At 38.4% G+C, this 70,596-nt stretch overlaps 7 protein-coding genes, 1 long non-coding RNA gene and 1 pseudogene across 11 annotated transcripts in view; 6 read left to right on the top strand and 3 right to left on the bottom strand.

The window, feature by feature from the left end:
* The window catches only part of LOC126590900 ((-)-alpha-pinene synthase-like), a 2,632-nt gene extending 2,157 nt beyond the window's left edge, over positions 1 to 475 (top strand). The window contains exon 7 of the mRNA XM_050256418.1: positions 63 to 475. Within this exon, the coding sequence (XP_050112375.1) occupies positions 63 to 356 (294 nt within the window). The 3' untranslated portion in view covers positions 357 to 475. The remainder of the gene's footprint in view (positions 1 to 62) is intronic.
* Positions 476 to 11,701: 11,226 nt separating this feature from the next.
* On the top strand, positions 11,702 to 14,475 carry LOC126590740 (uncharacterized; annotated as a pseudogene).
* Positions 14,358 to 22,643, bottom strand: LOC126590739 (double-strand break repair protein MRE11-like). 4 transcript variants are annotated; one of them, XM_050256235.1, is made up of 23 exons: positions 22,478 to 22,643; positions 21,920 to 21,983; positions 21,702 to 21,837; positions 21,336 to 21,493; positions 20,983 to 21,073; positions 20,119 to 20,238; positions 19,936 to 20,004; positions 19,759 to 19,850; positions 19,525 to 19,627; positions 19,267 to 19,374; positions 19,100 to 19,162; positions 18,960 to 19,031; positions 18,765 to 18,839; positions 18,494 to 18,556; positions 18,341 to 18,401; positions 17,804 to 17,886; positions 17,289 to 17,402; positions 17,117 to 17,194; positions 16,633 to 16,704; positions 16,262 to 16,503; positions 15,418 to 15,541; positions 14,973 to 15,167; positions 14,358 to 14,844 (listed from the first exon to the last, which is right to left on the bottom strand). In XM_050256235.1, the coding sequence occupies exons 2-23, from the start codon at positions 21,934 to 21,936 to the stop codon at positions 14,812 to 14,814; spliced, it is 2,169 nt and encodes a 722-aa protein (XP_050112192.1). In that variant the 5' UTR covers positions 21,937 to 21,983; positions 22,478 to 22,643; the 3' UTR covers positions 14,358 to 14,811. The 4 variants fall into 4 exon arrangements, with proteins under 4 accessions (XP_050112192.1, XP_050112194.1, XP_050112193.1 ...); XM_050256237.1 differs by having other exon boundaries at positions 21,920 to 21,960; positions 22,478 to 22,633; XM_050256236.1 differs by having other exon boundaries at positions 21,920 to 22,030; positions 22,478 to 22,632.
* A 1,873-nt stretch (positions 22,644 to 24,516) lies between these two features.
* On the top strand, positions 24,517 to 27,107 carry LOC126590406 (uncharacterized). The gene is made up of 3 exons (XM_050255870.1): positions 24,517 to 24,547; positions 26,681 to 26,824; positions 26,869 to 27,107. Exons 1-3 carry the CDS (start codon positions 24,517 to 24,519, stop codon positions 27,105 to 27,107), a joined length of 414 nt encoding a protein of 137 aa, XP_050111827.1.
* A 5,808-nt stretch (positions 27,108 to 32,915) lies between these two features.
* Positions 32,916 to 37,059, bottom strand: LOC126590405 (uncharacterized). The gene is made up of 5 exons (XM_050255869.1): positions 36,845 to 37,059; positions 34,628 to 36,704; positions 34,366 to 34,489; positions 33,205 to 34,170; positions 32,916 to 33,091 (listed from the first exon to the last, which is right to left on the bottom strand). The coding sequence occupies exons 1-5, from the start codon at positions 37,057 to 37,059 to the stop codon at positions 32,916 to 32,918; spliced, it is 3,558 nt and encodes a 1,185-aa protein (XP_050111826.1).
* A 3,066-nt stretch (positions 37,060 to 40,125) lies between these two features.
* LOC126590907 (cyclic nucleotide-gated ion channel 4-like) lies at positions 40,126 to 47,239 on the top strand. Its single transcript, XM_050256424.1, has 7 exons — positions 40,126 to 40,784; positions 42,129 to 42,341; positions 44,926 to 45,239; positions 45,371 to 45,479; positions 45,661 to 45,897; positions 46,079 to 46,165; positions 46,526 to 47,239. Exons 1-7 carry the CDS (start codon positions 40,188 to 40,190, stop codon positions 47,042 to 47,044), a joined length of 2,076 nt encoding a protein of 691 aa, XP_050112381.1. The 5' UTR covers positions 40,126 to 40,187; the 3' UTR covers positions 47,045 to 47,239.
* Positions 47,240 to 48,066: 827 nt separating this feature from the next.
* LOC126591088 (uncharacterized) lies at positions 48,067 to 50,643 on the top strand. Its single transcript, XR_007612253.1, has 2 exons — positions 48,067 to 48,266; positions 50,181 to 50,643. It is a non-coding gene; the product is annotated as an uncharacterized LOC126591088 (long non-coding RNA).
* An 11,788-nt stretch (positions 50,644 to 62,431) lies between these two features.
* On the top strand, positions 62,432 to 65,413 carry LOC126589762 (uncharacterized). Its single transcript, XM_050255153.1, has 2 exons — positions 62,432 to 63,103; positions 64,888 to 65,413. The coding sequence occupies exons 1-2, from the start codon at positions 62,642 to 62,644 to the stop codon at positions 65,242 to 65,244; spliced, it is 819 nt and encodes a 272-aa protein (XP_050111110.1). The 5' UTR covers positions 62,432 to 62,641; the 3' UTR covers positions 65,245 to 65,413.
* Positions 65,414 to 65,635: 222 nt separating this feature from the next.
* Positions 65,636 to 67,984, bottom strand: LOC126589763 (vesicle-associated protein 4-1-like). The gene is made up of 7 exons (XM_050255154.1): positions 67,577 to 67,984; positions 67,333 to 67,403; positions 67,019 to 67,100; positions 66,685 to 66,803; positions 66,285 to 66,362; positions 66,074 to 66,196; positions 65,636 to 65,966 (listed from the first exon to the last, which is right to left on the bottom strand). The coding sequence occupies exons 1-7, from the start codon at positions 67,818 to 67,820 to the stop codon at positions 65,907 to 65,909; spliced, it is 777 nt and encodes a 258-aa protein (XP_050111111.1). The 5' UTR covers positions 67,821 to 67,984; the 3' UTR covers positions 65,636 to 65,906.
* Positions 67,985 to 70,596: the final 2,612 nt, after the last annotated feature.

Genomic DNA, 70,596 nt, shown 5'->3' with positions numbered 1-70,596 from the left:
GTGTGATTATTTCAATACAACAAGATCCTAAGACATAATAATTTTGGATTTAACTTTTGCAGTTTGAGAAAGAGAGAGGGCATGCTGCTTCTAGTGTTGATTGCTACATGAAGCAATATGGGGTGTCAAAGCAAGAGACAGTTGATGTTTTTAAGAAACAAATTATGGATTTGTGGAAGGATATAAATGCGGAGTTCTTTAGACCAACTTCTGTGTCAATGCATGTTCTTATGCGCGTTCTCAATTTAACAAGAGTAGTTGATCTTCTTTACAAAAAGGAAGATGGATTCACACATGTGGGGAAGGTGATGAAAGATAGTGTTGCTTCAATTTGTATCGATCCATTGCCACTATGATGTGGTTTCATTGTTGTTAGAATATCGATGTTTTATGATGTCTTGTTGAATAGGATGACTTTTGTACTTATCTTTGGGAGCCTTTTAGAGATAAGGGCTTAAATAAGGTGATTCTAAGAGTATAGCCTTATGGCTAGTTTGGTATTGCTGTGTTAAAAAAAAAAAAAAACTGTTTCTGTTGTGCTATGAGAATAAACAGTGCTGTAAAATAAAGTTGTTGAGTATTTGGTAAACTTTTATTATAAAAGTGCTTTTAACAAAAAAACAATATTTTTATACAAAACTGTTGTGAATATGTTAAATGACTAAAAATGATATGGTATTTAATGTGATTCGCTAAATTAGATGTGTTTTACTTTGGATTACCCTCCCCATCGAATTGCATGAACATAGTAGGTTGGTAACTTGTCAATATCCGAAAGCTATCAATTCGTTTGGTGTATGGCTTGGAATACTTCAGTCTATCTCATGAAGCACCTTCATACTGCGCTCTAATGGTGTTTGCAATCATGTTCTGAAGTTGTTGGATAGAAAAAGAGCACATTGACGTCGCTTTGGACTCTGGGTTTTGTTTCCCTTCAGCATTGTCGACACAACACACCTCCTCCTCGTCATGCTTATTCTTCTTTGGGTCAAGGTCTGCAACTCCAACCTGCTCATGAGCATAGTGATCTGCATGTCCTTCTCCTTGATAGTCCTGGTCAGCTTTGTTATCGCCTCGTTCATCTGTGCGAGTTGTTCTTCGATGGAGGTGGCACCCGTGGTCATAACTTGAGCAGCCAAAGGATGAGACTCTCTACAGATATCGAGGGTATCAGCGAAGTTTTTGTGCGACTGTCGCTACTTGATGATCTACGGTACAATCTTGCGCTTGAGTCCTTATCCAAAATTGGTGACAAGGAACGCTCATTTGAATTATTTGAAGTCGAAGAACGCCGCTCATTTGAATTATGCTTTGGTGCCCCCAAACGAGGCTAGGTTGATGACAGGCTTGCGCCTCTGATGTTCCCTTTGCTCTTTTAGTGTCACCAACTTGGAAGTTGCGTGTTGAAGCATGGGTACCGCCTTTGACTTGCTCCGAGTTATGACACCAACAGATTCTTTGCTTGTAGCGGAAATGCTGATGCTCATTCTCTTGGTTGCGAGAGTAGCTTGACCCTTCTTGGCAGCCATTGATTTCGAAGTGTGTTTGGATTTCTTGAATGAAGAAAGATATGAGAGGTAGAGATTGTCCCACCAAGTGTGCCAAATTTGTAAACACGAATTTCCTATAACAAATGAGACAAGAACACGTGTACAAAATTATATTTCTATTAATGTAAATGTTTAAGGTTAACAATCTCTGTTACAAATTTGAATCCCCTGATTTGGTCTTCGGAATATAAAGTGTGTGTCGGAGATTGTTGGACTAAGAGTCATAATGACTTGATCTCGTATGAATGGATGTTGTAAGGGTTTGCCTTGTGGCGATGGAACAATTGGCTTGTGTAGTGATGTTTGATGATTCTTCACGAGTTTGACGAAGAACACAAGGAGTTTTCTGGGTCTTCTTAAATGTTTGTGTGTTTGGGAATTTGGGGAACTTGAGAGCGTCAGCGTCTAGGTGTGAGAATGATTATTTGGACTCTTTTTTTTTTTTTGTGGTCTTGGAGCCTTGTAATGATTTTCTAGACTCTTTTTTTTTTTTTTGGAGTCTTGTATTTATAGACTCTCCAAGCTTTGTCTATGAAAGAACTAAGATTTGATTTGTGTCTTGGATTGAGATTTAATTCCATCAATTAATATTTGATTTAAATTAAATTAATTAATTTGTTAATTAATTTAATTTAAATTTAAAAACAATTAATTATTTTCCGCTAAATGTTGACACATGTCCGTCTTGAGGACTCATCTGGTTTTGATGAGTCACATGTCATGTGTACGATTTGTGAGTCACATGGTGCATGCCATATAAGCCCCGGCTTGTCAAAATTTAATGTGTCGGTGAACATTTATTTTCACCAAAATTTACATGTCTATAAGGGGTGGGAAGAATTCAAAACTATTACAATAAACTAGGGGAGGGAGAGTTTTGAAGCTCGGGATGCCTTGACATCCAAGCTTCTTTCGCCTTCAAATTATCCTATCGTCTATGCGATCCAAAGCGACCGGTACTTCCATCATTCTCTATTTGTTTTCCCTGATTTTATATGTCTATATTTCTGGGTAAGTATTACTATGATCTTGTTTAATGTTTTAATGAATGGTTTTATAGTTTTAATAAATGGTTTTAGATTTTTGGTAATATGATGTATTGTTACTTTTTTTTTTCTTTTTTTTTTTTTTTTTTGGTTTTTTGCTATAAAAAGATATTCATTAAAGAGAAGAAAATCTAGTACAACTAGTTCCGAAAGCATCAAACAATAGAGCATTCAAAGTTTTGACCGCAATACAGGCATCCTAAATATAAAGATTAATAGACTTGATGTCAAAGATAGCTTCCTTAAAGATACGACACCACCTAACTTCCTGAAAAGCGCTGGCACACCACTAAACATCATCAAGGATGCATCTCAAGTTCCAAGGCATCTCACACTTCCCTTGAACATCATCAATGATCAGCTTTGAGTCGCCCTCGACAATAATATGGGAGAAATTCTTCCTCTTCACCCAGTAGATAGCTTCCCGGAGTGCTAAGGCCTCAGCCACATTAATGGTATTATGGCCCAAATTTAAAGCTCCCACAATTAGAAGGTTCCTAAGCACATTCCTAACCACAAAACCTCCAGCTGCAACTGAGTTAATGACCTATCCATCAAAACTGATTTTAACAAAGGGAGGAGACGGCTTACACCATTTAATAATGTCATTCGAACTCATGGTTACTACTTGAACACTACAACTGACATTTTCCTTAAAGAACTCATTCGCAACCGACATTGCCCTAATGTAAGTTCGTTACAAATAGGATTCTCGCCTCTGAAAATAATACCATTTTTGTCATTCCAGATTTTCACCACATTGTTACTAGCTGGAGCATATCTCAGCAAATCAACATTAGCCAAATTCCACACTTGCCTAGCAAAATTACACTGCACCTTCTCTGTTATTTTTACAGAACGGATAACTCGTATCAATGTTATTAATAAACCTACTCAGTCGTGCTCTAGTTTGAAGCTTACCTTTAATAAGACACCACCCTAAGATTTTAACTTTAAGGGGAAGAGTTCCCTTCCAGAGAATGTTGAGAAGATTCTGCACAGGAGACAAGGCATGGTTATCCATTTGCAACCAAGTAGTCGTCTTAACTAAAAACTTACTATTAGCAAAGGGGCCCCAAATCAACTTGTCTTCAGTCTGTTGTAAAGGATTAGGGATACTGCAAATCTTAGTGAGAATATGGTTATCAACAAGATGCGCTAACTTCTCTTTGTCCCATCTACAATTATCAATAAATTCTTCCACTTTAAGATCCCATTCGGTTTAAGTACGATGATTTTCCAGAATGAGATGGTAGAAAGGGTGAGGGAAAACTTAATTATGGGTCCAGAACAAGATATTCTTACCATCAACTGCATACCATCTCAAACCACTCTTTAGCACATCTCTGGCACCCAGAATGCCTTTCCAATCCATCAAATGGTTTTGTTTGGGATTGGTGCTCAAGAACACCTCATTTCGTAAATATTTTCTTCTGACAATATTCAACCACCAGTTGTTACCATCGCATAAGACTTTCCACCCCAGCTTTGCAAGGCAAGCATTATTAAAATGATCAAGGTTATGAACACCTAACCCACCCGCACTTTTAGGTTTACATATGGCTTTATAGCTCACAGGGTTGCATTTCCTCTGCTTACCCCAAAAAAAATCCCTGCATTCCTTATTCAACCTGCTTGTCAGCTTATTAGGATATTTAAAACAAGACATGATATGATTGGGCATACCTATAAGATTTGAGTTAACAAGGGTGAGTCTTCCGGCCTTCGAGAGCGAGCTAGCTTTCCAGCCAGCTAATTTCTGCTTGACCATTCTGCCATTCATAGGGTCTTTCCAGAAAACTATATTATGGATTCCCAAATATTTTTCTATAGTAGTTTTGTGCTGAATTTGAAGAATATTAACAATCTCATTTCTTGTCTGACCAGCAGAATTATTAGAGAAATACAGGGAGGACTTATGAAAGTTAGTATTTTGACCTGAAGCATTCACAAAATTGTTTAGAACTTCAAGAACATTTCTAGCACCCCTAGGGGTAGCTTTAGCAAAAATAAAACGGTCATCAGCAAACACTAGGTTGAAAACTTTATATCCAAATGGTGATTTTAAAACACCAACATTAGACTTAGGTTTACAAGCCAGATCATTAAGGCTTCTAATGAGCGGTTCCATACATAAAATGAAAATATAGGGAGAAAGAGGGTCCCCCTGTCTGATACCCCTACTTGGGAAGAAATAACCGTGGGAATCACCCTTAATGTTGATTGAAAACAACATGGATGAGTTACATTCCATGACCAAGTTAACCCACCTAACACTAAAACCAAAATTTGTTAGTACGCACCTTATATAATCCCAATTCAGAAGATCGTAAGCTTTCTCTAGGTCCAGCTTCAACGCCATAACACCCGTTCTTCCTTTTTTCCTGTTAAAACCTGAAAATAACTCATGAGCAATTAAGATATTATCATGGATCGATCTACCCAGCTCAAAGGCACCTTGATTAGCCGAAATACAAAAATTAAGAAGTTGTTTTAGCCTTGTAATAATGATTTTCGTAATAATTTTGTAGCTCACATTGCAAAGACTAATAGGTTTATAGTTACTCACTGTCTGAGGACTATCAACTTTAGGGATTAGGGCAATATTAGTGTGAAGGCAATATTAGTGTGATTAGTGAGTCTGAGGCTAGAATTATTAGCAAAGAAATCCTGCACCATATTACAAATTGATGTCCTCACCGTCTCCCAACAATTTTGATAGAAGCTAGCATGAACACCATCTGGACCTGGAGCTTTCAACGCTCCAATATTATTAACAGTTTCCCAAACTTCCACCTCCGAAGGGATATAGATTAGACTGTTATTTTGGTCATCAAAAATGCACTGCCTAATCATCTTCGAAACCAAGGCCAACATCTAGGGAGAATGAGCCTCAGAACAAGTAAAACGGAGCCTAAAGTTCTGCACGAAAACTTGTTCAAGGCCCTCACCCTTACTGTACCAAAAGCCATTTGCATCCCTTACCTTGTTAATTTCATTCCGCTTCCTTCTCACCATCACATTCAACTGAAAAAATTTAGTATTTTTATCCCTGAGCTTAAGCCAATCCGTTCACGCCTTGTGATCCCACAATCTAACAAGAAACTTAAAAGACCCAAGACAACATCTAAAGAAATCCATAGAGGTCAGATTATCACCACACTTCCAAGCATCATGCACAAACTGCTTAAACTCAGGATGCAACACATGGTTTCATATTTAAACAAATTTTTTGCCACTTTTAGTTGCGGACCATTAGTTACTAACAAAAGAGGGATGTGATCCGACCCAAAAATGGGGTAATTATGTAAGTTATAGTTACCATGCAATTGAAGCCAGTCCGAGTTACAAACTACTCTATCAAGCTTTTCAAAAATTATGGTATCATATGAGTCTTTATTTGTCTACGTAAAAGGAACACTAGAAACATTTAACAATATTAGTTTACCCGCATTTAAAAAGTTTATAAAGTTGTTAATCTGCACATTGGTACTTTGGTTACCACCCCATTTTTCCTCTACATTAATGATGCTATTGAAATCACCTAAGATCATCCAAGGCTTATCTTTAGGATCAAGGCGCAACAACTCCTGCCACATGTTAACTGGAAGCGCTTTTTGTGGGAAAACATACACAAACGTAGCAAAGTACTCAACGTTCATTCTAATATCTTTAATTGCCACATGTATAAAACAAGAGCAAGCATCAATGACATTAATATTAATGGTTCCAGAGTTCCAGCAAATACAAAGGCCCCCAGACCTTCCATTGGGGTCATGTCAAAAAAAAAATGATCAAAATACTTCCTAAAAAACCTAACAGGGGCCTTAGCCATAGAGATTCCAAACTACATAAATAATTGAAATTACACTTAAACTCTGGTCTACCCATTCCCCTACAGTTCCAAACTATGCACTTCATTAATCCAGCTCGTTAAGGTAGGAACTTCGTCCCGTTCCTGCAGCATCCTCCTCACAGACACGTTTCCTTGGACTCAGCGTCCTTATAGTTGGTCTAGCACTCACAGAGGCACCCTCAACAGCATGACAAGCCGCAACCAGGCTTCTAAACTTGTCTTTATTATCACCCTCTTCACTTCTTATTTTTGACATCACAACATCCTGATTATGAGTAAATTCATGCATAGCATCAAAGAAGTCAATATGCAATCTACTCTAAGAGTTAACACGTATGTCATCACAAATCAAAGCAAAGTAAGTCATCCGTAAACATATCATCATACAAGATACCCCTAGCAAATTCAACTAAAATAGCATCCACTAAATTCATGTTTGCATTCAAAAACACATAATTAAGAATAATAGGCGAATTAAAGCGTGAAGATCTTACCCCTTGATCCTGATCCACACATTTCCCTGCTCTTCTCCAATCCTAACCCAGATCAGCCCTAGCCACCCACTTAGTCTTAAGGCAAGAAACCACCTACCTAAAAGACCTGTCATCTCTTAAACTCTCACCAACCCTTATTTTCTCAGCTCTCCTTCTCTATTTTGGAGTAATAGTAGCCCAACCATCCTCATCAGAACCATCATCGTCCACACGTTGTCCCATCTCCACAATCTCAATGGTCTCCTCTTCCACCATAGTAGCACTAAGGAAGCACAACATCACATACTTTTGCAGATTAGCTTTGATATCTGCATCCACCACAATATCTTCTAGGAACACCGAAGGTTCATCCTCATACACCTTGATAATCATGAAGCAGCCATCATCAGCCTACACCTCAGGGCAGACATAACCATCATACCTCATTTTCCCGCAATAAAGACAGACCTCAAAAAGTTTTTCGTAACTCACAAGAATGGGGCATTTCTCATCCTGGTTAACAATAAGCACCAGCATCAGTGGAAACCTCAGATCCACCTCCAGCAGAACCTTGACAAAAAGGCTATTCAAGCCCAAAGTCACTTCGTCCACCCTCAGCACACTCCCTAATGGCTGAGTAATATCCTTGATTATATTATCCCCCTTATATTAGACAGGAACCAGTCTAGCCCAGATAACAAGCTTGGCAATCACGTTCGAATCCTTAAAACCAGTGGTCTACCTTTCCAGATGGAAGATTTGACCCCTGACATACCAGGGTCAATTCCTCATGACAAACTTTAATCCTCCTCATCCGTAAACTCCACTGTGAACCATCTTCTACCAAAATGATCAAGGTAGAAGGTATTTTTTACTTCATTTATCGATAATAGGCCAAGCTTCCACTTAATCAATCTTACTTCCAGGGGCTACCCATACATCTTCCCCATCAATACTCTAGATTGCATGTGCTCAACATTAATCGATGAGCACAGGTTAGTATTCACCCTAGTCACACCTCTATCCATGGTTAAAGTACTCCTAGCCCTTTCAACCACCACAGGTTCCTACCCAGGTTGAGGAACCGGGAAGGGGTTCTCCCAGCTAGGCACATAGGAATTAGAACAAATCCTAGGCCTACAGGCCAAGCTTGAATTAGAGGCAGCCATGTGAGAGATAGACATCTTGAAGACAGATGATGAGAAGAAATTAGAAGGCAGGGAAGCAGGTGAGGGCCAAATGTACCACCAAAACCTGTATAAATAGCCAAACTTTTGGGGGAATCCAACCATCAAAAAACACACTAGCAGAATAAAAATCTCATTACCAAACTATCCAAACAAGGAATCTCAGAGGTAATAATTGTAAAACTCACACAGTTAATGGCCCTAGATCTATCCCCCAAATTAAAAGCTAATAAAAAACTATCATGTGTGCACAGAAACCGCCTAGATAAAATGACCAACACCAAATGGGAGCTCAACCGTCTCCAAACAGAGTAACAAAAGCAATTACCACACCAGAACCAGATCAGCAACGGCGTCATGTAATAATTAACGAGGCACGCCAAAACCCTAACCGTCACAAACATGAGCACTAAACCTAGGGTAGCCAAATCGTCCTAGCAACAAAGAACCATACAAGCAAGCAACATACTAGCCAAGAAACAAGCAAGCAACATACTAGCCAAGAAACAACTCCTCGGAAAACCACAAAACGTGTGAAAAATACGAAACCATCTTACACAACCTACGTGAAGAGGATGCAGAAACTTAAGAACTTTCCCAAGAAGCACTAGCCACTCATAAGAACTCCAATTAACATAGTTTCCCAAACGATCTAACACCTTAATCATCTCAACCCTAGTTAACCAAACCCTAATTATCCTTTCAAGATTCAACCTAACCCTCTCAATAAGCAAACAAGCAATAACCCCAACCGAATCAACCCAAATCTTCTCACAAACCTTGCTCGAATCAGTAGATTTCGATTCTCGCATGCGCCAACGGTGCAGCGCAGAGAAACCCTAGAGCCTTCCTCATGTGTCTATTGTTACTTATCGGCTGGTGGATTTTTTGAATTATAGTAAAAAAAGTAAGGGAGTAGGAAGGACTTCATTAAACTGATGGCAATTGGCATGTTTGCATCATTGTCATCCCGGCATATTCCGCGTTTTACTAACGGACAAGTTATGGAAAAGTAAGTGTCTCCTACGTCCAAATTAGTTTGACTGTTTGAGTTATTAGCTTGACTTGATCCACCCCCAAAAGATGAACCGCAGTTACTTGAATCGATAGAACTAGAATCAAGAACTAATGCTTTCTCTTTTGAAGCCTAATTGCATGCTATCATTGCAGTTCCAAAAGACATATTGGATTCCAGTGACTGATTAATAGTTGCTTCTTCAACAAGCAACTAAGATCGAAAATCTTTGATGGAGATATCATTTTCCCTTCCTCTGATAACACATCTAAATGTAGCAAGAATGATGATATCATCATCTTCGAAGATAACTCCAACTGCTGCAAGATGGTCTCTTGCATCTTTAATCTTCTGCAGGTACTCAGAAATTGAGTCAGACCCTTTCTTGATGTTCTGAAGCTCAATCTTTAATTTAAAGATACTTGTTTTAGTCACAGATGAAAACCTTTCCTTGAGATTCACCCATATTTCATTAGAACTTGTACTATCAATGATACAAGATATTGTTGTTCATGAAAAAGTTGCAATAATAAGTTGCATGATTGTGCATTTTCCAAACTTGGTTGGCATCTTTCTCCACTCCTTCGACAGTTGAATCATTGACAAATCTTGTTGGACATTTCGTGGTGCCATTCACGAATTCCAGAATTCCATAGCCTTCAAGAAGCAATTTAATCTAAAAGCTCCATGTTAAGTAATTGGTGTCATCCAATTTCATTGTAAAGGATGTTGATACAGTTGGAATAAGGTTGGTGATTGGTGACTGAACAATTTGTAGTTGCACTGTTGTAACCATCTGTGCAGAAAGGGAGAAATTTCTTCAATGATGCTTTTAATCGAACAGTTGATATTCGTGACAAAGAACTCCAATTTTCTTGTGAATTTGATATAGGATTTGCTCAATTTTATCTTAGAAGTTGTACAAAATAGAGGATTGAGAAGAGAAGATAATAGAGATTTCAAGGAGAATGCGGAAGCGCCAAATCGTTTCTTGGCGAGGATACCATGTGAGAACTAAGAAAAATGCAAAAGAAATGCAACAAAAATGCATAAGAAGTTTAGAGAGAGATAGAGAGAGAGAGAGAAAGATGAGCGCTTTGTGAATTGATCTTTCTTCAATACCAAGTAATTGTTTTTACAAAGGGCTTATATACTAAACCATTACAAAGCTTGCTAGTTATGCTAATACAATGTGTAACCTCCTAACTTCAACAAACTACAATTCTAACAGGCTTTTTGGCCAAAATGGTCCTTAAGATTTGCATAACACTCCCTGAGATTGTCTACCATCAATCGTTTTGGTGATTCCATGCAAAATGACAAATATGCCCTCAATTTAATAAACAATGGGCCAAAATGATTTAACAAAAATTAAGGGTATTTTGGTCATTCTCTTCTTATTTAATGGAGATTTTTCATGGAATGACCAAAATGATTGATAGTGGACAAACTCAATGACCAATTCTATTGATTTCAAATCTCAGAGACCAAAGTGAGGAGTTATGCAAATCTCAGAGACTATTTTGGCTAAAAAGTCTTTATAACAACCTACAATCCTAACAACCCTTATTTATCAACCCTCCTTATCCATTGACATGTGGCACAATCTTAACCATTGTTTCCTCTTCATTTAGATCACTAGCTTTGATATTTTTACATGATCAAATGAGATCAGATCTAATGGTAAAAAAAAAAAAAAAGACTTGACGGCCCAAAACTAAATCTAACATCTAAATAATTTAATAAAATTATTTAAATCAAATTTAACTTGAAACTTTATAAATACTATGATTTTTAATTACGTATCAAAAATTGAATATTTTTAGATTAGAATATTCATAAAAATAAATACATAAATTTTATTTTCAAGAAAGTTACCGAAAAAAAATTGGCTAAACCATTATTTAATAATCTCATGCTAAAATTTTAAACCATAAAGTTTGGAGGAGAAAAACAGTTTCTGGGTTATGGCTTAAATTTTTAAGCTTTATCTCCAAGGGTTGGAGCTATGTCCAACCATGGGATAAAGCTTAAAATATAAGCTTTAGAACCCCCCAAACCATCTCGAACTATTGGGCTAAAATAAGTCATGAGAATAAAATATATCTCAAGCTAGATTCCCTCCAAGATTTAAGTTTGTATTAAATTATTTTGGACCCACCAAACTGTCATATTTTAAACTTTTTTTTGTTTTTTACTTATCATCTAACGGCTATGATTAAATGAGATTAAATATAATGGTAAAAAAAAAATATATTGACGGCCCAAATTAAATCTAATATCTATGTATTTGTATGATTTTTAATTACTTATCGGAATTAAAATATTTTTATATTAAAATGCTCATAAAAATAGATTAGGATAATCTAAATAAATTTTATTTTCAAAAAAGTTACCCGAAAAAAAATTAGGCTAAAATCCTATAGGAGAAAAGCAATTTCTGAATTATGGTTTAAAAAATTTCTTAAATTTTTTAAATTTAAATATTTTTAGATACTATTGTTTGTTAAAATTACTTTTCCTGGATCAAATTTGAATCCCACCAACAATGGTTCAAATAGCTCGCCTTTGTCATTCACAATAATAAACAACATTCCACATCCTGGCCGTCCAAAGATAAAACGACGCCGCTGAGGGGGGCTCGTAGCCGTGAAAGCTGAAACTGCATACATGCTGTTCCTTCCTAAATAGCAAAACAGAAGCAAAAAATGGAGGATGGTCATGGATGAAAGGAAAGCCCATTCGCCTGAGGCTTTTGCAGGTTCTTTTCTGCGACGCAAAGAAGTTGAAGGAGACAAGAATATGGCTCTCAATAACAGCAACGATCACTGGGCATTTCTGGTATAAAATTCATCTTCTTGAACTAACTCTCTCTCTCTCTCTCACCCCTCGAATTAAGGTGTTTTTTTGGGTTGGGAATTTGGGGTTCTTGGCTTTGAAATCTTGGGTTTAGTTTGCTTTTTTTGTAATCTTGAGTTCTAATTGAAATTGGGTTTATTGGGTGTAGGAATCTTGTTTGGTTGACAAGAGTGTGGCAATTTTTGCGTATTTCGATGTTGCGATCGTTATTCGTGTTCGTGTTTACTTACCCTTGTATTTCTTTTTCTTAGCCTACATATTCTTGGCAACCAAACATATTCTAATCAAATCTGAAGGTGCATTTTGTTCTTGTGATTAGGATTAACTTGCAATCTCTTTTATTTCATGCAACTTCTCTGGACCTTTAATTTACTTGTTTACATCTCTCTTTGCGGATTGATACAGGAAGAAATCGAAGCGCCTCTGTGGGTGGATCTCACTCTAGAAGCCAACTCAACAAACCAACATATGTGGGTTCTAGTATACTCGAGACAAATATCATCACGTTCCCACACCTTTTTTTCCTTAATTTTCAGAAATGGTTTATAATTTAGAAAGTATATGTGATGTCAATTTCTAATTCTTCTTTTTTGGATTGTACACATTGCAGTGATGATGACTGGTTTTACAGAAGCCATCTGTAAGCATCCTTTGGCCCTTTGATTATGCGGCATTCTCCATTTTGTCTTTGTAAGTCATGCTGTCAAATAAGAATGCTGAGTTTTAGTAATATACTGGAATTATTAGGTTCCACCAATGCTCTTCACGCCAGTTGAAGGCTGCATTTTTGAATTCGGGTGAGGATAGTATGGGCTTAAACTTTGACTTAGTAGGACCATCTTCGCCACAACTTCTGTCTTCTGTCTCTAAGTCAAGAGGCAAAGACTTTGTAAGCAAGAAATGGAGACGGGAAAACCAAGATTTTACAGATAAGCGGCACCTAGACAAAGTTCTGAGCGGGACATCTTCCTGTGGGAACTCCACGGGCCACAAGATTGATATTAACATGAATCATACTGTTTGTGCAGGTTCAGTATCAGATTCTGAGAAGGAAACCTTTGGATTCTGTTCTAGTTAAAGAAACTAAACCAGTAACTACTGTGAAATCTAAGAAGAAACCAGTTGTTGGTGGATCTAACAGATTGGTGGCCCCAGGAAGAGAGAATTTGAAAGGGAGAATCGCTGGGAGTCAGAAATGCAATAACAAAGGCATTGCTCCTGTAACCATGGTTTGGAGTCCGAAGGGGACAAAACAGAGCATTTTGCAAAGGACCGACCGAACAGGACTGGCTGGAAAGGTACATAAGTTAATAGTCGATAATTAGTCCTTTGTAATCGTTTGTATTTGTCTAACAGGATTAGAAAAATGTTCATCTTTCACTCCTCATGTACCCTTCAGAGTAAAAACAACTGTTTTCCCTTTAAGTGTGGTTTGGGAGTGGAGGCTTTTTGGATATTTATCATTGTTTCCACAGCAGAACCAGGGCTAACCTTGTCGTACTTAAAATTTTTAGGTGTTTGCTCCTTTAGATGCTGTCATTAGTCCGATGGATGATCTTGTAAAAGAGTAGAAATTTAGGAGAGGTTGAACCGTTGGTGTATACAGTTTTTAGGTGTTTGATACTAAACACCTCTCTTGCCAATACCTCAGAGAATCCCACATAGGCTTTCAGGGTGATTCTCTTCCCAAGAAGTACCATGCCAAGTAAAAATCCATAGTTTCCTCCTCTTTCTGTACCATTCTTCGATTTCTTTTGAAATATGGACAATCCTCATCGTCGACAAAAAGAAATGACTAACCTCATTAGGCTTTTGTATGTGCTGCAATATAGACGGGAAGCTTCATGTCTGGAGCAGTGATCTTAGTTGATATTGCTAGGGTACTTGTTATCTGAACATATGCAATCTCTAATTAAATTTTGTGTTAATCCCAATCGATGTCCGATTTAGTATAGAGATTGGTGATGAACTGCAGACACTTTCAGTTAATAATCTGATAATGTTGAGCTTCTTTTGAGCAGGGGAAAGTCGGCGGTCCAAGCCATTTGTTAAGCCTGAAGGATGTTCCGAAGAGACCCCATTTCAGATGAGAGACCAGTGCAATCTAGCTGATTTGTATGTATATAGTGTAAACCTAACATCACTTCTAACACTGGAGAAAAAGTAGAGTGAAACAGAGTTTGGCCCTCGAATGATCCAAGATTCTTGCTGGCCCAGAGAGTCGTCCTGTATTTCTATGGAAGGTTTTCTTCTGATTGCCATGAGTTGAGGTGACATCTTTCGAGTGGCGCTATTCTAATAGTCGTTTCTTAGTATTACGTACATATCTTTTGGAAATCTTTTCATTTGACAAATTGAAAGAGAGAGGGAGTAGGATCTGTAATTCACATCATTTTTGAAAATATTAGAGGTTTCCGTAATGAAATGTTAGACGCGCAAATCGTTTACTTTGATGGTGTAATACAAGTTGATGTTTTCTTGACTTACAAGCCATCTCAGACAACGGGGTTGTTTCCAAGCTAAAACAAATCAGATGGATGTTGCGACCACAAGTTCCAGTTGATACCACGGTTGCTTTGTCTGGTGGCTGGAAACCATGGCCGTCACCATGTTCACAATCTCTCACATCATGTATCGCTCAAGACAGATACGTACAGTACCCGAAAAAGAACATTAACTCGATTTGGAACAAAATCAGCTGAAGCGGGCATCCACTCTTGGAAAGATCAAATTACATTTTGCGACCTTTCGGAAGGTACATAAGGTTGGAACCGTGACATGAAGTTGGACTGCCTTGTCAAAGCATGGGCGAACTTTACTGATTGTTACCTTCTAAGAGCACCGTAATTTCTCGTGACCTACAAAAAAGGAGAATAAAAGCTCAGTACTATTAGAAATCTCTCAAGAACAAAAGCAGGCAGTCCTATATTTCTTGGCTGATTTTTAAAGAATACAGGTAAAATGAAATAGAAGAAAGAATAACAACCCGAGGCAGAGGCTTATTTAATCTCTTTGTCACATCTTCATCATCGTCGTCGTCATCATCTTTGTTCATAAACATTCGGTTAACTGCAGAACTATCTGATTTCTTTCCACGCTTAGATGGTTGCGTAGAGCCTCTACCTCTCCCCCTTGGAGCAGCCCTCTTCCGTCCTCTACTTGGAACAATTTCATCATTTTCCTTCAATAATTGAAACCATATTATCTTATCAAATGAATAGCATAAACAACATTGATTCGGTTTATGGAACGTGTAAACGTGCAAAATATTTAATGGTTGGCACAAGGCAAAAGGAGATTGTGTGGGTGGAAAAAAATCATATGAAAGAGCTTCGCCAGTCAATTGACAGTAACTTAAGAACAGCCCGGATTTTCATTAGCTATTACTGATTTAATGCCAAAACTCAGTTGAAAAAGAAGGTAATCCATACCGAACTATTATCAACCTCATCAATTCCAAGTTTCCCCGCCTCTTCTTCACTGGAAGGAGAATCCACATCATCCCCATCATCAGCAATACTTCGTACAGCAGCAGTTGCAGCAACTGATGCAGATCTGCAGTAATTATATTAGCTAAGATACAAAACTGGGAACATGAATGTCTCAGCTTGTTAATGCAATATGAACCAAACGTGCAGCAGACTTCTAACTGCTTGCAATTAGCTACTTAGAATACATCCTCGTAAGTCATGATTTTGCAATGTCAGAACTTGTTTTCTTGTCTAACCAGAGTTGGTTTCTTAGTAAGAAGACTGCGTTAGTTGTGTTCTTGGGATTTTACATTAGTTCTTTTGCATCCTAATTGCTTCTTTAATTGTGTTTATTAGTTCACATCAGAGTCAACGACTATGACATATACAGAATGAAATTGAGCTGTCACATAGAACAGCAATAAGGACAAACAAGGAAGGAATCCCCAGTTAGCAACGCTATCTGTAGGGCGCAGAAAAAGGATACCATGTAGATATTTTTAACTGTAAACATTAGTAAATACAGAAAACAGAAAAATGAACTTGTAAGGGAAAAGATAAAGTCCTATAAAGGTTAAGGGTACTATTTGCATTTTGTGGTAGACTTTAATGTTGAATACCAGAGAGAATCATGGCACATATCATGCGGTGGGAGGATAAAGTTTTGCAGCTATATTTGTTCCTACATATTTCTCTCTTACACCTCTATAGCAACTAATTAAATTGCTGGTTATTAATTAAGTTTTAAATGAAGTGGGCCGCTTAATTGATTGAATATCTTCTCAAACTTAAGTCAAAGAAAAACCTCTGAGAAGACCGAAATCCAAGAGATGCATCGAGAGTCGTCTGCTTTAAGGTACTGGTACCCCTGCCCCTGCCCCTGCCCCTTCCTCTTGCAGTAGTTTTACCCTTACCAACTTCTGAGGTAGACGTTCTGCCCTTGCGGCCTCTGGCAGTGGATGTTGAGCCAGTCATCTGCGTTGCATCTTCATCGTCACTGAAGGAAACTGCACTTGCAGTTCCAGCAGCACTTGTACTTCTGAAATCCTACACGAAGAACAATAGCTTAAAAATGAAAATAGTAGGCACATGTATCAGCCAAAAGATTCTGAAATGGATGCAGCACAGAAAACTGATGCAAATTCTTGAAAAAAAGCAGATTAAAATCAGAATTACCTCCCAAGGAGGGGCAGTGGAAGAGAATGGAGAGTTACTCTTAGAGTTCGTAGGTCTTTCCTTGACACGTTCCTGCACATATAATATAAATGTTTGGTCAATGTATGGAAGCAAGCCCTCATTAATTGCCATTGTGATGCTTAAGGCCACAACAGGGTGAGATGCATGAGGGAAAAAGACTTCTATGTTTTTTCTTTTATGTCAAAACTGCCTACAATTATGATCAATGAATTGCAAACTTTGATTAACGTATATATGTTTTTCCCACATCTAAGAACTAAAACCAAACTCTATGAAATTAGTACAAGAGGTCTCAAGACTCAAAGTCGACTGCTACGCATTTTGGGCCTAAATGCCTCATTTCAAACCCCAACGACAGCCCTGAAGGCCCCATCAGGGCAAAATAATTGTCCATGAAACTGACTAGAATAGAGTAACACAATCACTGATGAAAGAAAAATATTTGAAATTTAATCATTCTTGCCTGCAAGCACTCCCCGACTTTAACGATTAAATCTTCCTCTTCAAATGTCACTGTATCTGGATCCTTAGCAATTTTCTTCTGTAGAAGTAGAAAAGAAAATTGTCAGTAGCATACTTCAAAAGAAAATACAATAGCTAGTTGAAACTTTAATTTAAACAGAGCAAGTACTCACTCGAGTTTCTTCAAGATTGTATTTCACGCAAGAATAGAAAGCCATTTTGTCATCCTTACTGACAAAATTGTGTAATGCAACGTCCAAATCATTGACAGGAAGGATCTCCATTTTCTGCATGATCAGATATCCCCATGAGGGTTTAACCTTAAAATAAAATTTACATGCTGTAAACCTGTAAGTAATTGTAATGTCATCTTCAATATTTTCCACATGACTTCCATTTTAGCAGTAATCCGAAAAATAAATCATATCCTGGAATGGAATCATAAACCCTTACTATGATGGCAAAGGACAAAAAGAACCAAGTTTCAATCACGTTAAGTTTTCCACTGATAATGTTTGCCAGAAGTCAGTTGGGGTGTGTGTTTCTGAGCAACTTGTGGAACTGTTTATCCGCAAGAAACTAACAAAACTATATTCTGTATAAAAACAAATCCAGAGTTCCACTGGATGAAAAGTACTATATGCATGATATACTGAGTAAAGGAAAGAAGGAATATAACGGCTGATACCAGATTATTTTCGGCAACCAAAGCCTCTATGTTTTGCTGATTTAGTTCTTCTGGGCGAAGCCGTTCAGAATCATCAATTTTAGCTACAATAAAAGATAAGAAATAAGTAACTGAAAATCTGTGAATATATAAATTCTAACATTTAATGGACTTCAGAAATAGCTCTGAGTGTAACGAAATCCCCAAGTAACAGAGTTGATTGTCGGAGTGATGTCAGAACTGAACTTCCCTAACATGGAGAGAATTTATTTAAAGTCACATCAAGTTTTATTACCATCACCTTTGTTTGAGATATAACACAACTGTAGCTAATGTATGTGAAAGTCTTTAGACTGATGCCAGCTCTAAGATTTAACTTGTGGGCAATCTGTTAATCTAATGAACCTACGAGGTTAATATAAAGAAAATCTCATAGGTGAGGTCATACTGCACCAAGCTTTTTGTTATTCAAAAATTAAGTGAAGTGTTGGAACTTATAAGATGGTATAAAAACAAACACTCAACCAATGCAAAATCCACTAGTGTGATAATAAGTACCTTCGCTCCGGCCCTTTGTAGAAGCTTTTGAAAATATAAGAATGTCTTGTGGGTTTGCAACCTTAAAGTCATAACAATAGCAATGATTTATTTCCAAAATGTGATACGAGAAAAATTAGCAGTAGAATACTGATCTAGGATTAGTGAATGTACCTTCCCCACATACTTCTGTCCAAATCTTTGAGGATTTATTGTCATAAATCCAGAATAGTCCACCTGCCAATTGTTCGAGTGAAGTTATACGGTCACACGGAAGGGGAGGTTAAGGTTACATTGGGTCAAAAAGAGAACATTCATATGTACACAAATACTTGTAGATCTGAAGGCAAGGCATGGGACAGGAAAAAGGCCTAGAGATGCGAGGATGCATATATGAGGATCACCATCATAATACCAACATCTGAAGTTAAATTGGAAATATTACCTTTATTCGAACTAATGGAAGTTGGAGCTGTGATCCAGTAACATTTTTCCTAGATTTCTCTATCTGAGCGTTGACCTATAGAAATTCAAATCTATACTATTAATATACAGCACATGCATCAGAGGGCATAATACAGGGAAAAAAGAAAGGCATGGGAAAGTACAACAGTCCAATATTACTTGCAATTACACTTACCACTTTGTCCAAGTGTTCAAGAATTGAATTAGGATCATTGGGATCAATTTCAGGTTCATCTTTTAATACAATCTGTAGCAGAAAAAATATATTATTAATCAAAAGTTTTAATGTAGACGAAAAGGTAAACATTAAATCACCTCTGTGTACTCAAAAGGCCTCACTGACGTCAAAGGAATCTTGGTTGGACGGTATTGATTCCCCTGCATAAAAGTATATCAGCATCCAACTCAGTTTGGGAGGAGAAAGGATCAAAAAATGCTGCTTTCAGGAGAAAAAAAAAATAGATCTAACATTGTTTTGCAACCTTAATTTCTAAAAGGAGCACATGCTTTGGCTTTGATTCTCCGTCAATCAGTGATGTTGCAACTGAAGAACCAGGTTGTGTAATGTGAAATCCCATCCCCGGAACTTCCTGTCAGAAACAAAATCATGTAAAGTCGTGTAAGGCACCCTCCCAACAAGACCAAAACTACGCACCTAGAGACAGACGTGCACATACACACTCAAGCTTGTATGCACATGTCCACGTTGCATATATTGATAAAGCAATATTCATTGGCACCTGAGGGTCCACGAGGCATTCGTGTTCATGCCCCCACACTACGAAGTCTAGGAAGCGTGGTAAAAAGTGCTCATTGATGGCATTTTTTGGGTTTGTCTTCACTCTGCACACAAAATTATATAACTTTGTAACTAGGAAAATTGACAACTTAAATCAAATGAAACTATGATATAAATCGGGATTCCTCCTTAATGATGATTAATCCAATCTCACCCACCCACCCACACACCAAACCTGTTCTGATGAAGCACTAGAATGTTGAACCAGTCTGACACTTCCAACCCTTCTTGAGATTCAGGTCTCATCCATTGTACAGCATGTGGTGTCTGACATATGAATAATATGCCCAACACATATGTGTTTAGAGGCCTGCAAGTAAACAGCATAAAGCAAATTCTCAACATCAAATACCTGAAACATTCTATTGAGCCGTTCATCTCTAATATTTCCGAGACCATAAAGAGCCACTGATGTTGCACCCTGCAATTCAGAAGGAGTTATGAGCCATGCAACACAAAGACAAAAATACTCTATTCACCAAAAGAAGTTATTAGATCCTCCCAATCCTACTATTAATTAAATCCATATACTAACCTTCCTCATGAGAATAGGATACACAGTGATCTGACCAACCCCAGAACCCCCAAGACCCATTTTCCCAAAATAGTTTACAAGGTTGCACGCTGAGAGAATATCGACAGCAGAAAGATTATCCTGTCAATAACCACAATGTTAAGAAGTACAAATACATGGTACTTAAAACAGCTGTAGCAAACACATTTCAAAATATCGATAAATACCATGCATGAGCGTACGAAAGAGGGGGTCCTTGCTCCTCCTTATGGCAATAACATAATTGCTATTTCAAAAATATCCCTATTCTTCCCAAAGATAACCATTAGCCTATTGTACCCCCCCCCCCCCTCCTCCATTTTTAAATACCCCCTCTCTCTTTTCCTCTCTTACAGTAATTGGATATAGAATAACAGAACTGGTAAGCTTATGGCCCATTTTTGGGGATCATCTTTTCATGGGTTCAAGGACTGGTCACATTAGATGCAGCTTACTCCAAAAGATAAACATATTTTTCTTGATATTTTAACAAGACCATTCAAATGATCAAATCCTTTACTAACTGTAAATCTATATACTTAGAAAACTCATAACTACAGCAAATGGTATGTCTGAATTTGCTGACAAGCCTAGTAAGTTATAAGTTTCTTTCTTGTAGGAATCGATAGAAAGCTGATGAGGATTGTAAGCTCAATCCCCCGGAAACTTGAACCCTTTAATTACAACCAACAAACTTGACCAGTGAGCTATATACGATAACGAATTTGTGTAAAAAAAATCTTAAAACATGGTGCTAAAAATGATTTCTGATGAGAAACATTGATAATGTTTTAAACAGAAATGAAAAGGCAAATACGCAAACAACTTCACCAATAGAATCCATACCACTCCAGCAGGGTCGTCATGATTTCCATGGATACTAAACACTGGCAATCCAACATTGAAGTGAGGATCTTCATAATTTACATGACCAAATCTGTTAGAACAAGAATTTTGTTATTAACAGAAGGGTGCCTATCATCCTTATCATAATATATCTCTAAATTTTTACAGAAAGTCAAGGTTCCTGATACAAACTTGGATGCAAAAACACATCGGAGTGACATATCATTGCAGGAAAAATTCCATATTTCTCCATTTGCTCAACTCATGGCATATGAACCAAAGGTCAACTTAGACATATCATTGCAGCAAAAATTCCAAGCAAACAACAAACGTGCAGTTCATTAATTACATACGTATTTGGAAAATTCACAGTCTGGTCGCTAACAACTTGGAACTGCACTGGCTGATCATTGAGGCAATGACGGCGGAGAATCTCAATGGCCTTAACTAGTGTTGACCTTGAAGGCTTATTCTCATGGAACAGATCACCACCCAGAAGCAAAAAATCCACCTGATAGAGGATAAATGCCAAAATGTGTTGGTTCACAGGAAGTATAAGGAAACAGTTTCAATCGAAAAGAGCTTTGCAATACTGTATTTCTCCAAATGTGGACACAAAAATTGAAAGGAATTAGAGAACGGGAATCAAACCACAATCGCAAAGTTGTGTTGCATGGAGTGAGACTACAAATACAGCTAGAATGAAAATTGGCTATTACATTTTTTTGTTGTGCTATTGAGCATATCTCATCAAATGCCTGGAATGAATCATGGCGCCGTACTTCATCCTTCTCCATATAACCCAGATGGCAATCCGTAGCAACAAGTATTCGAAGCGTATTACTAAAATCCTCCCTGAAAATTGTTTCATTGAAGGTAAAAATCGGAAAATACCATTTGCCCCGAAAATCTGAATACATATTGCTGAGAAACGTACCTTGACAAGTCACCCATACTGACAGTTGATACTTTTTAAGCCTACAACTTGTCGAAACCACAGACTGTTATGATCATAAAATCTCCCGATTTCGATTAGAATTTGATTTTACTAACGCCGGCATTTCCACCACATAACAATTCAAAATCCAAACAATTGAAAGCAAAAAAAGGATCAGAATTTACAGTTCAAGGAACGCATTTGCTACAAAGGTTGAAGTAAATGAAACCTCCCAGCATGCAACTTTCGATATCCCAAAAAAATCAAAAATCTCAAGTCGAATACAGAAAACTGAAATCCAAAACCCCTAAAACGCAGGGTTTTAGCAGCACAAGAACACAAAATCGAACAGAGTAAATACGGAAAAGAAAAAAAAAATCAGAGTGAAAGTTCCATTCTCTAGTTGCTGATGAATTTTGTGAATAAAAAGTTGGAACCAAAAATTAAAGTGCTACAGTAAGCGATTCAACGAATTCGGTAGTCAAATACCGTGTTCTTTTTTTTTTTCCTGTTTTTTTTCTCGGGAAACAAACAGTCGATATACCGAGTGGTGGTTACCTGTCTTATGGTGTTGTCAATACGACGGCGAGTGCTAATGCAGAAGCGGATTCGGCGAAGCTTTGCGACCGGAAAAGGGAACTGTGGCGGGGAATTTTGAAAGAGCGATGACAGTGGAAACGGAGAAGAAAGGTCCGTTGACACTGTTTTTCAGCGATTTACGTACCAAAGTACCCTTGGTGTTTTCAGCTATTCACAATTGTGGCCTAATTTTGGTTTTGTATATTGGGCTGGATCTCTGGTTTTGGATTGGGCCAAGTCTTTGGTGGCATGAAGAGGAATCTGATGGGCCACCACCAATGACACCACTCATCAAACCACTTCCACCACCACCACCCCTGTTTCTGGCCAACCACCATCACCGCCACTACCAACTCGTCACAACCATTATCACTCCAACCTCGCCTAGTGATGAGTCAATGACTGCTAGTATCAGCAGTCCCACCACCTTTGCCGTCACATTTTCATTGACATGTCCCGATCCAGATATTCCTCGAATACCAGGATAGGCACGTGCTGGCCGACATCTGAGGGTGACGAAAGCCATTTATTGAGTGCAAATGCTGAAAACAAGGGATAGATAAGACTTATAAATATAAAAAATAAAGAATGTGCATTTAAGGAACGTGTTCAGAACATACAACTAACTAGAACACTAAAAGAAATAATATAAAATTGAATGAATAAAAGAATGGGTCCCACACCAAGAGGACTCGAAGATGCCAATACAGAAGTAACTTGACGCAGAGATTGTATGCCTTAATTTTAAGTCCTGAAGGGGGCGCAAAACAAACATGAGTGGATTAAGTTTATATATATATATATATATATATATATATATATAGTAAAACAGTTATCAACGTAGGTTTTATGAAAACTCATATATCATGATAAACATAGGTTATCCTAAACCTAGCATGTTGTGCAATATCTCAAATCATAACTTGTATATACAATAATCACTAGTGAATTGTTCGATAACCTCCAGGCCCCATGTTGGCTCCCCGTCCATGTGCTAATAGCTAGAGGAAACACACTCCAGACCCTATGCTAACACCAAATCGTCGCTCGGAACAGACCGGAATCTATCACTACGTCCCGTAGCGGAAATGATCACTAGGTAAGTACAAAATCATTATACATATATATATATATATATATATATATATTGAAAAGCAATTTCATAGTATAAAGTCATCAATCATCTATACTATAAAGAGGTGTTCGAAACATGTTCTAAATATCATATTGGCATCCATCAAATATTCTATAAGAACACGGGTTATAGGAAAAATAGTAATAATTCAAACTAGCCTCAATAAGCATATTATCTCATAAAACATTTCATAAAATGTAATCATTAAATCATGTTTTTCATGTATGCATTTCTACTATCAAAACATATATTTTTAGAAGGGTTCCACTCACAGTACTTAGCCGCTGAAGATCCACACAAACTAGCGAACACAGAATCGTCACAAATAATTGCCTATAAGCACATAAAGGATCCAATTAATAAAATTATATAATAGCAATTAAATTTGGGGAAACGGACGTCAAAAACGGATCCAGAAACATTTGACTAAGTGCAACATAAATCTCTAGCCATATTGGTCAATAAGTCTAATCATAATGACAACAATCACAACCAACATCATTCCATAATCATATCAATCAATAACACATACCATACACCGAAATACAGGGCTAGAGCGACACAGTTCGTCTAAAGCCTACATCTCTGAAGTTGAAATCAAATCCAAGGAACCAACAAGTCAAATGATGCGATTTCGGACCACTCAATGAAATCTATCAACATCAAGTTCCGAACCACTCAATGGAACAAATACACCACAGGGGATTCCGGACCACTCACTGGAATCAAAACACCAAAAGGAATTCTGGACCACTTAACGGAATTCCAACCAGGATACGATTTTGGATCACTCAACAGAATCACGGAGTAGAATGGATTCCAAACATCTCAACAGAATCCAAGCTGATACGATTCCGGACCACTCAACGAATCTCGGAGTACAATGGCTATCAGACCACTTAATGAAATCCAAGGTAGGATACAATTCCGGACCACTCAACTGAATCGCGGAGCACGAAGGATTCCAAACCACTCAACATAATCCAAACGGAGTAGGGAACCAGACCTCTCAACAGAACCCTAGCGGAAACCCAGCTCCGGATCACTCAACGAAACTGAGTAGAAGTCCAAGAAATATAGCAACGCTCGAAGACGAAGAAGACATGAAATAATAACTCAAAATACAAAAGCTCAACGAAACAAGAAATATAATAATGATATGATGTGTGAACAAGTCTCGAAGCAACAAACCCCATGACAATGGGTTCATGGGCCACTTCTAACCCTCACATTTCATCACATCAGGCCAAACATACAAATCAACCAAACTCCACAACAAGTTCAATACACAAGTCAAATCATATAAAATAAACAAGCATAACACAATGTGATGCCATCAATACGTAAATCAAGGTGCACGTCAATCGAGGAAGACACATCATCACGCTAAGCCCAATAAGCTCTATAGAATCTCAACAACACTCTAAGATCAACAACATGCTAGAAGAACTCGGGCTAGTTGACTAAAAAGCCAACTGTCAATTAAGGTCACGAGTAGGGTCCATAACCCTAGAAATCAAAATCGGAAGATCCTCTTATCAGATTTTTGATCTGTAACTTCCCAAAGTCAACATTATGCTTCTAAAACAATATACTAAAACTTCATTATGATCCAACAGTTAGATCTTCACCAATAGCAAGTGGCTGTTAACGTTTGATTTTACAAACTTATAAATCCAATTCAGAAAGATCTGTACGTCGGATTCCCGACCCGTTAGTTCCTAATGTCATCAAATATTATGTATTATTGGGTATTAAAGTTTGGTAACGATCTAACGGTCGGATTATCAATTCATATAATGACCAATTGGCAATCTCTATCAAAACTATAGTCATACGACTAGATTTCAACAATCGGACCTCACATATGGAATCAGGATATCCAAATTACTCTAAGAATGGAAGGTAGGGTCTCAGCCCACGCGCCACTGCATGCGACTGCCGATCGCCCCAGCTAGCAAAAAATCCAACTAATTCCAAAAATCATCAAATTCCACATAAATGTAGATCTCAATGATTGGAGCAAGTTTCATACTTGAGTCGAAGTCCAATTCGGCAGGGAAATGCCTGAGTTTTTCCCACGAACTGCCGGAACCATAGTTTTGGGTGTGCTTTGATTCGACCTCTATATGCACTCCAACGCCTCCACCATTGCTTGGGATTTGTTCATGGCCTCTTAAATGAGTGTATTGGTGGTGGTGATTGACGGTAAGCATTTCAGAAAAAAGGTGGATTATCGCTGATGCCCGTCGCACCCATCAGTGCGGTACTTCTCGAAACTGAGGTCAAACCCAGTCGTGTTTGAATGAAATTTGAAGCAGGGATGGTGCTGAGGTATTTGGTGGTGGTGGTTTGCCGATTTTCGCCAGAGAAATCGATGAAAATCACGTCGAAACCATAAAACCCATCAGGTTGCAGTCGGGTCCCAAGGAGAAACGAGCGAGGATAGAGAATCCGATGCTTCTCACTATCTCTCTTCCCCTCATTTCCTTGTCTTCCCATTGGGCAGCCTTCTTCTTTTCTCCTCTTCCCCTCATTTCCTTCTCTTCCCCTATTGGTCTGGTTGGTCTCTCCCTTCCATTTTTTTTTCCAACCACTCCCATGGCTTCCTTTCACCAAGACAAGGCTCCCACAAATCTGAAGCCTTCCAGATTCATAGCAAAATGACTATTTTGCCCATACCTTCGTTCGTTTATAACTTTTTCGTTATAACTCCAAATTTCATTTTGTTTGAGCTCACACGTTCATATCGACACGTACCATCCAAACATGTAAAGAAATCTGGAAAATATGTAGGAATAAAATACGACCACGTAGAATTATGTTTAGTTCATTACGGGCATTTTCGTCCTTTTACTTATCGAAAAAATATACGCCGTAAATATGAAAGCATTGAAACTATGAATATGAATTCGAAATACAAGATATGTAATTTTAAATAGTGAAATATGAGAACCGGATTTCACAACTTCTATTGTTTTAAGAATAATCAGCTGTAAAATAAAGCATTTGAGCGTTTGATAATGTAAAAAGCAATGTAAAAGCAGTTGATAAATTTGAGTGTAAAAGTGTTATAATTGTATATAACAACAAAAATGGACATGGTAGTGGGGTTAGTGGAACTGGCAATGACAGCGGTGGTGAGGAAAGTGGTGGTGGTGGCAGCGACATTGGTGATGGCAACGATAAAGGTGGGGGTATGGTGGAGGTGCCAATAATGGTGTGTGGTGGTTAGGGTGTAGAGGTAACAATGTTGATACAAGTAGCAACGGTAGTAGTGGAAGTTCTGGTGGCAATGGTGGCGGCTATGGTTATGGTAGGTATAGCGGCAGTAGCGACAACAATGGTGGATGTGGTGGTGGCAACGATAGTGATGGCAATGAAGGTGGTGCCGGTTGCGATGGAGGTGGTGGCGTTATGGTTGTGATGATGTTGGTAGCAACAATGGTGGTGGTAATGGTAGTGGTGGTGTAAGGTTAGTATTTGTAGTGGTAGGTGGTGGCGTTCACTTTGTTCTACAACGGATAAAATGTGTGTAGAAAGTTAAACAATGTCATTTTTTTAAAACTAAAGAGGGTATTATAGAAATTGAATATACTCATTAAAGTGGTACAGTCGAATTGTCAATCATATACTACAACACATTCACATGCATGCTTATGCCCACCATCTCATATCCTGTACAACAATAATTGACTGTATAGGGAAAACGTTCTACACTCTATAGTTAAGAGATTGATTAACTATCTACCTAAATATATACACACACAAATTAATGGACCTCACTTTAAATAGATGTGTGCTATAGTACTCACCACTTTTTAAATGGGAACTTTAACGAAATGCTCCCGGTACTGTTTATTTTAACGAAAAACCATATTTTTATACTAAAATATCAATCATGATACTATTCACTTTACCATTTATTTTGTCCTTATCGTTAAAATTCAAAAAATTTAAACCCTTTTCAATAGTTTTTCATTTTAAATACATATAACGATATTCCTACTCCAAAAAAAGGAGTGTAACTTAATTCACATAATAAGTCAGTCATAATAAGGTATATAAAAAGAGAAATATTAATTTTATTCACTTTTCATGCATACATAGAGAGATTAATTGATACAATTGATACAATTCTTAAAGAAAAACAAAGAAATGGTATCTTTTGACGTGACAGATGTTGTCGTATGTTACTAATCTGCTCATGTTAGGTTACATGTATCTGCATAACAAATATTATATTCTGCTGATGTGAAATTTTCAATGCTTACTACAAGATTTTTCTTCTCTACAGCTTCATTTAAAGTATGCCACTTCCTTTTCTTTTTTCTAAAATAACAAATATAATAAAGTTTATACTAATAGTATAATATACAAATTTGAAAAATAAAAAAATAATGTTATATTTACTACATATTTATATGTTCTCTTATGCTCTCTCGAATAAAAGGTAAGCTACCAATATATACAGGTATCACCAGTAAAAGATACGATAAAAAAAGTAATGCAATAATAAAAAGCCAAAAAGTAATTATGGCCCAATTTATATTTTACTAGAGGACACAGAAAATAGCCTTTGTCCGCACTCGCAACCTTAACCCGGCGGCAGTGGGGCTCATCCGAGTTGCACTAAACGCCAAATATCCCTGATACGGTTTGCTAGTACCTAACAGGCAAAGTGTTGGCAAGTAGACATTTACTTCGGTGGTAAAAAGTATTGAGCTCTTGTATGATTGTTTGGGTTTGAATTTCGTCAGGAGTTAATCTAAAATCTAATATAACAAAATTTATTGTTTGACTAAAAAAAAAAGAAACATGCAAAGTGTTGAAAGCTTACTTACCCCAAGTGTGTGCTACAACAAAAAATTTATCAAGAGTTTTTACTTAAAATAATCATCAAGGGTAGAGAGTAAATTATTGATTTGTTCTTTAAATTATTACGGTTGTGGAAATTAAGTTCTTAAATTCATTAAAAATTGTCAATTTTATTATATTATTATAAGATTTGAAGCTGCTATATCCATATTTTACTCAATTTAAGTCACGTGACTTGCACGTGAGATGCTTTAAGAGGTCAAATGTTGGCATATTCTAACTCATAAGCCCTTAACATTTCATTGAAGTTGTGAATCTAACCACCAATTTACTCATCACTCAGTAGTACAATTTGGTGGTATTCATTTTCACTTATAAGTGAGAGTTCTTAGGTTCGAATCTTGTAGATAACGAATTCAATACCAAATTAGGTTGCACATTGTGTAGCTTAGCTGAACTCTCCCTCCCCTATTGTAGTAAAAAAAAACCAATTTACTCTGCAAAAGTTAAATCCATACATTATTTTTTCCCAAAAAATGTTTTTTAAACTCATTAAAAACTATCAATCTACCTTCCAAAATTTATTACAAACATCTAAAATTGATATATATATTTTTAACAATCGATATTATCTACACTAAGAAGAGGGAATGGTCTTAACCTCACAATGGACTAGTAATAATGTGGTTCAAATTTGCCTTTGGAGAAAATTAAACCTAAGACCTCTCACTTATAAAGTGAAAAGAAATATCACTAGACCATAATAGTAAGTGGCAAGATTGATAATTAGTCTTATCATTTCTTTTTTGTTGTGACAATATAATGAAACTCATAATCTAACTAAATTATATTTTAAAACCAAACCCTATTTTTCTCCCCCTTCTCAGCACTTATGTTAATCTTAGGGCTTTAACTTGTGGTCATAATTAAGGTAGGGAAATCTTTCTTTTTTAATAATTCAATATTCTCTACATTAAGGGGTGGATGGTGGATTCTACGTCACAATGGACTAACCATAAACAGTTTGAATTTCGTTCTTGGAGATAATCGAACTTAGGACCATTTCCTTACAAATGAATAGAAATTCACTAGACCATAATACTAAATGGCAAGACATGAGAGAACTTTAGCCTCTATTAAGCCATAAATTATTTGAATTTACCTTTGACGATAACCGAACTTAAGATCTCTCATTTATAAGTAAATAAGAATACTATTAAACTATATAACTAAGTGACAAGACAAGAGAAAACTGTAGTAGTCACATGGCAATTAACTATTCCATGCATGCAGAGGTCAGGACTGCGTTTCCTAATTCTCAGTCATCATCAAGCACAGATACAAATAGAGTGCCGGCCGGGGAGATCTCGGTGATGCAAAAGATCCAGAGAAATATACAGCCACCGAAAGAAAAAAAGGTTACGTACTTACTTTAGATTAGATCGATATATGGTTTAGAATTTCGAAATGTGTCGATTGTCCAAGTAGGTATAAGTAACGTTCTACAGCACATATATTTTGACAGATAGCGATAAAATATAATTGATGACAATTGATGAGGAAACAAACAAAGAGACGAAGCTGCATGGAACCTAGCTTCTTCGAACTTATATGTAATTGTTACCACGTCCCTCTCTCCCCTGTCCCTTTCCTTCCCTTCCCCCTCACACTACTCTTTCCCCCACCCTTCTTCTTTTGTTTTCCCCACCTCTTTACGTACCTAGCTTAATTAGCTCTCTGTCTATTTTCATTTCCCAAACTACCCTTTACAGTGTTACAGACTTACATTGTTACGACATCGTGATTCTTATTTCTGGATATTTTCCTAGTATTTTACCCAATAATGGGGGTCGATCCAAGATCAAGACACTCTCACGCAGTTATTATAAACCAAACAAAAGTCGTTCTTATGGTTTATGGCAATTACAAGTTGCGTATAAATTTTATTTCAGTATCCAGTCTTTAACTATCAAATCCTTATGGTTCGAGAAATTATTCCTTTCAACATACATGTATATATAACATAAAGAAGTTGAGGTTTCATCATATAACCAACTATAAGGGGGTAAACGTTTCTCTTGGTAAACTTCCGGTGTAGGTCAATGTACATTTCTTTATATCCTCCCAATAAAGGAAAATTAGCCTTCATGCACGTGCACATGTGCGTATAGAAGACATTTTTTGAATTACAATGTGTTACGCGTGACTTACACATTTTCAATTTCCATCTACATTCTATTGAATTTACATCAAGAAGAATAGAGAAAATAACATTTAATAAACATTTAATTGAATCACATTATTGCTAAATCATTGTGAGACTAAGCTCATCCCCTTCCTCCTTAATGTAGATAATATTGTTTGTTTAAAAAAAAACAATCATTTAACAACTAATTTAATCACATTATTATGTGCGTGTGAAATACCTTTTTAATAATGAGCATTATAAGTCTCTTAAGATATTTTGAACGTGTTTAAAAATAGAGCAAATAATATTTAATGAACAACTGATTGAAGTACATTATTAATAGCTTATTGTAAAGTACTAATTAAAAAAATGTAAAAAAAAATTAATTATTAAAAAAAACACGGTTAAAATAACAAAAATACTCTTATATTATTTGGTGTATTATTTTAAGTTGCTTTTGAAATTTTTTATTTTGGAGATATTTTTATTCAAATTTTTTTAATAAAACTTGTGACCTCAAAAGAAGTTGTTGGCTTTATATATAAAGAAGATAAGACATATTTCGTGAAACCAAGACAACTGAGAGACTTCTATTCTGTGGAGAACCAAGGGAGGCAGATTGTCTATCTTCTTGTTTAAGTGCCTTTTTCATCATTTTCTATTATGTGCGGTCACAATTGAATCATATCAACATTTTTTATTAATTTTTTTATAATGATAATAAAACGAAAAATAATAAAAATATAAAATATTAATATGGTTTAACCGCACAAATAAAAAAAATGACAAGAGCATCCAAAAGGAAGGCAGACAATCTGCCTCCGAACCAAAGACCGATGCACAGGTGATCTGTGACAAGAAAGGAGCGGCTGTATATATGTCATTCAGCTTTCGAGACTTCGAGTGTAGTCTAATCAAGCTTAGTAGCTGCTATAATCATATCACGACATAGGATTTGAAAAACATGCTAAAGAATCTTACTTCACCTCTGGGATTTTTGAACGTTATAGGAACGTTATATTGGAAGGTTTTTTGTTCTTTCATATCTTCAAGTCTTGATTGAACTACAGTTGAATCAGATTTTTGTTTTTTCCAAAATACTACCCTTACCTTATATTTATACCATGAATAATGTTAGGAAAATCAAAATTTTAAATTAAATTTGTAAATCAAATTATGTGTCACCAATATGAAATAAGCATATTAACCAACACCTAAGTAATAATCTAATTATTTACATCCACATCATTTGGTTTACAAAATTTGATTTAAAATTTTAGTCTTTCTAGCATTACCCATATACCATTATTTGTACCATATTTCTAATAGAGACGAGAACCACATGTATTGACGGGCTCTACCTCTATTAGATAGATGATACAAATATGTGATAAGTATAGCCTTGATTCTTTTTATTTATTTTATATATATATATATATATAATCTCCACTCTACGGAAATAAGACATACGCGTAATGGCAATTATGATGTTCTTGAAGACAATGGAAATAAGACGTACCATTTGGACTATTGCATGCATTTATCACATGCCGTGTTCGAAATTTTGGCAATTATAGTCATTCAAAATAATGGCAATTATGATGTTCTTGAAGACAATGGAAATATCTCGAAGTTTTGTAAAAGTTTCAATCCTAAAAGATAGTTTACATGACATATATTTAATAATTGTAGGTGGACTGTAATTGAAAAGCCAAGCATGCTCTCAAAGCACGCCAAAATTCCTAAAACATGTTGCGTTTCCTTTTGACCCCTTCTTGAGTATTTCAATTCCTATCACAAAAACGGGCTCATCCATATTCTTGAGTATTTCAATCAAATCAACTAATTTAACTTAGTTTAACTCATTCCTTGTACTGAGGGTATTGAATTACTAATTTTAATGTCCGATCCACATATTTTTTTTAATGGAGGAACATCATGAATTGGAATGATTTCCTTTCTTCTTATACTCATTCTTGATCATTAAATATCTCATTAATGTGGTGGCTCTTAGCTGTTTATGGAGTAATACTTACATGCAACCTTGTTTATATACTCCCATGTATTTTTCTCCCTTTTCACATTTCACGTGACCAGAGAGACTAAGGCCATAGCCAATGAAATGCCAAATGGTGGGATATAGCTCACTTTCAACATCACGCACTAAATCTCTTACTAATTGATTTCTATCATATTGTGTATATAAATGAAACTCTGTAGGATCTCTTATAATAGTATCTCCTAAAATATTTTTTTTCCCCGAAGATAGAAATATATTAGATACGAATAGAAAGGTTTACATCCTGGGCTAGGATATTAAACAAAAATTCAGGCCCAATACAGTCCCACCCAAATTCACGACCCTTATTGAAAACAAACTTAGCAACCGAGTGAGCAGCAACATTGCTCTCCCTAGGCACGTAAGAGAACGAAACTGACCTCAACCTACACGCTAGAACCTCAATATCACCAAGAATACATTCAAGACTGAAATCATGATCCAGTTCATGCCTAATCATCTGAATAATCACTTTGGCATCAGATTCAATAACAACATTATCATACCCGTAGTCAATGCAAGCCATGAGGGCGGTCCTAATTGCAGCAGCTTCCCCAACAGCCGCGGAGTGACACAGCTCAACTCCTGATCCCCCTGCACCATGAAGTAATCCAGCAAAGTCGCGGCAGACCCAGCCCACCCCCTGCGGAGGGTGGTCTTGCACCACGAGGCGTCAGTGTTGACCTTGAGGACCCCGAACGCCGGCTTCTCCCATCTACAAACCCCCCGGTCCAAAGAAGCGATCATCGGTCGACACCGAGGTTGTTTGCCCGCAGTCTCACTGAGCGTAGCGTCTCTGAATTCAGAGATGTTCCTGCTCCAGGCCTCCAAAAGCTCCAAGGGCTGCCGGTACACCCCATTAAAAACCACCTCATTTCTGTTTTTCCACAGTCTCCATAATCCAAAGGCAAACTCCTGCATGATCTCCTCCGCGTTGTCCCTCCCCTTGACCCGAGTCCAGAACAACTCCCAGCTAGATAGGAAGTCTGCTCCTGCCAGTTCAAAGGAATTCAACTGAAGCGAAGAGGAGAACCAGAACAGGTGGCTAAGGTGACATCGGAAGAATATATGAGTTTTCGACTCATCCATAGCACCACAAACTCCACAGACATTGTCCACTCTCATATGTCTCCGCTTCAGGTTACGTCGAACAGCCAGAGCGTTGTTACAACATCGCCAGATAAAAATTTTGATTTTGTTAGGTACCTTCAACTTCCAGATCAAGTTCCAAGCATAGCAATTTTTTGGCTTGTCGCTAGCAGACCCTCGGCCTTTCTTCCCCAAAGCACCATTTTCCATAAGGTTCATAGCCACTCCATACCCCGATCGAACCGAGTAAACCCTATTCGCGTTGTAATGCCACACCATCCAGTCCCGGCACCCAGTCTTGCTTAAGGGGATGCTTAAGATCGGTCCCACATCGTCCCGGTGAAAGCTTGCCAAAATCAGTTCACTTTTCCAAGAGCTGGACCCTGAATCAATTAACTCACTTACCAAAGTAGCTTGCAAGTTTACTAAAGGCATAACTCTAAAAGTAGAGGGCCTAGGAAACCACGAGTCCTCCCTAATATTGATGTAGGCCCCGTCCCCTACCCGCCACCGCAGGCCTTGTAGGAGCACCTTTCGGGCATCAAAAATGCCCTTCCAACCTCACGACGTGTTCCTACCCTTTCCCGCCTCAGTAAAACTCTTCCCAGGATAGTATTTTTCCTTCAGAACAATAGCGAGCAAAGACCCCGGATTCTGGATCAGCCGCCACCCAATCTTGGCGGGGAACGCCAGATTAAAACACTGGATATCCCTAAAGCCCAGCCCGCCAACTCATTTTTGTTTCATTAACCGCTCCCATGAGATCCAATGGACCCCCTTTCTCTGCTCGCTCCCTCTCCACCAGAAATTCCGGATAGCTTTCTCCAGGTCTCTACATACCCCAATGGGTAGTTTAAAACAGCTCATGGCATAGTTTGGCATCGCCATGGCCACTGCCTTGACAAGGACTTCCTTTCCTGCTTGACATAGAAATTGCTCAGCCCAACCTGTTAGCCGAGATTCAAGTCTGTCCCGCACCTCTTCAAAAACCACTCTTTTAGAGTGGCCAAAATCAGATTGCAGCCCAAGATACCTACCAAACCCAGTCTTGCATTGGATTCCCATGGTCCGGCCAATCTTTCTCCTCACCCTGTTCGAGGTCTTCGAGCCGAAGAAAATCAAGCTTTTGGACAGATTAACAGCTTGGCCCGAGCCACGGGCGTATGTCCGTAACACCTCAACGATGCCTCTCGCCTCCTCCACACTTGCATGACCGAATAACACCGAGTCATCCGCAAAAAACAGATGCGAGATCGGGGTCCCATTAGCCGACACACATAACCCGTGGAGGGCACCCCGCTCCATCCCTCTCCTAATGAGCATAGAAAGACCTTCCGTACAGAGCAGGAAGAGATAGGGAGATAGGGGGTCTCCTTGTCGCAGCCTTCGCTCCGACAGGACAAGCCCAGTCGGGTTCCCGTTTACTAGGATGCTGAAAGAGGCAGTGGAAATACACTCCTTAATCCAGTTGCAAAATAGAGGAGCGAACCCCAGTTTCGCCATCATGGATAAGAGGAACACCCACTTCACGCGGTCGTACGCCTTAGCCATGTCGAGCTTAATATCCATGCCAGTCTGATCACCTTTTTTTTTATGAAGTAGTGAGTGTATAAGCTCGTGCACCACCAAAATGTTGTCCTGAATTTGTTTCCCCGCCACAAAGGCAGATTGGTTGCCACAAATCACCTTTGGCATCACCATCTTTAGCCGGTTAGTGAGAACCTTGGCAATGACTTTGTAGATTACATTGCATAGTGCAATAGGCCGGTATTGCGTCATGTTCTTCGGGCACTTAACCTTAGGAATAAGCACAAGGTTAATATGATTCAGTTTCCTCATAATAGTACCAGAATGCCAGAAGGCTTTGACTATCTTGATCACATCTTTGCCCACTGTATCCCAATGATCCTGGTAAAAGCATCCAGAGTACCCGTCCGGACCCGGGGCCCTAATTGGAGGGATTTGGAAGACAGCCATTTTGATTTCCTCCTCAGACACCGCTGCCGTTAAGGCAAGGTTGTCCGCAGCAGACACACGTGGTGCCAGGCATTCCCTAAGCTCATCGATTTGCCCAGGCCTGCTCGACTTAAATAACTCCGCGAAATAAGAGGTAGCAATTGAGAAGATCGCTGCTTCGTCCTCCTGCCACACTTCATTCACGTCCTCCAATCCCTTGATTTGGTTGAACCTCCTTCTTTTGAGAGTTTGGGCATGGAAGAACTTAGAATTTTTATCACCTTCCTTTAACCATTGGGCACGCGACTTCACCCTCCAGTAAGATTCTTCGTTTCGATGAGCGGCCCTGAGCTCACTCTCCTTCATCTTAACCACATCCGAGGCAAAATCGGTAGACATATAAGCCGTTCTAATCTCCTCTTTCAACTGCTCGATAACTTTCTTTGAGTTCCTTCCTCTCCCTCGATACCATTCCTTAAGCCTGTGCCTTAAGGCTTTCAGTTTTTCACAAAAGTGAAAGACGTGTGACCCCCCATGTTTATCTCTCCATTCCTCTACCACCAGTTGCCGGCACTCCTCCATATTGCTCCATCGTGCATCATAAGAGAATTTCCTTCCCCTCCATGCTTTCACTTTCTCCGTGGACAAAAATAGCAGAGCATGATCCGACCCTTTCAGAACCACGTGCCTGATTGTGTTCTCAGGGTAAAGGTCCTGCCAACCCATTGTAGCCAAACCCCTGTCCAGGCGCTGCTGAATAGGCTTCGCCTCTTGGTTGTTCCGCCACGTAAACGGATAGCCAACAAAACCCAAGTCCATGAGCTCATTTTGAGCCACAAACTCTCTAAAGTCTTGCATACTAGACATCGGTCTGTAGTTGCCCCCCTCTTTCTCATCATTACACAGAATGTCATTAAAATCCCCGATGAGAAGAGTCATTCCCTTATTGTTCCCAAGCCGCCTGCTCAAATACCCTTATTGATCCCGCCGTTTTTTCTCATCAGTACTAGCATAGATAGCAAACAAATACCAGTGACACTTCTTGAGCTTATCCCAAATTTTAACTTCAATAACAAAGTCCTCAGACATCATCAGAGTGACCTGGGAAGCATCCCGCCAGAATACACAGAGGTCTCCCCCAATGTTTCTGGGTTCCACAGCGTGCATGTATTCTTGAGATACCCATACCGACTACTTTTATTCTTGGTTTCTAGCAAAACCACAATGTCAGGGGTGTGGAGCCGATTCTGCTTCAGCAGATTGTCAACTGTCAAGTCACCCCCGATACCCTGACAGTTCCAAGTGAGTAGCCTCATTTGGACTTGGGAGACCCTTCACGGCTGGTCTCCTCCGCCTCAACATATGACTCCCTACTTAGCTTAGATCTTTTAGGTTCCACACAGGGATTAACCTCATCATACTCCACCTCTCTGACACTTCTCTTTTTGCCTTTATTCTCGTTCATCACGGCTTCAATGATAGCTTCCAGCTCAAAAGGATCATCATCCGTAACCAAATCACACCCACTCACACACCCCCGATCTTCACTAGCTTTCCTCCGACTAACACTTACACTGTCCCCATCCTCACCAACGCCAGGCATAAGGTTAAGATCAAAGGTAGAGCCTCCATTCAGAGTCATACTGACCGTATCCACCCTTCCCTCCTGCTCGTAATGGTCGTTGAGTACCACGTGTTCTGCTCCCGCTGCCACCGCACCCCCTGGCCCAATTAAGCCTGCATCGAAAGCCAGTTCTCTCGTAGACCTCGCCTCTTCTTCAACTAGCCGTTGACATCGAATTTTTCCAGCAAGCACGTTGTCTCTGTGTCCCATTTTGTTAGACGACCACCTGGGCTTGCTTGGCGATGTAGCAGTGTCAATAACTTTCTCCTCCAACGGCGCGATGCACTCACTGTTGCTCTGAGATCTGCTAGCAAATTCCTGGGGTTGACATCCTATTCCTGACGCCGTCGAGGACCGCCCGGAGCGTCTACCACCACCCAGTTCATCGTTCCACCGCTCCGATCCACTCTGTCCACCATTTGACCCAAAGGATGCCCTATTCCTGGGTCCAGCTCCCAGTGGATTGCCTCTCAGGTCCGACACTGCATCGAACCCACTGAACGCAAAGGCCTCATTCCTCGTCTTGGTGCCATCTTCTGGATCTGTTCTTTCATCCAACGTTTCCTTGCAAATCCTAGTAGGGTGTCCTAGCTTTCCACAGATGAGACAGTAGTTAGGAAGCGATTCATACTTGAAATCAATCCAGATCTTGCCATCGTCGGGAAAGGTCACAAAGGTCCCTCTCATTAGGGGTTCGCGAACATTGAAGCCAATTTTCACCCGAATGAATCGTCCAATGCAGTCTCGGCTCCCAGTTTTGTCCACCGATCGAACCTCACCCATCAAACTACCTATTGTTTCAACTACCGCTTGGGTCATACTGAGCACCGGGACATTATGCAGCTGGACCCAGAACACTCATAGGAATAGGGGGGTCCATCGGTTCAGCCCCTTGTCCGTTCGATCTGCCACCAATACAAGGTCATTTTTGAACATCCAAGGCAGGTCAGCCTCAACCACCCGTTGCAGATCCCTTTTCCCCGCAAAGTGAGCGAGGAATCTCCGATCTCGGATCTCCTTAATCGAGACCCCTTCACGTCCACGCCAGAGAGACATAAAACGGTCAACAAACACATCTCCTTTCACCACCTTAGCAGTGAGAACTTCTGCAATCAGGGTGTACTAAAACCCTAATAGAGCACCTTCGACATCCTTGCTCTCAATACACACGCCTCCCTGTTCTTTCTCAGACAGGATGAGGTTGGTCCCAAATCGTGTCCCCAACTTCTCTAGGTCCTCATTCGGACTTCCCCCAGCCATGGCGAGTCAGAAGAGCCGCACCCCACTCACCCCCAGTGGCCACCACCACGAGCGCCAACCACATGTACCTTTTCTACTTTCAGATCTCCACCAGATCCAGATCTCCTCACCTGGGCAGGCCGCCCACGAGCCGCCAGAGGAGCTACTTCGCTCACAGTTTCCCCAACTAATCGCGACAGCCAAGCCAAGTCCCCGGATTCGCAACCAGAGCTTCGAGAAAGAGGGGCTAACCGGTCAGATCTCGGACGACGCTTCGACTACAGGACGCGCTCGTCGGCGGAGCATCACACTCCTCCTTTTAAGGCACCACTTTTGTTTCTGCACCATTTTCTCTATCTCCTAAAATATTTGATACATCCTATTATATTTCTTCTATTTTTAACATATCGGCCAGAGGGCGACCACCACGTGTAAGTAAGAGCTAAAATGTAGCCGGAGTTCATTCTATGTAGTGCACTGTGCACCATCTGTGATGCACCCGCGGATAATATAAGTCAAATTTCTTAGATCCAACTGTTGGAGATGATTGTATTATTATATTATGATTAATAAATCGCTGAAAATTTTTCTTCTTTTTTTCCCAAAGAACAACTAAGTTTTAGCAATGTTTATTTTCTATTGAAAAAATGTCATTTGAATTACACTATTATGAAAGAAAATGAATAAATCAGGTCTACTTAATTGAAATTGGAACTAAACTTAACATATACTTCACTTAATTATCGAAATAAAGAAGATACAAACAAAGGCACCTAGCATTTTTCCTTATTTAGGTAGAATGTACTCGTGATAGTTCAGCTCTTCAACTTGTGCTTGTATGCCTTAAAAAAATTGAGCAAATATTGTACTCATTTGGATGCTTAAAACAAAGTAAATAAATAAAAAGAGAACTAACGAAAAGTTTAAAAAAAAATTTTAATTTTAATAAAAAATGACAAATAAATGTGTAGTGAATAGTATAAAAAAAAGATAAAAATATGATTTTTCGTTAAAAATGAACAGTACTGAAAATATTTGGTTAAAACTTCCACAAATAAAATCATTCTGCCTCAATCCGAATTTTGCAAAGCAACATCAATGATAGTACCGTGTACAATGATGGTAAAATAATATATTTTTATATGAATAGAGTAATTGGTGATCGGTCAAACAAGTATATTGGAAATGGATCATCTTCGGATCTCTTCTATCTAATTCTCCTTATTAAATAATTAGGATTTTTGAAATTTAATTTAACGGTTAAAGTTATTATAACTTTTAAAATGAACTTCTGTTCGTAGTCGTTAGATTAAATTTCAAGAATCCAAATTATTTGACGATGAATATTAGGGAGGAAGTATCGGAGAGAATCCTTGCCCACATCACCCTGTACAACTCAGAAATGATCCGGAGTGGATTTTAACTGGAGGGCAATCTGGTAATTTCAAAATAAAATTTGTCATCACCCACCTCTCCAATTATTGCTGTCCTTGAGGCGAATCCATACATCATTTCAAAGCTAGCAAAGCTGCTCATCAAAACGCATAAACTTAATTCCCACCCATCCCATTACTCACCACCATGCCTGGTGAGCACGAAATTTCTCAGACTTCTTCACGCATGCAACACTATATCTCCGACGAAGAATCGGAATCCGAAGATCACGAAGACCACGAGGTACGAGAAGACGACGAAGAAAGTGATGGAAGCAGTACATCTCATGGAGGAAATTTTGAGAACAACTGCTTGTACAACATGTGTTCGTTGCAGCGTCGGAGGAGGCCCGGTTGGTCGCTAGGCCAAGTTCTCGACCCGAGGGCAAAATGGATTCAAGAATGGAACAGGATTTTCCTCCTTGTGTGTGCATCGGGGCTCATCATAGACCCTCTCTTCTTCTATGCCTTGTCCATTAGCCAGAGCTGTATGTGTCTGTTTGTGGACGGGTGGCTTGCCATCACGGTGACCGTGCTCCGCTGCATGACGGACGTTCTGCACGTGTGGAACATGTGGTTGCAGCTGAAGATGGCCAAGCGCTACTCCTTCACTGCAATGGTTGGGGGGGATGGTGGAGGAGCCACTGGGCTGCGCGACACTAGTCCAAGGTCTGTAGCTCTCAAGTACTTGAAGTCAAAGAAGGGGTTTTTGTTTGACCTCTTTGTTATTCTCCCCATACCCCAGGTAAGATTCATTAATTAATTTTGGTTAGATGCTGTTAAAACACACAAAACTGACATAGTTACTTAGCATCTTCGAATCTAGATGGTCCCACACATAACGTTAAAACTTATCTCTATGACATGTGTGTGTGAGCTTAAGCGTGTGTGAGTTTAAGTGTCTGGGAATTTAGCATGTCTAAATATCAATAACACTAATTTTGTGGTGGATTTTTAAGGTAATCGTTTACTACTCATCGTCATTAAATATCTTTTCTTTTTGCTGTCTTTGTTGTGATAATTGCCGTGGTTTCTCTCTATATATATTTGTCATTATCAAAGATATTTGGTCCGTTTGTTTAAGGTTTGTTGTAGAAAGGTGGCATTGAGAAATAAGAAGGTGACAGATGCATGCCAATAACTTGTTTTTATGCAATACAGCAAAAATGCACACGTATTTTGCAGGGAGGAATGGTTGTAACATGTGAGTTAGCTATGTCATACTGTCATCTCTCTTCGTTCCAGAAAAGGGTATAGAGCACAGACAACGTAAAAGCATAAAACGGTTTTCTTTTCTTTTTTTGCAGAATATATTTTTGGACACCAATACATTTTTCTTTTTATTTATAACCCAAATTTGCGGTGTTGGCTAAAGCATTTGTTTTGGTTAAGGAATCTAGGGTCTTTGTTTTGATGATATTTTTTTTAAAGGCATGCTTGTGGCATTTAATCATTTATTTTTAATATATAATGAGAAGATAAGAAATTTCTTCCTATAAGAAGTGGGTTTATTATAATTATTTTTATTTTTCTTTTGTCAATTAAGTGGTTGGAGCACTTACTATATATACATTGCACTATTTTAAGGTGTAAGGGAATGATGTTTACTACTAAAGTTTGAAGTGATATTTTGAGAGACATTAATTCAAGAATATGCCCTAATTAAGAAACAATATGATAGCATCATGTAAAGGTAATAGTCCAGGTGTAATACTTGTGCATATAAAGTTTCTCCAAAAGATCATTGATGTTCACAAATGTGTTGAGTCTAACTAAACATGAATTCTCAATTTGTTGGAAGCAAGTGGTGGATTACCTTAGTGATTAGGGTCTTTCTCGTCAAGCTACTGCGTCATAGATTCAAACTCCCCCTTCTCTCATTTCGTGTAGATTAGTGTAGAATTTCACTTGTATTAGAAATTATTTATGGAACAAATCAACATGAATATGCTCATTTTTCAGTACAGATAAAACATTTTCTGTGGACCTAATTTTTCATGCTGCTGTTACGAAAAAGAGAGGTTTTGTAGATTGAAACAAAATATTTAGCTAGCAAATTAAGAATTATTTTGCGAATATTCTATTTCAGATAATATTATGGGTGGTAATTCCTTCACTATTGGAGAGAGGATCGGTGACCGTAGTGATGACAGTGTTCTTGATGTTTTTCTTCCAATATCTCCCAAAGATCTATCACTCTGTCTGCCTCCTGCGTCGGATGCAAAATCTCTCTGGCTACATTTTTGGAACTGTTTGGTGGGGGATAGCCCTCAACTTGATTGCATATTTTGTCGCTGCCCATGTAAGTATACATCTTCCACAAATCCTTCAATCCCTCAACTTGATAGTTTGTTTTTATATAAGAAGAGTGCAACTAATTTCCTTTCTTAAGATGATTTAAGATGTTAGTGTTATATGATTTTGATATGTTATGTTGTTAGATTGTTGATTAGGTAAACTAATGCGTGGATATTCTAATGCTAACAGTTTGCCAATATAAAATACCAAAATAGAAAAGCACTATGTGTTATCATTTAAAACAATTTGAGTGTGACAGTTGCATAACGCTTTACATTCAAAAATGGTACATAAACGAACAATAATAATAATAATAATTAATAGATAGATAAATAAATACAATTAGTAATTTGATAACATTGTCCAGCACTGTGAACATACAGCAGTGACAAAAAAAAAATTGAGAAAAAGGATAAGGTGGCGCCCAAAATTTCCGACAAAAGAAATCATAACATATTCTTTTCAGGTAAAAAGGTATTGGAATCTTTGATGCCATGCAGGTCATTTAAAAGTCTTACGTCTAGGGTTTTCACTGGGTGGTTGATAGTTGTGACGTCCACTTCGACCCGACAATAAAGAGAAGGAAGAGACCAAGAAGATTAACATAATTTTACCCATGGCATGAATGATTAATCGAGAATCGAAAACAAGAAGCTTGGCCCAATCGTTCTACATGTGATTTGGAAAAGCGCTCTCATTGCCAAGAATGAGGGCAAAAAATTGGACCTTCTTTTTAAGCATTGTGTCACCCATTCGTAAGAGATTTTTCTAGTATGCCAGAAACATAGTTTGATACACTAAGTGTTATAATATAATTGATTAAAATTTTGATTAAAAAATATTCAATTAATTGCATCTTAACATTTAATGTATCGAATCGTATTTACAGTACAATGAAATGGTTTTTCCCACTCATACTTCACATTGATAATTATTTCTAATCTTATAATCACATAACCACATACTGACAAACATACATTTACCCCTTTAAGTTTGATGGTAATTGCAATCTCGTACAATATTTTTAAAACTTTTTAATTTCATACATTATTTAACATTTCATTTCAATTTTATACATTCGTTAAAATTTTTGTTAAGTTAACCGTTAACTGATGACGTGTCAGTCCACAATGATAAAAAAATTCAAATAAATTAATTTAAAAAAGAGAATAAATAAATTTAAAAAAGAAAAAAGAACTTAATGCCAAGTGGGTCCCACCCCGTCCATCATGCCTCCCCTTCAAGGCTTCAATCACACTTCATCTAAGAAATGTCCGTAGCTTTCTTGTCCCCAGAACTCTCTGCCTCTTCGCTATGGAGTTGAAGCACAACCAATCCCAAATTCCAGTAAACAAAAATAATGAATCGTACCATGTTTGAACTCTGGATGATTCCTGCAAATAGAACTCGTCTGAGAATCCCAACAGGAATTTGGGGCCAATTCGGGAATTTAGGGTTTCAACTTTCAATTGATTTGGGGGTAATAGCTAGCTCTGAGAGAGAGTGGAGATGATGAGGCGATGCAAACGAAGGACGCAAAGAGGTTGCAGGAGATGAACTGAAAACATCGATGAAGGAGACGAAGCCGCGAAGGAGGTGATGTCTGGTAGGTTCTTCGTGGCCCAATGCTGCGCGAGAGATCGCGACGGCTCTAGCTTGATAGCGGGGAGGGAGAGCAGGAAGAGGAGGAGCGGGAGCACGGAGACGATCAGAGGTTGTACAAGACGGGGCTTGACGACGGCAGATGTAGATGCAATGAAACCGAGGAGACTGTGGGTTGCTTCCTCAAACCGAAGAGAGAGAGAGGTGGTCACCGATGATAGGAGGGTGAGGATGGTGTTTATCAGCGGTGGCTGTGAGGGAGGAGATGGGGAAGGAGGAAATGGGAAGTTAGAGTAGGATTGTAGGGGTGGACCCATTTTATTTTTAATTTATGTAAACAAATTTGACTACAACATCAGCAAAAATATAGGTTTTTTATTTACTACATCATTACTCAATGGTCAAATTAACTGTTTGATTAACGAATGTATGATGTTGTAATGAAATGTTAATTACTGTATAAAATTGAATTTTATTAGAAATATTGTATGATGTTGCAATTCTATCTAAACATGAAGTGGTATATTGTAATTTAGCCAACATATTGTGTCATTTTACACCCTTTCTTTTTCGCTTATAATATAATTGTTTTTTTTTTTGTCCAAAAGGAGTGTTAGGAAGAGACAAAAGATGCGTACGTGATTAAGAATTTTTTTTTCTTAAACAAAAAGATTAAGAAATCTTTAGATTCTCTAATTATCTTCCGTGCTGATGTTGTTCCCCGGATATACCGGTGCAGATCCACCTCAAAAGTAGAAACATGTATAGCTTTTTTTTACAAAATTCAACTTTTCCCCTCAAAACATATTTTTTCTTGCCTATAAGCCATCATATTATCCAAATAATAAAAGTTTTTATTGTGTCAACCATCTTATTATTTAGGGTTTTGGGTTTAGAGAATTAAGCTGCTAATTTGCGACAGGAGAGACTTGATTTAAATATTTTTAATTATCTTTCTCTGTCTATGATCTGATGTTAATTTGCAGGCTGCAGGAGCATGTTGGTACTTGTTAGGAATTCAACGGGCAGAGAAATGCTTGAAAGAGCAATGCAGAGAATCAAGTGGATGCGGCCTCAGAATACTAGCTTGCAAAGACCCTATTTACTACGGAGCAACAAACACTCTCAGAGACACTGCGAGACTTGCCTGGGCGGAGAACAGAAAAGCACGGTCGACGTGCTTAGACAATGCCGATCATTACGATTATGGAGCTTATTCATGGACTGTTCAGCTTGTTACAAACGATAGCCGATTGGAAAAAATACTTTTTCCCATCTTTTGGGGCCTAATGACTCTCAGGTACTTTTCATCTTCACCTCTTTTTCCCACCCCTTCTTAATTATTTTATATTGTTGTGTTGTTTTAGCTTTGATTACCTTCAGCCTTTGTGTTAAGTGTTAGATGATTGAATTATATTTAATTATGTGCAGCACCTTCGGAAACTTGGAAAGCTCAACTGAGTGGTTGGAGGTTGTTTTCAACATCATTGTTCTAACTAGTGGGCTGCTTTTGGTCACCATGTTGATAGGAAACATAAAGGTAAAGAACTTTGCAAGATTTTTTAGGACCACACATTTAGACATGATATTGTTTAGTCAAGAGTCTTTATTTATATTCTAATAACATAATATGTCAAACTGTCTTATATAAGAAAATTCGAGACGTTCAAGAGGGATTCATGGTTAATGCTCTTTCTTTTGAGTACTGTACGTGTGTACAGGTGTTTTTGCATGCGACAACATCTAAGAAACAAGCAATGCAATTGAAGATGAGAAACATAGAGTGGTGGATGAGGAAGAGGCATTTACCTCAGGGGTTTAGACAGCGAGTGCGAAACTACGAGCGCCAGAGATGGGCCGCCATGCGTGGCGTAGATGAATGTGAGATGATCAGAAACCTCCCTGAGGGCCTCAGGAGGGACATCAAGTATCATCTATGCTTGGACTTAGTAAGACAAGTATGTTTCTATACACACTTCTAATCTATTCACTTTAGTCAAATAATGGTTAGGGCCAGCCTCCAAATAACTAGAGTTGGGCAGTTCTAAGTACAAAATTACAAACATTACAAGAGAGGTACATAGTAGATTAATATGAATACTATCTAGCTAATTCCTTAGTTATTGAAACTTGTTTCAGGTGCCATTGTTCCAACATATGGATGATCTGGTTCTTGAGAATATTTGTGACCGTGTGAAGTCTCTTATATTCCCAAAAGGAGAAACAGTGAGTTACCAACCGATATGCCTATTCTTTTACTATAACAGTACCCGTGGCATATGACTATTTATCTAGTAAAACTCAGTCTTCACTTTGTTAGAGCAGGTTCTGAGTTCAAATCTCATGGACTAATTGTTGATTAAAAAGAGCCGTGACAATACTTGTGGACCTTATAGTTTTATGTGCAACTTAGGCCACATTCACAGCAACAGACGTTCGATTCTAGTTTTACTCTATTACATGCTCATTAAATGATAACTTTCAAAGTAAAATATGGTAGCAATAGTACATAGAATAAAATTGCTAGTCCTGCTTTTTCTTTCTGCAATTCAAATTTTAACAGCAACCTTTATGAGCTTCATACAGATAACTAGAGAAGGAGATCCAGTTCAAAGAATGCTGTTTGTAGTAAGGGGTCACCTTCAAAGCAGTCAAGTTCTCAGAGATGGTGTGAAAAGTTGCTGCATGTTAGGCCCTGGCAACTTCAGCGGCGATGAGCTTTTGTCATGGTGTCTCAGAAGGCCCTTTATAGAAAGACTACCACCATCTTCCTCCACATTAGTCACTCTTGAAACCACAGAGGCATTTAGCCTTGAAGCTGAGGATGTCAAATACGTGACTCAACATTTTCGGTACACATTTGTGAACGAAAAGGTTAAGAGAAGTGCAAGGTACTACTCACCCGGTTGGAGGACTTGGGCTGCTGTGGCAATTCAGTTGGCTTGGAGGAGGTACAAGCACCGGTTAACGCTGACTTCGTTGTCGTTTATAAGGCCTAGGAGACCTCTATCAAGGTGTTCTTCACTGGGAGAGGACAGGCTCAGATTGTATACGGCCCTGTTGACGTCTCCAAAGCCAAATGATCAAGATGACTTTTTTGATTGATTATAGAGATCAGTCAAAGGCTGTGTGCATTGTGAACTTTGGTTATGTTTTAATGTCTCAATTTTGTATATATAGAACAAGGGGAAGACATGATATTAGTGATTTCTTGGGTAATTATTAAGTAGAATTATGAGAATGTAAGTGGCAGTAATACTAGTGAAATATGAATGATTGCTTTTATCTAGACATCTAAAATCTCTATTAGCATATATATTCTCTTTAACCAAAGGGATACATAACACCACATAAACAACATTCTTCAGTCTTTAGCTGTCACTCCAGACCAGGTGTAGGCATCATTAGTTCTAGTTATCCACTAGCATGCACACTTAATAGTTAATTAGTACTGCCTCTCGCTTAAACATTAAGGCCTCTCATTTGGCGTACGTGTAGAATTGGTTTCAATTGAACAACTCACTAGATTCGATATATGTAGGAAGAAATGAATGTCAACTTTTAAATTATGTTCAAGCTTAAAGGTGGAAGATGGATTAGTCATTGTGAAGGAAAGCTGTCCCTTCTAATTCTCCACAAAATGGTACGATTAGAAGTGATAGCTTTCCTTCATGATTAATCATGATTAATCATTCTTCTACCTTCATCAAAGACAAATTAATGTAAACTTATCCAAAATCTAAAATTTTGATGTCGGCATTAATTTTTCCTTAGGAACTGCAGAATTTACACCAAACAAGGCCTAAAGAAGGCCTAATGTATTGGATATGTACATCATAATTAATAGGGAACTTTAACGAAAAGCACCCGGTACTGTTCACTTTAACGAAAAACCACATTTTTACACTAAAAAGTCAATCCTGGTACTATTCACTTTACCCTTTATTTTGTCTTTATCATTAAAACTCAAAGTTTTCAAGCTCTTTTCATTAGTTTTCCTTAATTAATATTGTCCATATCAGACATGCCACGTCAGCAGTATTGACACATAAACTGTGGCTTATGTCCTAAAGCTACCTAAGCTGAATATTAGTGTATAAATACTCTTTCTCTCTCATTTGTAGAAAGATAAGTTCAATTGTAATTACTGTTTTCTCTAGTGAAATACTTCTTAGCTTCCTTTCTTCTCTCTTAATTTTTCTCTGAATCCTTGATTTCTCTGTTTCTTGATTCTCTATTGTGAGTGTTAATATGGTATTGAGAGCCAGTATCGCTTGCGTGGCTGATGCTGGATTCTTCTTATGCTGTTAACTTCACTGGAAAAGAGGTGATATGGTTCTTTCTCTGTAGTCGAAATTACAACATTTCTGTTTGATTTCATGAAGGCTGATGCCATATATGTTTGAGTTCTTGTAATATTGATTGAAAATTGTTTGAAGGCCGATGCCATAATTGTGCTCAATTTTATGAGTTTAATGAATTGAGTGAAGGCCGATGCCATACGAAGTTGTTGACTTCAGAAGATTTTTGTATACATATATATAAGAATTGATTCTTGTTCAGTTTTTGGTAATTTTACACAGTTGTTGAGTGAAATTTCATCTGGGTAATTTTCTAGCCATCTGGGTTCTTGATCTATTTCTTGATTTGTGGTATTACAAAGATTGTTTGTGATCATCATGTCTACTACTGTGAAGATTGAAAGTCTGCTTGGTATGCTTACAAGTAAGCTTAGTCATGAAAACTTTATCAAATGGAGTTTTCAATTTTGTTTTGTACTTCGTGGATATGATCTTCTTGCTCATTTCACTGGAAAGTTGATTTGTCCTCCAAAGTTTGTTCTTACACCTGAATATGGGGTTACCAAAGAAATTAGTACTGCATATAAAGACTGGGTTAAGGAAGATATGGCTTTGTTAAGTCTGTTGATTGCTACTTTAAGTAATGATGCTATTGAACATGTTGTTGGTTGTAAAAGATCGTATGAGGCCTGGACTGCATTACAAGATCGTTATATGGATGTGTCTAGTACTAGTGTTAATCACTTAAAAGATGAGCTTCATACTTTGCAAAAGGATAATGATACAATTGACAAATATATATTGAGATTGAAAGCACTTAAAGATCAGTTACAAGCAGCTGGGGAAAAAGTTTCTGATAATGATCTGATTATTGCTGCCTTGTCTGGTCTACCCTCTGATTATGATATGATTAGGATTGTAATCTTGGCTAGGGATACTCTTATTACATTGGAGGAATTCAGAGCACAATTGGTGGGTGCTGAGAAGAGTGTTGAGGCTAGAATGAAATCTCTAGTACATAGTATGACTGTTATGTATGTTAATGGTCTTACTCAGGGTGGTGTTGAAAATTCTTCTAGTTCTAGTTCTTCTTCATCTAATGTTGGTTATCAATCTCCCTCTTAGGGTGTTTTTCAATCTATTGGAACTAATTTTTTAGTCTCAACAGAATTCTGGTCAAGGTTTTAGGTCTTATAACAATAACTCTTATAGGCCTAGAGGTAATGGTGGATACAAACCTCGATTCAATGGTGCTCGAAATGGAAATTCATGGCAACCTTGATTTGGTAATTCTAATAATAGGTATGAGCCTATTCCTGAATGTCAGATTTGTTCTCGAAAGGGTCACACTACAGTGACTTGTCTGTATAGAAATGTAACCAATAGGAAGCCTATTCTAGAATGTCAACTTTGTGGAAAACGAGGCCATATAGCTATTAATTACAAGCACAGAGACAATTATTCTTACCAAGGGAATCAACCTCCTCTATCTCTCTGCTAACTATGCATATTAGGGTTTTCAATAAGTTTTTTGACCTCAACCACCTATGTTTTCACCTCTTAATCAATATGTTGTTCAAGCAAATGGAGCAACATCTTCTGGTCAAGCAAATTTCATAGCAATGAATGCTCAAAACCCTTATGAATTTGTTATAGGAGATTCTTGGATTCTTGACACAGGAGCATCTCATCATATGAGTCCTGATGTCACATTACTTTCAAGAGCTACTCCATATGGAAAATAGTTATGGGAAATAATGAAGGTTTGATAATTAAACATACTGGCAATGGAACTTTATAGACTCCATCTCATTCTTTATTTCATAAGAATATTTTGCATGTTCCTATGTTGACTATAAATCTGTTATCTATGAAGAAGTTATGCAAAGATAATCATAGTTGGTTTATATGTAATGAATAATAGTTTTTTTTTGTGCAAGACAAGGTAACAGGGGTGATACTTCATCAAGGAAAGAGTAGCAATAATGAACTGTTCAAAGTTCCTGTATATATTTTTCCTACATTGTTGAATAAAGGTGGTTTGTCTTCTGCTTTCTTGGGGCATGCAGTGAGGAGTACCCTGTGGCATCAAAGGCTTGGGCACCCTTCTAATAAGGTGTTGACTACTATGCTAAGAGATTCTAAAAATTCTTGTATTACAGATGATCATGTGAAAGTTTGTACACATTGTCTAGATGGAAAGATGAGTATGATTCATTTTCCTGATTGATTAGATAAGATTGAGGTTCATTTTCATAAGATTCACACAGATGTGTGGGGGCCTTCACCAACTATGTCTCTTAAGGGCTTTAGATATTATGTGTCTTTTCTAGATGAAGCCACTAGGATTGTATGGATTTACCTTTTAATCAATAAGCTGAAGTTTTTGGAACATTTCTAAAATTTTGTGCTTATGTTCAGAACTAATTTCATATTCGAATTAAGATTTTACAATTTGATGGTGGTGGAGAGTTTATGAGTAATGCATTTCAGAGTTATCTTTCTACCAATGAAATTATGCATTTTGTTTCATGCTATTACACCCCACAGCAAAATGGGTTGGCAGAAAGGAAACACCAGCACTTAATTGAGACTTCCATCACTTTGTTATATGTTGCCAAGTTACCACAGAAATTTTGGTATCATGCAATGGCACATGTTGTGTTCCTGATTAATCGGATGCCTTGTAAGACACTCAAGATGGAGTCTTCCTTTTGGATAGTATTTGGTAAGACTCCTAATTTGTCTTTTGTCAAGATAGTTGATTCTGCCATTTATCCATATCTTAGGCCATACAATATCAACAAACTACAAACCAAGTCCATGCAGTGTATGTTTCTTGGTTATTCTTATGGATATAATGGTGCTCTTTGTTACAATGTTTTGACATATAAGATTATGGTGTCTCACAATATAATATATGATGAAAGTTTTTTTTTCCTATCTGGATTTGGTTAGAACTTCTACTTCCTCTCAATCATGTTCAAGTACTAGTACACAGTTAAGACCAATTGTTGTTCAGTTGTCTACTTCTGCTTCACAGTCACATGTACCTGCTCACAGTAATTTCATTGGTTCTCGTAGTTCACTCTCTAATACCACTGCGTTCAGTAATTCTCAATCTTCAAATGTACAAGAATCAGTATCCCCAGTTCATCTTAACAGTTCCAATGCTACTATTTCCACATCACCTGCAATGTTGCTTGTCCTTGACTCTGGTCTGTTAGAAATTGTTTTGCCCAAAAAACACTCATCTTCGTCACATACATCATTGGTCCTACCTGTATTAAGTGGAATTCAGACAAGATTGAGAATTGGAACCATATCCAGACAAGATTACACTGCATTCACTACAACTTTTCAAAAAATTCAGCCTTTAATTTTGATTGATGACAATCATTTTTTGGGGGGGTTTACTTTTCTAGCTAATATCACTTATTCATTTTAGCCTTCTACTTTCAAGCAAGCTTCACAAATTCCTCACTGGCAAATGGCCATGCAAGAAGAATTTGATGAACTGCAAACTCAAGGTACTTGGGTTCTTGTTCCTTCTACTGCTGAAAAAAATGTCATTGACAGTAAATGGGTTTACAAAATCAAATGAAATTATGATGGTTCAATATCTCGATATAAAGCCCGATTGGTTGCTCAAGGGTTTAGTTAAGAAAAGGGACTATAGTGAAAACGTTAGTCCAGTAGTAAGGCATACCACAGAAAGGTTAGTTCTAGTTCTTGCTGCCATTCATCATTGAGATTTAAGACAATTAGATGTTAGAAATGCATTCCTTCATGGAGAATTACAAGAAGAGGTTTACATGAAGCAACCTCAGGGGTTTGTCAACTCTAGTTGTCCTTCTCATGTTGGTAAACTAGTTATCTTACTGTTGTATGTCGACGATGTCATCATCACTGGTTCAAATCCTACAGTGATTCAATCTGTCATCAATACTCTTCATGCAGTGTTTGATCTTAAAGATATGGGAAAATTAGCCTATTTCCTTGGTCTTCAGGTTTCTTATAAATCAAATGGGGATATATTTGTGAATTAGTCTAAATATGTCAAATATCTTATTCATAAGGCTGCCATGGATGACTGCAAACCATGTTCAACCTCGTGCAAGCCTCGTAATCAAGTTCTAACTACTAAGGGTATCTTGTTGCCTGATCCTACTCTATATCGAAGTTTTTAGGAGGTTTACAATACCATACTTTCACGAGACCCGATATTGCATTTGCAGTTAACACAGTATGTCAGTATATGAGTACACCAACTGATGTCCATTTTGAAGTGGTTAAACAAATCTTGCGATTTTTACAAGGAACAGCAAAATGTGGCTCGAACTTTATTGCAACATCATCTTTGTCTCTTAATGCATATAGTGACTCAGATTGGGTGGCTGACTTGAACACCAAGAGATTTATTACTGGTTATGTGGTATTCTTAGGTGATAACCCGATTTCATGGCAATCCAAGAAACAAGCATCTGTTTCTAGGAGTTCTACGGAGGTAGAATATAGCTGACGTATCTTGGAATTGTTTGTTACTTAAAGATCTTCATGAAGTTTTGGTGTCTCATCTACTTATTCATTGTGACAACCCACATGTTATTCCATTGAGCTTGAATCTTGTTCAACATTCTCGGATTAAGCATTTAGAAACTGATGTACATTTTGTTCGAAAGCGTTGACACTTATCACATGAGCGAGATATTCTAATGGCATCTTAGTGGAGTGTTGGCCAGTAATATCCTTGGCGAAAAGCCTTGTGTGCTAGAGATCAAGATCCAGCATGATCTCCGCAGACTCCTTCATGTATTTCTCGAAGGACAATTTTCGCCTCTGCGGGCGTAAGGCATCTTAGGTATGGTAGGTTAAAACCCCGCTTGTAGAGTTGGTCATTAATGATCAAGTAATGGGTAGCCTTGTATCGAATCTACTTAGCTTAGACTTTGTCATTTGGAAGGGTGCCATGAGTAAATAATCTATAAATCGGGGTAATCCAACTATCACCCTGTTATAAGTTGCACACTTCCGCAGCCATGGTGCTTGGTGCTGCCAACAATTCGACCTGAATTTTTCTCCCAATCTTGTCGTCAAGCGATCCAAAGCATCTGCATGACTATTTACCGCTCGAGGAATTTGGACGATCTGGTAGTCTTGAGCAACAATTGTGTTTGTGCCAGATATACTGCCATGGAGCTATCCTTAGCGTCAAAGTTGTTAGTGACCTGGTTAACCACCAATTGGGAGTCATTAAAGATATCAAATTGTTTAACCCCAAGGTGTTTGGCCAAACGTAAGCCTGCTAGGAGGGCTTCATATTCGGCCTCATTGTTCGACGCCTTGAATTTGAAACGAAGAGCATACTCCATCGCCACTTTGTCAGGGGTTGTAAGGACTAGTCCTGCTCTACAACCCTGTTGGTTGGACGAGCCATCAACATATAGACTCCATGATAGGGCTGTTGGTTCTATTTTCTGAGCTTCCGAGGGTAATGAAACCACTTTTTTAGGCGTAGACACAATGTCAACATGATATGTGAAGTTGGCGATGAAGTCTGCCACTGCTTGGCCCTTCTCAGCTGGCTTTGGTTGGTAAGATGACACGCTCCGACCCTGATATTCCTCGAATACCAGGATAGACACGTGCTAGCCGACACACGAGGGTGACGAAAGCCATTAATTGATACAAAAGCTAAGAATAAGAAATAAATAAGGGTTATGAATTTAAAATACAATGAATTAATAATTTAGGAACGTGTTCAGAGCATACAACTAACTAGAGTTCTAAAAGAATTAATATAAAATTGAATAAATAAAAGGATGTGGGTCCTACACCGAGATGACTCGAATATGCCAATGCGAAAGCGCTGACGTCGGGATCATATGCCTCGATTCTAAATCCTGAAAGGAGGTGCAAAACAAGGGTGAGAGGACCAAGTTCATATATATACATAATACAAAAACAGTTATGAACATACTAACCTCCATGTTTATATATAATGAAAACTATTAACATAATAAGTGATAGGTTTTTTGAAACTCTAGCATGCCATAAAACATCTCGACAGGTATAACGCGGAAAAACATCTTATAAATCATCGCGTGTATCATCTCGTAGGTCATCTCGTAAACGTGGTGTGCTGCTAGTAAGATCACTGAATAATAATATAACTCTCGGCCCTATGCCAACACTGTGGTTTCTGTGCCCATAGCCAGAGATTACCAACTCCCGGCCCAATGACTTTTCCGTGTCCCTCAGCCCGTAGTTAGGGATTATTTCTCCCGACCTATCTGCCAACACCAGATCCTCGCCCCAGATGGCATAGTGTCCACTAGGTACGCATAAATAGTTACGCCTCTAAAAAATAACCACTTCATAGTATAAAGTCATCCATCGTCTATACCATAAAGAGGGGTTTCTAAAACATGTTCTAGCATCCTATCATCATCCATCATATAGTCTACCAGTTCATGATTTTTATAGAAAATAAGATATATTAAAATATAGCTCAATATAGGCTAACAATTAATTCCTCACAAAAAACACGAGATGAAAATCAACATATTCAATAAACATGCTTAACATAAAATCAAAACATAAACTCGTAAGGCATGCTATTCATTTATGCAATTGAACTATAAAATCATGTAATTTTAGAAGGGATCCACTCACAGTACTTCGCCGTCGAAAAGTCATGCAGTTAGCGAAGACAGAAACGCCATTATAATTGCCCCTAAGCACATAAAGAGTCCAATAAATAAAACTATATAATGGCAATTGAATTAGGGAAAACGGACATTGGAAACGGATTCAGAACGTCGAATTACCCTAAGAAGGGTCCTGGATAAATTTCGTAAAATGTCAACAGAATATCCTTAGAATACTCCAAAGAATATTTCCTGGCAGAATATTCCACATAAAGGGTTTGGGTTTAGCTAATTAGGTGGGCTAGGTTTAGAGGAGAGGGCTTAGGGCCCTGGTTAAAAAGGCCCAGATGCCTTAAGCCTAAGGGTTTTGGGTTTCTAGATAAAAAGGCTTAGGGCCTTAGCTAATTTGGCCCAAAGGCCTTTAACTTACAAAAATTAAAAAAATAAATAATAAAATTGAAATGGGTTTTGGGTTGGGCTCGACAGGAAAGGCCCAAAGGCCTTAGGTTGGTGGGTTGCCGATTCAAAAGGGAGGAGAAGGCCGGATTTCGGCCGGAAAATTCCTAAGCTCCTATGGAGCTCAAAACTCAACCAAAACATGTCATTGAATATACCAAATTGAAGCCCCAAAGGTAAGGAATCGAAATATACCCTTGGTTCCCGTCATCGTGGCCGGAGTTGGCTGGAAAATGGCCTAGAAGGCACGGGTTCGCAGAGAAAACTAGGCTTTCCGCTAGAATTTCTGGGCAACGTTTAAATATTAATAACTTTGTCAATACTCAACAAAATCAAGTGAAACAAAAACAAAAGTTATAGTTCTCGAAGAGACGAAGAGAATGGTACCTGGAATAATGTCTAAATCACCGTGGTTTGTCCGGAAAATTCCTCGAAAGCCACAGAGGTCGCCGGAAACTAGGTAAGATTCAAATGAGTATAACTTCTTCAATACTCAACGAAATCGGGTGAAACAAAAAGGAAAGTTGTAGTACTTAGCGTTACAAAGAGATTGATACCTTGCCTGCTAGCCAACTTACTGTGATTTGGACAAAAACTACCTCGAAAGTGGCAGTCTGCGTCGAAGCTCGTGTACGGAGCTTCATGGTTCGACTTCCAAGATGCCAAGACTATGGTTGAGTTCGTAGCGACGAGATAAAGACGATGGTGATGCTTGTTGGTAAGAAAAGCCCTCGGAGGGGTTGAGATAGAGAGAGCAAAGAGAGTCTAAGGGAGAGTGAGGGAGAGTGAGGGAGAAGTGAGAAAGAGGAAGACTTTTCAGAAAAATAAAAGAAAAAAGAAAGGGAACCGGGGGACAAAACAGGGGGTGGGCCCCTTGGGCACACCATTTAAGATCTAAAAACCATTTTAAAAGCAAGATAAACTCAAACTTAGTGAAAATACAATTTAAATTAAAGGTGGGTGTAACATAGAAGATGTCAAACTCACCCAATGTTATCGCCCATTTTATCATTTGCCCAGAAGTGTCAGGACTTTGGAGTATCTGTCTAAGAGGATGATTGGTAAGCACGATGATGGAGTGTGCTTGGAAGTAAGGGCGAAGTTTTCGAGCAGACATGACCAATGCTAGAGCTAATTTCTCAATGTTGGAATATCGTGTCTCTGCATCTTGTAAGGCTTTGCTAGCATAGTAAACAGGCCGTTCGACATTACCATCATTTCGAATGATAATGGAACTTACTACTGAAGCCGATACCGACAAATAGATAATGAGAATGTCACCAACCTCAGTTTTGGAGAGCAGATGGGCTTTACTCATATAGTCTTTGAGGTTCTTGAATGCCTCAGCACATTTATCAGTCCATGTAATGTACTTCTTACTTCCCTTAAGTGCTTTGAAAAAGGGAGCACATCTATCTGTGGCCTTAGAGATGAACCTAATTAAGACTGCCACCTTGCCAGTAAGGTTCTGGATGTCTTTTGAAGTTACTGGTTCCTTCATGTCGAGGATTGCTTTGATCTTCTCAGGATTAGCCTCAATGCCTCGTTGGCTTATCATGAAGCCTAAGAATTTACCAGAGCCTACACCGAAAGCACATTTGTTGGGATTCAACCTTATTCGATACCTCTTCAGAATGGTGAAAGTTTCAGATAGGTTAGCGATGTGTTGGTCAGCATGTTTGCTCATCATCAACGTAAGCTTCCATGCTCTTTCCAATCTGTTCGGTGAACATTGAATTGACTAATCTCTGATAAGTCGCTCCTGCATTCTTTAGGCCGAAGGGCATGACTTTATAGCAATATAGTCCCCTGTCAGTAGTGAAGGCTATGTGTTCTTGGTCCTGAAGGTTCATGATGATTTGGTTGTATCCTAAGTAAGCATCCATGAAGCTCAGGAGTTCACACCCTACCGCAGAGTCAATAAGTTTGTCAATGAGAGGAAGAGGAAAGCTATCATTCGGGCATCATTTGTTTAAGTCAGTGTAGTCGACACACATTTTCCACAAGACCTTTTGGAGCATGAGACTTTCTTTGGTCGGATTTTTCTTAACAAGGACCACATTTGCTACCCATGTTGGGTAATTGACTTCGCGGACGAAGCCTATGCCTTTGAGTTTTTCAACTTCTGCCTTCATTGTTTCGTATAGTTCAGCGTCATAAGATTTTCGCTTCTGTCTCACTGGCTTGGTCTTGGGGTCAATACTCAAGCAATGACATATGATATCGAGAGAGATGCCTGGCATGTCCTCGTATGACCAGGCGAAGACCTTAGTGTTCTCTTGCAAAAAAGAGATCCATGCCAACCGAATGGGTGGTGACAAGGTGGTACCGATCTTCACTATGCGATCTGGATAATCTTTTGATAAAGAAACCTTCTCCAGCTCTTCAGCGGGTTGTGCTTGCTGGGTGAAAGAGTCATCTCGAGGATCTTCGGGTTAACTGTTACCACCGTGACGATCCAAGTTGGCTTCGTCCGGGCTGGTCTTTATGACTTGGTCATGTATAAAAAAGGTTTCCTTGGGCACATGCAGGTGTTGTTACTTGACCGAAGTGTTGTAACATAACCATGCACTAAGTTGATCTCCTCTGATGTAACCATTGCCATAGGGGGTTGAAAATTTCATCAACAACATATGTGTGGATACCGTGGCCTTGAGATCATTGATGCTTGTGTGTCCGAAGATGACATTGTATGCCGTTAGGCAATTAACCACCAGGAAGTTAGTGGTAATATTACCTGTGTAAGGGCCTGTACCAATTGTGAAAGGTAAATGTATACTTCCCAAAGGTTGCACGATATCACCAAAGAAGCTTATCAGATGGGAAATTGAGCGATCGAGCAAGTGTTCAGCTACATTAAATGCCCTGAAAGCTTCAGCAAACATGATATTGACCGAAGCCCCCGTGTCTACCAGGATTCGTCGTACTTCAAAGTTGGTTATGTGAGCTTCCACGATCAGTGGGTCGTTATGAGGGTAGATGATACCTCTTTCTTCCTCAGGGTAGAAACATATTGGATCCCAGTTAGACTTTTGATACTTACCTCCCATGATGTCTTCCACGTAAAACACTTGGTGACCAGACTTTAAAGCTCGTTGACTATTTTTCATGGCCCTGTTGGAAGATTTAAATATGGGTGTGCCACCACTTATGGAATATATCACATTCACTTGACGTTGGTTACGGTTACCTCTTGGAGGATGAATGAGGAATTGATCAATTTTTCCTTCACGTGCCAAAGCTTCAATATGATCACGAAGGGTGATACACTTCTCGCCGTCATGACTGTTATGCTCGTGGTAACAGCAAAACGTGCCCGTGTTCTTTGTGGGCTTGTAATCCGGGTGCCTCGGCTTTAGCTTCGGTATCAGGTGTGTTATGCTGGGGTAAATGGCCACGCATGTGGCGTTCAAAGGTGTGTATGCCTCATACCTCGGGGTAGGGGCTGTCCTGACACGTTCTTGACCCACTGTGTTAACTGCCTGGGGTCAGGGATTATCATGGTGATACCCTTGGTTATCGCAGTAGTGTCCCTTACTCCTTTTACTAAAATAAGACTGGTGAGGATGGAAATCTTTCATTTTGCCCTGAGATTGATATGTCTGTTGACTTGGAAAAGTATTAAGTAAGGCAAGGGGAGGCACCGCTGCCGTTTGGAAGGTCGAAGTCTTCTCATTTGGTTGGATCTAGCTTCCACTCCCTACTTGCTGATAAGGGGTGGCTGTGGGGGTTTCCCTTGATATGTCCTTGCCTCGGCGGATGCATGGTTGTAAGCCTGTGCCATCACCTCAGAGTAAGTCTTCCAAGTGTTGGCATTGATCATGTACTTAAAGAAACAATCACGTAGGCCTGCCGTGAAGGCCTTAAGGGCGGTCTTGTCATCTGCCTCAGCGCAGTGAGAATACTCATGGCTGAAACAACCGGCATACTCTCGTAGTGACTCGTCTGGCTTTTGGAGGATAATGTACAAGTCATCTGCAGAATGCAAACGATCAGTCTGGAAGATGTGTTGAGAGACAAACAGTTTCCTCAGTTCCTCAAATGAGTCTACTGTCTCAGGTGGAAGACGACAATACCAGTTTAGAGCTTCGCTAGAGAGGGTGGAGGGGAAGAGAAGACATCGCTTTTCATCGGTGTGCATCCGATATGCCATGGTGGACTCAAATAGGTTAAAGTGTTCAATTGGGTCCTCCATTCTAGTATAGAGTTATAAACCAAGCTTTTGTTTTGTCTTCGCTTGAAAGGGGTGTCAAGGATCATTCTTGTGAGAGGGCTAGGCCTGGGTTGGTTCCAATCAGGTATCTCGCCTTGACGTTCGACCTTCAACTTGTTTACTTCCTCAAGGAGCTGTAGGACAAGGGGGTCCTGAGTGGAGTCATGTACCACTGGGATTTTCTTTCGTAAGTCTCCATCGCCTCTTGAAAGTAGGAAAGTTTGAGCAAGGGCGTGTGATTTTTCCTTGGACTCGCTGTATTGACTTATAGGGCGAGTCTGTCGGAATACCTCAGAGTCCCTTGTACCTTCATGTTCCTCTGGGACCTGTTGTTCATTCCCTAGATTGGCAGCTGGCCTAGGTCGTGGGAGGGGACCGAGTCTTTCAGAAACCCTTGGGTCATTAATCTTCGAGCATATGTGGAGGGGATTCTCTCGACGTTGCTTTAGGAAGTCTTGGCAGTCACAATAAACGGCTTTCGATCATTCTAACCCTTATGCAAGGAGGTGTCTTCCTCCACTTCTCCTGCTTCGAGTCGAAGCAGCTGGGTTGAGAGAAGTCTCATGTTGATCAATGTTTTAATGATTAGCTCACTCCTCATCAATGATACCCATGACGAAGGAAGGTGACCCTCAATGTTAAGGGCACCCAGATGATGGTTGATGTCTACAGGGGCAACGAGCTCGCGTGTTTGAGTACGCCTAGTTTCGTGGAGCGTCTCAAAGAGCTTCTCATACTGCTCTTGGAGGACCTCATTCTTCATTGCTATCTTGTTGTTCTGAGCTTCTAGCTCATCGACTTTAGCTTGAAGAGCAACCTTCTTTCCTTCATTCTTTTGTTGCTTCACACTAGGTGCAAAAGGGGTGTTATTCTGTATGTTGTGGCTTCCTTCGCTCCCTATGTTGGAGAGGGATGCCTGGTCAAAAGAGAGTGTACGAATGGTGGAAACTAGCTTGACAAAGCTGAAGAGAGTGGGAATAAGTGTCGTCCCACAGACGGCGCCAAATGTTGATGCATAAAATCAGCGAGGACTTTGGTACAACAGAAAATATTAAGTTTATGACCTTCGCTAGATTGCTCCGGTCATTAGTGTGGATAAGTATGTAAATGGACAAGGACATGAGAGCAAACACCAGATGTACATGGTTCATCCAGATTGGCTACATCCACGGAGTAGAGGAGTTCTCATTAATTGTGAAGGGTTTACACAAGTACATAGGTTCAAGCTCTCCTTTAGTGAGTACTAGTGAATGATTTAGTACAAATGACATTAGGAAATATTGTGAGAAAATGATCTCTATTTATAGAAGAGAGTTTCTAGTTTCATTCTGACATTGACACGTGTCGTGCTGTGATTGGCTTCTGATGTTGACACGTATCACGCTATAATTGGCTTCTGATGTCGACACGTGTCGCGCTGTGATTGGCCTCCTGGTTAGAGGAAAACTCTTCTGGATCCTTGACGGTATAACGTTGACTGGTGCTCAGTAGTTTCGAGATTGGTCAAGTATGGTACAAACAGTATTAAATTATAACTTTCATACCCCCACACGGTGAATATTTAAAACTTTCAACATTGATTATTTTATTCATTAAATAAATATCACACGCATTTCCTATCCTAGAAATAAAGAATATTTATATTATTGATTTGATATGAAAGTTTTGGAGGCTACTGCCTAGAGGGTGACTTTTTGAGTTTTGCCTTTAACGATGAACATGCGGTTGTCAAATGTCAATTTCAATTTTCATACAAGCGGGAGCTAATGTTAAAGAGATTAAAAATTTTAATTATATTTTGTAGTATAATATAATATTAAAAAGAAATTCGATCAATGACCACATCATATTGTGTATGTAATATGGTTTAAAATTTTAATTTCCTAACAATTATTCAGCTATAAATTCCAGTTTCTAATAATCCAAAACTTTTAGTTTCCTAAAGGCTAGAATTCTAGAACAAAAAGCCACACATTTTTCCAGAAGGCCAATCGTCTACAAAGACATATGGAGGGACAAAGTCAAACATTTCTTTTTACTCTCCAAGTCTATCGATTCTTCTCATCAATTAGTAAGTTCTTGACCATTTTATGCTTATCCTTGATCAAGTTTGTTTGTATATTGTTTGAATTGTGAGAGTTCATAAGTGAAATTTCAATTAGGTATCTCTTCTTTTTAAGTATAAGTTGTTATGAACAAAATTGATGATATGTGTTTTATCTCTACTGCAGTTGCAACTTTAAATGTTTTTTTAATTAAATCTAGTTAAAACTTGATTTATGCAAGTTATAACTTTATTACATCTACTTATTACTTTTAAGTTTACTATTATATAATTTTATATAGACAGCTAAAAAGCTCAGCATTTGATTTTGTTGTAACAAATTTAGCTTTGCCCTCCCCCCAAATGACTGTGGACTCCGCCGCTGAAAGGCTAACAACAATATCACATCCAGATTTCACACAGCGCGGGTCAGCCAGAAGCCTTGCCGTCCAATCCTGTGTCTATAAGAATGGGTTGTTTTTTCAACTTCTTTGGTCACCGACCCTTATTTTTCTTTTCTTTTCTTTTTGTTGTAATAAGCTTCAGAAAACACCAGCTGTCCTAGATCATGTCTTCTGTAAAAACCAACTAAAAAGGTCACAAAAAACGTAGCCAGAAGGTTGTCTGCGACTTCCATCAAACCCTCACGCTAAAACGACAGCTTTTCCACCACATATGCGGCTGGTGGAATTGCTCTTTTTATTATTTGTTTCACAAACGACATGCAAACCAACCCTGACAACCTACGTGTCAACCACATACTTGTCTGAAACGGCACCATTGCATTCAACACCGCCCCTAATTAAACAGCAACAGATTTATAGAAATATTCTTGGCCACCTTTCCCTCCCAACCATCCACTGACTCTCCTCCCTTCCAATCTCTCTTTATATTCCCACATCAAAAACCTACATTTACTATTTTTTTTGGTCCTTTTTCTCTTTTTTGAGCTGATTTATTGATCTGCGTTGTCGCTGCCGCACAGCCGCCGCCACCACCAACACCAGTTAGGCGACGAGACACCACGTAAATAATATTATGGCGCGTGGTCTCCTCGCTTGCTTTGGATCAAAAGGAGGATCCCGCACGTCCCATGAAAAGCCTGCTGCGGGGGCAACAGCGCATGTCTCCGCTGAGGAGCAGCAGCGGAGTGGGCCGGTGCTGGTGGAGTTGTTCTCGTCGCAGGGCTGCAGCACCTCGCCGGTGGCAGAGCTGCTGGTGTCGAGGCTTGGGAGAGGGGATTTTGATGGGACGGACCTGCCTCCTGTGGTGGTGCTGGCGTTCCACGTGGACTACTGGGACTACATGGGCTGGAAGGACCCATATGGGTCGAGCCAGTGGACTGTACGGCAGAAGGCCTATGTCGAGGCCTTGGGTCTGGACACCATGTTCACCCCCCAGATTGTGCTTCAAGGTAGGGCCCAATGTGTTGGCAATGATGAGAGTGCCTTGCTAACCTCGATCAAGGATGCACCTAGATATCCTGCACCCGCATTCCAGGTTCGCATTTCTCATCTGTTCTCGTTATTGTTTTTGTAAATTTTTAAAGGAATAGCATTCTAAAAATCTTATTCTATACTTCAAGCTTTCTATATTTGAAAAGAAAAATATAATTGTGAGGAGTGTAGAATGTGATTTTTGAAGTGCCAATAACACTTTTCACTGATTGCACTCTAAATTTTTATTTCGTATTCTAAATTTTTTATAATTAAAAAAATTATATTCGTAAAGAAGGTTAATGAAATTTTTAGAACACTAATAAATATATTTTTGTATATTTAAAAATAAGCAGTATTTTATATTAATTTAGATGATAGGAAGAGAGGGAATTTGAATTTGAGATGGAGAGGTTAAAGAAGAAAGGAAGGAAAAATTAATAACGTGAGATGCAATGATGAATGTTGTCAAGTCAAATGCATAACACGCTTTTTATTACAATTATATTTGCAAGTGCTTACATTTATTCTATGATTGTCACCCTAATTATTTAATCTAGATTCGTTGTATTAGTCTTAAAACTTGGTATGATCAAAGGTCTATCACTACCTTTATCTTTATTTAATCATATTTTAACCTTAAGGCATGACTGCGATACTTATCTCGTTCCAAAGTGGGAATAGTTTAGAGGAATTATTACATGACATGTACACCCCATCAACCTTCTGGTACACCTAAAATGCAATGTCAACTTTGACACTTCCCAAATGGCGGATGATAACTTTCAGTGTCAAACTTTTGTAGAAAGCTAAAGACTAAAGTAGATTAAGTAATTATGTCTTTTAAAAGCCTATATTTTCTTATATAAGATGTTATGTTGTAACTTTGAATCTGAATTATTTTATGATACATATTATGTCCTGTGTTCTCAAAATTTCCGCCTAGCGCCGCCTAAGCGTTAGGCGGTTGGCTACCATCCCGATTAATGTATAGGTATTTGAAAATTAAGAAATGACGCCTAGACCTACTGAGACACCCGTCTAAACCGCCTAGGCACTCGCCTAGTCAGCCTAGACCCGCCTCGGTTGTGACTCACTTAGATATAAAATAGATAACTTTTATTTTGCATTTTAGTTTTTCAATAAATTGTAAGAGACTTGTTGAATACTTAAAAGGAACACACATTATATACTTGTTATCCATGTTTTCATTATGTTCTAATAGCTCATAATATATATGTCATTCCATTTTGTAGTTTATGATGAAGTCATATATATTTTAAGTATAAACAGACATTTATTTACATGAAATATAAATTAAATCCACCTAGTCCACCTAGGCGCCCGCCTAGATCCCGCCTAACCGCCTAGGTGCCAAGTCCCAGCCCGCCGTCTGACTAACGCCTAGCGTCTTTTAGAACCTTCATTATGTCATGTCTGAAACGTTACGTTGTTAAATTTTGAATCTAATCTATGTATTTAAACAAGAGGTCACGTAATTATCCGCAAGTCTAAACTAAGATTTGGACATTAAAAAATGTTGCCATTAGAAGGATTTTGGTTATTAGAGTAAATTCATCTCTTGTGGCTAGTCACACTTGGCTAATGTCGTTCACAAAATTAAGGCTATGTTCGATAACTATTTCATTTTTGTTTTCACTTTTCTGAAAATTGAATTTTGTTTGGTAAGTAGTTTCAAATTAAAAAAAAATGAAAATTACTGAAAACTGAAATCTACTTTCTTGAGTTTTCACTTTTTGGTTTTCAATTGCATATATGAAAATTAAGAATAGTTACTAAATAGTGAAGGATAATTACTAGCAACTTGGTTTTGTTATGGATGAACAGGCAACATTCCAAAGGCCATCGCCGGACTCCATGCAAGTATCCCTAACAGGGTCATTGAGGTCAAAGGTGGACAACTACGGTGTCAATGTGATGGTGGCGCTGTACGAGAACGGGCTGATCACCGACTGCCCCAAGGGAGAGAACCAAGGACGTGTCCTGTCCAACGACTTCGTCGTCCGACGACTCGAAAAGCTCTGCACTGTCAAAGACATTGCTGCAAAGAAGACCATTTCCGGAACCATCAACTTCTCCTTGTGGGAAGGTTTCAATCCAGCCAAATGTAGCATGGCCCTCTTCGTTCAGAACCCTTCCCATCAAATTTTTGGTTTGCAGAACTTTCAGCTGCCGGACAACTGATACGGAGGGCAATTATATACAGGATGTGTTCATAGTAGGGTTACTCATTTTTTTTCTTTTCTTTCAGTTTGTGTTTTTCCTTTCTTGTTTCTGCGATTTGATATTTAGAAGATGGGAGAGAAATCTGCATTCACGATTATAAATATTCTTTTCGGATTTTCGAATTTAATTCTTTGAATCACAACTTACCGGTTTGAAAGATGATGATGGACAATCTACAAGCTGAACATTCAAACCCATAAAATTTCTTATTGTACATATGAGAAGTAGGTCAATAGGTCAGTTGGCCACGGCATCCACCTTCTACCACCGATGTTCAAATCCTCGAATCCTCATCCACGTAGATTAAGATAGTTTAAAATATCACCTTGTCAAAGAACGAGAATTCAAATTTCCAAGAACACTAGGGTACCTCAACATTGAAAATATACAAGCACAAGCACACTGATTGCTATAGAGTTGTTCACTTATTTTCATCCTAAAACAAAACCAATTATCTACAAAAGGGCAGCTCAACCCGGAGCCATCTACTTTCCATAGTAGTTCACAATACCTACTTCCTCACACTATGATAACCTCCCCACCATTTATCCGAAAACTGATGAGCAAAAGAAGCTCCCTTCCAATCCAAAGGCACTTACAGAAAAAGGTAATCACAGTTTTTACACCGAATCCACTGCTTCAACCTGTTGCCGGGCCAAGTATTTCTCCCTTCGCTCCTTCTGAAAAAAAAAAAAAAAAAAAACCAAAATGTTATGCATAAACACATAAGACTAAACGTTTAGCCCATTGTACTACGGATCAGATGTTATATTGGTGAAATTCATACCCATTCGTCTATTACAAGGCCTTCCCCAACATCCCGAGGAGGGTCTGAGTCTGCAGGAGGCTTCTTACGCACTTCAAGTGCAGCCTCAGCTTCAGCCAACTGTCTGTTCACCTTTTCCAGAGCCTATAAACCACAATGTCAAATGCTGGAAAGAAGGTATTCTCTACGAGATGGAAACACAAATCCCATTAAATAAGTCACAGTAACTTACAGGACTAGGGTGCTCTGCATTCAAAAATACAACCCGCAAAATTCGCTCAACAGTCACTTGATCCTTTTGTTCATCAAACTGGATGAAAAGAACAGGTCAGTTAAACAAAACTAAGGTCATCAATTGTATGATCCAATTCTATTGGATGACCCCGATGGACATCATCAACTGTATGATCTTAAAAGCAACAAAACACTAAAACTGACGATAATAATTTCCGACCAAAGAACACAAATGTAAGCAAGCTACAAAATCAAATTCCACAAAAGCTGAATAAGGGTAGCATAAGCATAATATGAACAACTGGAAACTAGCACTCGATTATCCTGTCAATGTAGGCATAAAATACAAAACGTGCTATGACGATGAGCAGTAAGTCGGCGAAAGAGAACTATATTACCAGCTCAGGCGCATATTCGATTCCTGCGTTCACCTTGAGGCTCATAATCTTGAACTTAACCTTGGTCTTCTGATCCAATTGTTTCTCATTTTTCTCGGGTTGCTCCACAAACCTAAACACTGTCCATCGCCAAATCCATAGTCAATACAACAAACAACAACAAAGTCTTTTCCCACTAAGTGGGGTCGGCTATATGACAAATCCATAGTCAATAAAAAAACATAAAAGCAATGATTAAATCTAAAGTTAAAAATAAGTAAATAATCCACCAGTGGAGCATCCAAAACATAAACATTTGTTATTTGTAGCAACAGAGCAAGTGCAAGGCCATTACCGGTCGCAATTAGGCTTTCTCCCGGAGCAAGTATACCTCCGGGAGGACGCATAAAACAGCTTTTCGGGGCAGTAGTTTGAAACTAAAGGAGCCAAAACAAAACAATTCAACGGGTCAATGAAGCTACATACAAAAATTGATAAAAATCACATGGAAAAAATGAACAACAAAATAAATTTAAGTAACGCATGTAAATAAATGCAACATAACCCACATAAGAAATAAATAAATGCATTCTAAATTCTTGCTTAAAATACAAGTAATTATAACAACATAACTTTTAAGCTTGATGTCACAGAGGAATAAGAAAACACCTTAAAAGCTACATGTGACCTGCTACTGTTCTTCAATCGGATCGCACTTTTCACCTGTTTCCCAGGTTCATCTACAAAATTAAACCCACAAGAACATAATTCGTCAGCTACAGTAATAACTGCTTTTTCTAAAAGCACTTTATAACCAATGCAGGTACAGTAAGCGAAAAGTCAAAGCTTCAAACCCAATTGACCAAAATGGCAAAAGTCAGCGAGGGCGTTCAAATGAGAAACGGCGACATACAAGGGAAGTAGAGTTTGTTGGCGGGGTCGAGCCGGAGTCGGCGGCGAGGAGGGAGAAGCGATCTCGCGACGGAGGACACCGTTTTGGGGTTGGATTTGAATCCGTAGCCGTGGAGTTTCTGCGTGGAAGAGGAAGAAGAAGACGACGTTTGGCCTCCCGACTGCCAGAAGGGGCAGAGGGTGAAGAGCTTCGTGTCGGAGGCCGACTTGTGCCGCTGGTGGTGGTAGCTGTCGACGATGGCCATGCTTTCTTCACCGGAAACCGATACCTGGCATCCAATTAGACAGCCTGTGATTGAAGTCGCGTGTTTTCGTCCGTCGGTTAGAAATCTCTCTCTGTAGAATCGCCGGGAGCTCCTCTCTCTGAGACTCTCAGTGCATCTGTGATTTTAGAGTGGAATTCTGCCAGGGCGTGAGACATAAATCGGATGGGAGGAAATGATCTGCTGCCACGCATTCCAGTTAATTCGCCTGCACACGCCACGTGTAGTTGTTTTATTAGCGGTTCCAGGGGTCGCTTTCTTGACATTAAGCTACGTGTCGTATTGGCCTTTGAACCCGCCACGTGTCTATTTATCTGACCGCGATGATATTTTAGGGGCTTCGTAACTGCCGTGCTTAAAACGATAAATCGTTCCGCCGTGACGACGACGACGACATAGAGAGAGAGAGAGAGAGAGAGAGAGAGAGAGAGAGAGTTGGTGGGTGGGGTTTGGGTAAATAATGTCGTTTCTGTCGCTGAATGGGACGCATCCGTTAATTGGCGTTTAGGTTATTTCTTGGGCATCAATTTCTCTAGTGTGGCAAATATTCCTCTCCCTTATTATACTTTGGATTTAAGTTATTTTAAGGTTAAGCTAGGATCTAAGAAATTTTTATGTTTTGTAGCGTTGATGTGTAACTAAGCAACATATTCAAACAATAAGTTATAGGAAATATAATTAGGTGTGAGATTTATTATTATTATTATTATTTTTTATTTTTTATTTAGAGGTCTTAAATTCTCATATTAGTAGGACTGATTACATTCTATAGGTGGGTAACGAATCACCTCAAAGCTCCAAGCAATACGAAAATTTTATTTCTTTTGATTTAAAGAGTGATATTAAGCAACTTAGTACTCTAGTCTAGTGATAATCTTCTCTAGTCTTCACCTATAAGTAAGAGTTGTTTGGTTCGATTTCGTCTTTCTCACCAAAGACAAACTCGAATCAAATTATCTTGATTATGTTTAGCCTACTCCCCTACGTACGTATTAGAAAAAGACAGAGATATCAAACTTTTTTGGTAATTTTATTTATTAGTACTTGCAAGCAAAGTAAATTAATAATTGTTGCATTTCACAAAACATTTGTAGAGATTTCTTAGAAGAAACCTTGTGAAGAAAACAAACGCTAAGTACTCACAAAAGAAAACAAACGTTAATAAAAATAAATAAATACTAAAATTTTGTGATTAACTAAAGAAGCTGCTCAAGCCACGAGGAGCAATTCATAATACAAGAGCCATTTTGCAAAATTTCATGTTTATGATTGGAATAATTGATTTTATAAATCTTCGTAAAAAATTAATGAAATATGAGATTGCTTAGTGTATAAAAACATACGAATGAAGTCGGTAAAAGTATAATGAACCGTCTATCCATTTGTTACATTTAATGACTTTTATTTGAATTCATTTTTTTACAAAGATAATCTTTACATAATAATTTAAAATATTAATAATTTTGATTTTAAACATAAAATTCTGTAAATCGATCATAAAGTGATTTAAAAATTGATCTCTCTTCAAGTAGCCAAACATGAAAGTTTGTTCGAATCTAAATGCTAATACAAGTTGTTTCCAAAAAAAAAAAAAAAAGGCTAATACAAGTTCCCACGGTAACGGGCAAACCAGTTGAGTCTTATCAACTTGAAGGAATTAATTAACGTAAGCGAAAAGGCAATGGGAATTATTAATTAATTGGGTTGAGGTGGGTATGGGTACTTAATGATGGTATGAAAATGGGGGAAATTAGGTGTGGATTTTTTAATTGCATTTACAAGATTAGTTGGCTAAGGTGTGCAGAGTATTTAGTGTGGTGGTTAGGAATTGATTAGGTGTATAATGACGCTTCTTTTCTAGGGCCTCATCGAACACTAGATCATGATCCAAATCCAACATTCTTCAAGCCTTGGATCTTAACCACACTAGATGAGCCCAAAAGCATAAACCGCCTTAAACTCGTACCCAACTTCAACACCAGTACTAAGGTTTAATGATATTTTTTTTCACGTTTACTCTTATAAATAGTAAAGGCCTTGCATAGTTTTAGGATGGGTCCATAGAAAAATAAATTTATAAAAAGTAAAAGAAGGGTGTTTTTAGAACTTTATTAAATTGTTTTAGGTGTCCAGAAACGGAACTTGGATGTACATAGAACCACTAAATACCTGCTAGCATATGCCCCATACTTTGTGTTTGAAAATGATTATAATTTTAATTTTAAAATGGGAAGGAGAAAGGGAGAAAAAATGGAATATGAATTAGAGAGATGAGTTTTCTTTTTTATATTTTACTTTTTTTTAAATTAGAGGATGTTAGGATCACCCTTAGGTAAGATTTTGGAAAAAAAAAAAAACTGTAAAATTTAGTTTGAGTGAATTAACTTTACTGCCCATGATTTTATTTTGTGGTAGAAGACAAAATTATATTTTTACCTCTTCTGATTGACAAATAGAGTTTATTAATGTAGTTTAGATTAATAAACCCGGACCTAAACTTCAAGTTCTGAACCATGGATCTCGAAGACTGGTGGGTTGCCTTCGGGCCTTCCTCTTTAGTCCTTGCAAACTTGCAACTTGAGTTCAAACACCTTCTGTTCTTGTAAATTAGTGTTGAATATTGTTTGTAATAAAATAATTTATTAAATAAATCATATATCTCAAATCCCAAATCATGGGCTCAATCTCCATGGTACCACAACAAGAAAAAGGAAGCACTCTTTCCATAACGAGAAGATAAATATTATGCGATTCCAAC

Source organism: Malus sylvestris, chromosome 11 (genome assembly GCF_916048215.2).
Source record: "Malus sylvestris chromosome 11, drMalSylv7.2, whole genome shotgun sequence".
Taxonomy (NCBI): Eukaryota; Viridiplantae; Streptophyta; class Magnoliopsida; order Rosales; family Rosaceae; genus Malus; species Malus sylvestris.
The sequence above is the reverse complement of the archived record's forward strand: the minus strand, read 5'-3'. Positions and strand labels throughout refer to the sequence as shown.

Coding starts and splice junctions, on each gene's coding strand:
- LOC126590405 (XM_050255869.1), bottom strand. CDS start 37,059: ATGAGGCTACTCACTTGGAACTGTCAGGGTATCGGGGGTGACTTGACA. Junction 36,705..36,844: donor TCTGGCGGGATGCTTCCCAG/GTCACTCTGATG, acceptor GTATTTGAGCAG/GCGGCTTGGGAACAATAAGG. Junction 34,490..34,627: donor GTTTTAAACTACCCATTGGG/GTATGTAGAGAC, acceptor AGGGATATCCAG/TGTTTTAATCTGGCGTTCCC.
- LOC126590406 (XM_050255870.1), top strand. CDS start 24,517: ATGGCTATCAGACCACTTAATGAAATCCAAG. Junction 24,548..26,680: donor ACCACTTAATGAAATCCAAG/GTAGGATACAAT, acceptor ATGTAAAAGCAG/TTGATAAATTTGAGTGTAAA. Junction 26,825..26,868: donor TGGTGATGGCAACGATAAAG/GTGGGGGTATGG, acceptor TGTGGTGGTTAG/GGTGTAGAGGTAACAATGTT.
- LOC126590907 (XM_050256424.1), top strand. CDS start 40,188: ATGCCTGGTGAGCACGAAATTTCTCAGACTTCTTCACGCATGCAACAC. Junction 40,785..42,128: donor TTATTCTCCCCATACCCCAG/GTAAGATTCATT, acceptor ATTCTATTTCAG/ATAATATTATGGGTGGTAAT. Junction 46,166..46,525: donor TATTCCCAAAAGGAGAAACA/GTGAGTTACCAA, acceptor AGCTTCATACAG/ATAACTAGAGAAGGAGATCC.
- LOC126589762 (XM_050255153.1), top strand. CDS start 62,642: ATGGCGCGTGGTCTCCTCGCTTGCTTTGGATCAAAAGGAGGATCCCGC. Junction 63,104..64,887: donor ATCCTGCACCCGCATTCCAG/GTTCGCATTTCT, acceptor ATGGATGAACAG/GCAACATTCCAAAGGCCATC.
- LOC126590739 (XM_050256235.1), bottom strand. Junction 20,239..20,982: donor ATGACGACCCTGCTGGAGTG/GTATGGATTCTA, acceptor GGTTATTGACAG/GATAATCTTTCTGCTGTCGA. Junction 18,402..18,493: donor GACAGAAGTATGTGGGGAAG/GTACATTCACTA, acceptor TATGACTTTAAG/GTTGCAAACCCACAAGACAT.
- LOC126589763 (XM_050255154.1), bottom strand. CDS start 67,820: ATGGCCATCGTCGACAGCTACCACCACCAGCGGCACAAGTCGGCCTCC. Junction 66,804..67,018: donor AGAAAGCCTAATTGCGACCG/GTAATGGCCTTG, acceptor GGCGATGGACAG/TGTTTAGGTTTGTGGAGCAA. Junction 66,197..66,284: donor ATGCAGAGCACCCTAGTCCT/GTAAGTTACTGT, acceptor TGTGGTTTATAG/GCTCTGGAAAAGGTGAACAG.